Source organism: Lolium rigidum, chromosome 3 (assembly GCF_022539505.1).
Source record: "Lolium rigidum isolate FL_2022 chromosome 3, APGP_CSIRO_Lrig_0.1, whole genome shotgun sequence".
NCBI classification, from domain to species: domain Eukaryota; kingdom Viridiplantae; phylum Streptophyta; class Magnoliopsida; order Poales; family Poaceae; genus Lolium; species Lolium rigidum.
This window is the reverse complement of record NC_061510.1, coordinates 201,318,115-201,390,203: the sequence shown is the minus strand read 5'-3', so window position 1 is coordinate 201,390,203 and position 72,089 is coordinate 201,318,115. Positions and strand designations below refer to the sequence as shown.

At 41.9% G+C, this 72,089-nt stretch overlaps 1 protein-coding gene and 2 long non-coding RNA genes across 5 annotated transcripts; 1 reads left to right on the top strand and 2 right to left on the bottom strand.

Annotated features, from left to right (window-relative positions):
* Positions 1 to 25,314: 25,314 nt before the first annotated feature.
* Positions 25,315 to 27,009, bottom strand: LOC124698842. The gene is made up of 3 exons (XR_007001137.1): positions 26,755 to 27,009; positions 26,417 to 26,651; positions 25,315 to 25,806 (listed from the first exon to the last, which is right to left on the bottom strand). It is a non-coding gene; the product is annotated as an uncharacterized LOC124698842 (long non-coding RNA).
* Positions 27,010 to 34,835: 7,826 nt separating this feature from the next.
* LOC124698841 lies at positions 34,836 to 36,441 on the bottom strand. The gene is made up of 3 exons (XR_007001136.1): positions 36,194 to 36,441; positions 35,856 to 36,090; positions 34,836 to 35,245 (listed from the first exon to the last, which is right to left on the bottom strand). It is a non-coding gene; the product is annotated as an uncharacterized LOC124698841 (long non-coding RNA).
* A 9,874-nt stretch (positions 36,442 to 46,315) lies between these two features.
* Positions 46,316 to 61,993, top strand: LOC124702900 (ubiquitin C-terminal hydrolase 12-like). Of its 3 annotated transcripts, none has more exons than XM_047235078.1 (32): positions 46,316 to 46,377; positions 46,566 to 46,641; positions 46,767 to 46,917; positions 47,013 to 47,170; positions 47,483 to 47,748; positions 47,825 to 48,043; positions 48,113 to 48,221; positions 48,313 to 48,428; positions 49,017 to 49,115; positions 50,650 to 50,759; positions 51,731 to 51,805; positions 52,506 to 52,584; positions 52,673 to 52,819; positions 52,904 to 52,984; positions 53,079 to 53,198; positions 53,314 to 53,436; positions 54,005 to 54,082; positions 54,191 to 54,279; positions 54,377 to 54,485; positions 54,695 to 54,763; positions 54,852 to 54,962; positions 58,149 to 58,204; positions 58,310 to 58,487; positions 58,590 to 58,691; positions 58,777 to 58,848; positions 59,324 to 59,389; positions 59,575 to 59,640; positions 59,800 to 59,883; positions 59,995 to 60,108; positions 60,838 to 60,912; positions 61,009 to 61,095; positions 61,475 to 61,993. In XM_047235078.1, exons 1-32 carry the CDS (start codon positions 46,348 to 46,350, stop codon positions 61,514 to 61,516), a joined length of 3,357 nt encoding a protein of 1,118 aa, XP_047091034.1. In that variant the 5' UTR covers positions 46,316 to 46,347; the 3' UTR covers positions 61,517 to 61,993. The 3 variants fall into 3 exon arrangements, with proteins under 3 accessions (XP_047091034.1, XP_047091032.1, XP_047091033.1); XM_047235076.1 differs by having other exon boundaries at positions 46,317 to 46,377; positions 59,992 to 60,108; XM_047235077.1 differs by having other exon boundaries at positions 46,336 to 46,377; positions 46,569 to 46,641; positions 59,992 to 60,108.
* The last annotated feature ends 10,096 nt before the right edge of the window (positions 61,994 to 72,089 follow it).

The following is a 72,089-nucleotide window of genomic DNA, read 5'->3' as shown; positions in this document are numbered from 1 at the left end:
GTCTGGGGGGCCCACGACCCCCTTCGCCTCCTTTTCTTCGCGAAAACCTTCGTCCCGAAGACCTAAGCCAGAGGGGGTACCTGACGAAGAGTTACAGCCGCCTCTGCGGGGCGGAGAACACCGAGAGAGAAAGAGCTCTCCGGCGGGCGAGGAATCCGCCGGGAAATTCCCTCCGGGAGGGGAAATCGACGCCATCGTCACCGTCATCGAGCTGGACATCATCGCCATCACCATCATCATCATCTCCACCATCATCACCGCCATCTCCTCCGCAGACACCTCGTCACCGCCGTAGCAATTTGGGTTTGATCTTGATTGTTTGATAGGGGAAACTCTCCCGGTATCGATCTATACTTGTTGTTGATGCTATTGAGTGAAACCATTGAACCAAGTTTATGTTCAGATTGTTATTCATCATCATATCACCTCTGATCATGTTCCATATGATGTCTCGTGAGTAGTTCGTTTAGTTCTTGAGGACATGGGTGAAGTCTAAATGTTAGTAGTGAACTATGGTTGAGTAATATTCAATGGTGTGATATTTAAGTTGTGGTGTTATTCTTCTAGTGGTGTCATGTGAACGTCGACTACATGACACTTCACCATTTATGGGCCTAGGGGAATGCATCTTGTACTCGTTTGCTAATTGCGGGGTTGCCGGAGTGACGAAACCTAAACCCCCGTTGGTATATCGATGCAGGAGGGATCGCAGGATCTCGCAGTTTAAGGCTGTGGTTAGATTTATTCTTAATTACTTTCTTGTAGTTGCGGATGCTTGCAAGGGGTATAATCACAAGTATGTATTAGTCCTAGGAAGGGCGGTATATTAGCATAGGTTCACCCACACAACACTTATCATAACAATGAAGATTATTTAGCCGTATGTAGCGAAAGCACTAGACTAAAATCCCGTGTGTCCTCGAGAACGTTTGGTCATTATAAGTAAACAAACCGGCTTGTCCTTTGTGCTAAAAAGGATTGGGCCACTCGCTGCAATTGTTACTCTCGCACTTTACTTACTCGTACTTTATTCAACTCGTTACATCAAAACCCCCGAATACTTGTCTGTGAGCATTTACAGTGAATCCTTCATCGAAACTGCTTGTCAACACCTTCTGCTCCTCGTTGGGATCGACATTCTTACTTATCGAAGATACTACGATACACCCCCTATACTTGTGGGTCATCAATCCGCTGTCCCTCTTGATGCTCCATATATGTGGGGATGTGGCTTTGTGTCGTTGTGGCTGACATAAATAAGATTGATAGATTGGAAGACCAACTCTGTTCTTTTTGTTTAATTCTTAATTAAGATTTTATCCAGTTGATGCCTTTTCCCCCTATAGACAAATCATTCCAGGTCTTAGAGCTACTTACATGAACACTACATCTACTCGGGCTATCAAATTACAACCCGAAGTAAATACATCTTCCAGGCACCATTGCTTATACATACTGCCACAAATCCCTTACAACCATCGATACATGAACACCTCATCTACTTGGGCCATCAAATTACAACCTGAAGTAAATACATCTTCTAGGCACCATTGCTTATCCATACTGCGACAAATCCCTTACAACCATGGATATCGTTTTACGGACATGCCTCTCTTGCAACCATCGATATCATCTTACGGGTGCGGCGAGTTCTTATAAATAACAAAGCAAGGCCATCACCACTACCATCTACCGCCCAAAAATAAAAACACCACTCTACTACGACCTCCAAAAAACCAAACAAACCCGATTCTTATTCGAAACTACAAATGGTGCCAAGGCTACGTGTAGCTTGGTATTCATAGAAATTCGGAAACAACAATTTAAAGTTTCAAAAAAATTCTGGAGAAATGTTCTTGATATAGGCAATGATGTATTCTACAAATATTCAAAACCTCAAAGCAAAATACTTAGTATTCCAGGCTACAAAATGACAAAATCTAACGATCTTGGGAGATTTGAAAAGTTGCTATTTCAGATCAACAATTCTGTTAATTTTGCATTGTCGAGAATATAGATTATCTCACGCTGATTTTTTGCATACTGATAGATTGAATAATTGTCTACATTTATAATTTTTGTTCATGTTCTTTTGATGTTTTAAATTGCTGATTTCGAATTGCCAAAAAAAACGGCTACATGTTGCATGTCCTACATTTTGCCACTCTCATTCTTATTAAGCAACAAATTAAACAAGTTAATTCCCCTAAGCGCGGCGTGCCGCCGCGCCTTTCTTTGCTAGTGGCTATAAAGAAAGAACTTCTTGGGAGATAACCCATGTGTTTATTTTACTACAGTAATTTTGTTTTATATTTGAGTTTTGGAAGTTGTTACTACTGTAGCAACCTCTCCTTATCTTAGTTTTTTTGCATTGTTGTGCCAAGTAAAGTCTTTGATAGTAAGGTTCATACTAGATTTAGATTACTGCGCAGAAACAGATTTCTTGCTGTCACGAATCTGGGCCTAATTCTCTGTAGGAAACTGAGAAAATTATGCCAATTTACGTGAGTGATCCTCAGATATGTACGCAACTTTCATTCAATTTGAGCATTTTCATTTGAGCAAGTCTGGTGCCTCTTCGAAATTCGTATTTACGGACTGTTCTGTTTTGACAAATTCTGCCTTTTATTTCGCATTGCCTCTTTTGCTATGTTGGATGGATTTCTTTGTTCCATTAACTTTCAGAAGCTTTGGGCAATGTCCAGAAGTGTTAAGAATGATTGTGTCACCTCTGAACATGTGAATTTTGATTATGCACTAACCCTCTAATGAGTTTGTTTCGAGTTTGGTGTGGAGGAAGTTTTCAAGGGTCAAGAGAGGAGGATGATACAATATGATCAAGAAGAGTGAAAGCTCTAAGCTTGGGGATGCCCCGGTGGTTCATCCCTGCATATTTCAAGAAGACTCAAGCATCTAAGCTTGGGGATGCCCAAGGCATCCCCTTCTTCATCGACAAAATTATCAGGTTCCTTCTCTTGAAACTATATTTTTATTCGGACACATCTTATGTACTTTACTTGGAGCGTATGTTTGTTTTGTTTTTGTTTTTGTTTGAATAAATGCTTGTGTGGGAGAGAGACACGCTCCGCTGGTTCATATGAACACATGTGTTCTTAGCTTTTAATTTTCATGGCGAAGGTTGAAACTGCTTCGTTAATTATTGTATGGTTGGAAACGGAAAATGCTACATGCAGTAATTGGTATGATGTCTTGAATAACTTGATACTTGGCAATTATTGTGCTCATGATTAAGCTCTTGCATCATATACTTTGCACCTATTAGTGAAGAAATACATAGATCTTGCTAAAATTTGGTTTGCATGATTGGTCTCTCTAAGGTCTAGATATTTTCTAGTAAGGGTTTGAACAACAAGGAAGACAGTGTAGAGTCTTATAATGCTTGCAATATGTTCTTATGTAAGTTTTGTTGTACTAGTTCATACTTGTGTTTGCTTCAAACAACCTTGCTAGCCTAAGCCTTGTATTGAGAGGGATTACTTCTCGTGCATCCAAATCCTTGAGCCAAAAACTATGCCATTTGTGTCCACCATACCTACCTACTACATGGTATTTCTCCGCCATTCCAAAGTAAATTGCTTGAGTGCTACCTTTAAAATTTCCATCATTTATCTTTGCAATATATAGCTCATGGGACAAATAGCCTAAAAACTATTGTGATATTGAATATGTACTTATGTATCTTATTTCTTATTAAGTTGCTTGTTGAGCCATAACCATGTTCCTGGGGACGCCATCAACTACCCTTTGTTGAATATCATGTGAGTTGCTATGCATGTTCGTCTTGTCTGAAGTAAGGGCGATTTACCATGAGTTGAATGGTTTGAGCATGCATATTATTAGAGAAGAACATTGGGCCGCTAACTAAAGCCATGATCCATGGTGGAAGTTTCAGTTTTGGACAAATATCCTCAATCTCATAAGAGAATATTAATTGTTGTTGAATGCTTATGCATTAAAGAGGAGTCCATTATCTGTTGTCTATGTTGTCCCGGTATGGATGTCTAAGCTGAGAATAATCAAAAGCGAGAAATCCAATGCGAGCTTTCTCCTTAGACCTTTGTACAGGCGGCATAGAGGTACCCCTTTGTGACACTTGGTTAAAACATATGTATTGCGGTGATAATCCAGGTAATCCGAGCTAATTAGGACAAGGTGCGGGCACTATTGGTATACTATGCATGAGGCTTGCAACTTGTAGGATATAATTTACATAATGCATATGCTTTAATACTACCGTTGACAAAATTGTTTCTTGTTTTCAAAATAAAAGCTCTAGCACAAATATAGAAATCAATGCTTCCCTCTGCGAAGGGCCTTTCTTCTACTTTTATGTTGAGTCAGTTTACCCATTTCCTTCTGTCTTAGAAGCAAACACTTGTGTTAACTGTGCATTGATTCTTACATACTTGCTTATTGCACTTGTTATATTATTTTATGAGATATACATGTTATAAGTTGAAAGCAACCGCTGAAAATTAATCTTCATTTGTGTTGCTTCAATGCCTTTATTTAGAATCTATTGCTTTATGAGTTAACTCTTATGCAAGACTTATTGATGCTTGTCTTGAAAGTACTATTCATGAAAAGTCTTTGCTATATGATTCAATTGTTTAACCATTGTATTTACCATTGCTTTGAATCACTTCATTCATCTCATATGCTTTACAATAGTATGATTAAGATCATGTTGGTAGCATGTCACTTCAGAAATTATCTTTGTTATCGTTTACCTACTCGAGGACGAGTAGGAACTAAGCTTGGGGATGCTGATACGTCTCCAACGTATCTATAATTTCTGATGTTCCATGCTTGTTTTATGACAATACCTACATGTTTTGTTCACACTTTATATCATTTTTATGCGTTTTCCGGAACTAACCTATTGACGAGATGCCGAAGTGCCAGTTCCTGTTTTCTGTTGTTTTTGGTTTCAAAAATCCTAGTAAGGAAATATTCTCGGAATTGGACGAAATCAACGCCCAGCATCTTAAAATCCCACGAAGCTTCCAGAACACCCGAGAGCCGCCAGAGGAGGGCCCTGTTGGCCCCAGACGACAGGGTGGCGCGGCCCAGGCCTTGGCCGCGCCCCCTAGTGTGTCACCGCCTCGTCGACCCTCCGACTCCGCCTCTTCGCCCATTTAAAGGTCCCTGACCTAAATCTTCAATACGAAAAAGCCACGGTACGAGAAACCTTCCAGAGCCGCCGCCATCGCGAAGCCAAGATCTGGGGGACAGGAGTCTCTGTTCCGGCACGCCGTCGGGACGGGGAAGTGCCCCCGGAAGGCTTCTCCATCGACACCGCTGCCATCTCCACCGCCATCTTCATCACCGCTGCTGTCTCCCATGAGGAGGGAGTAGTTCTCCATCGAGGCTAAGGGCTGTATCGGTAGCTATGTGGTTAATCTCTCTCCCTATGTACTTCAATACAATAATCTCATGAGCTGCCTTACATGATTGAGATTCGTATGATGATGCTTGTAATCTAGATGTCATTATGCTAGTCAAGTGGATTTTACTTATGTGATCTCCGGAGACTCCTTGTCCCACGTGTGTAAAGGTGACAGTGTGTGCACTGTGTGGGTCTCTTAGGCTATATTTCACATAATACTTATTCACTATTATGAATAGCATAGTGAAGTGCTTATTTATATCTCTTTATGATTGCAATGTGCTTTGTATCACTACTATTCTATGTGCTACTCTAGTGATGTTATTAAAGTAGTCTATTCCTCCTGCACGGTGTAATGGTGACGAGTGTGTGCATCGTGTAGTACTTGGCGTAGGTTATGATTGTAATCTCTTGTAGATTATGAAGTTAATTATTGCTATGATAGTATTGATGTGATCTATGCCTCCTTCATAGTGTGATGGTGACAGTGTGCATGCTATGTTAGTACTTGGTGTAATTGCAATGATCTATCATGCACTCTAAGGTTATTTAAACATGAATATCGAATATTGTGGAGCTTGTTAACTCCGGCATTGAGGGTTCGTGTAATCCTACACAATTAGTGGTGTTCATCATCCAACAAGAGAGTGTAGAGTATAGCATTTATCTATTCTGTTATGTGATCAATGTTGAGAGTGTCCACTAGTGAAAGTATAATCCCTAGGCCTTGTTCTCAAATACTGAAATCATCGCTTGTTTACTGTTTTCCTGCATCTGTACTGCCTGCAATATTACCACCATCAACCACACGCCAGTTGTAGCATCAAGCTATTTTCTGGTGCCGTTACTACTGCTCATATTCATTCATACCACCTGTATTTCACTATCTCTTCGCCAAACTAGTGCACCTATTAGGTGTGTTGGGGACACAAGAGACTTCTTGCTTTGTGGTTGCAGGGTTGCTTGAGAGGGATATCTTTGACCTCTTCCTCCCTGAGTTCGATAAACCTTGGGTGATCCACTTAAGGGAAACTTGCTGATGTTCTACAAACCTCTCTCTTGGAGGCCCAACACTGTCTACAAGAATAGAAGCACCTGTAGACATCACTCCTCAACTGTCATGCTGTAGTCAATGGTAGCATTAAAATCCAGCCTTAGGGGTTCATTTTTAGCCATGTAATTACCCAACACGCCTTGGGCATTCTGCATAATGTGCCATTGACAATTTCGGTGACAACAATCGGGAAATACACTCAAGATGGCACTTCTCATTGATGCATCCTGATCAGTGATAATATTCAATGGTTGTACTCCATCCATAGCTTCAAGAAAAGCCTCAAATAGCCAAACATAATCAGCTACCTGCTCGTTGCGTAGGAAACCATATCCTAGCTGAATAGATTGACCATATCTATTTATTCCAATGAATGGTGCAAATGGCATGCTATAGCAGTTTGTCATGTATGTTGCGTCAAACGACAAGCAATCATTGTATTTCTTGTATGCTGCTCGAGCTGGCCCATCAACCCAGAATATCCTTCTAACACTGTCATCATGGTCAAGATCGATTTTCTTGAAGAATTCTGGATCATGTACCTTTACCTCCTCAAAGTGTGCCAGCAGCAACGACATGTCATTGTTCTTCCGTGTTGCAGTATCAATGGATGCCATGTAGTTACTGACATCTTTCCGTTCATAAGGTACATTTGCAAGCTTCCCATACAATTCTGCCATTATGGACATCACCCGACCAGCGGAAAGATTAACCTTGTGCAGTAGCTTCACAAATTCCCTTTCTTCCTTAGGAATTCCTTTATGTGACCTTAAGAACCTTTTCAGCGAAAACTTTTTAATACATGCATGATTGTGTTCCTCAATGAACATTGTAACGCGCCATTTGTCACCCCTTCTCTTAACTCGAAGACGTGCTTTACAGTCAGTCTTCTTAGTAATTGTACGGTTCCGCTGTCGAACTGGTGGAACTTCCTGCTTGTTAATGTCGACGTTTTTCCCACTCTTGTTGCATACAAAGAGGTATTTGTCTATCTGCTTGTCAACAGTAGATTTCCTTGAGGTACTAGACTTGATTGAGAATCCAACATGCTTAGCATATCTGTTGTAGCACATTCTTGCTTCTTCCCAACTTGCAAACAACATATCTGGGTACGGCTTCTCTACTGGAGTTAGACTTGGTGTAGAGTGAACTTCATCCTCTTCGCCATAATCATCAGTTGACATTGTATTCCCAGTGTCAACATCTACAGTCTCTACAGATGCCCCTGCATCCATTCCAGAATTGCCTGTAGGTTGCTCCCCAAGCCCTGTAGTTTCCTGTTGATGTTGGACTTCTTCTTGTCCGGCTTGCCCTGTATTATCTTCTGCATTGCCCTGATCATATCCCTCATGTTGTACTGGCTTGTTTAGGTCAATTCCAGGATACCAAAATTCCATCCTACCACCTGCAAAAAAAAATGAAGCATAATGTTACACCATCTATGTGTATTTAAATGCCATGCTTCATTTTTAGTCCATGCAAATGAACACATCAGGCAGATTCTAATGTTTGGTTCTTATGTTCAATTTTTTTTCAGATTCAAGGGCACAACAGTTCCAGTTTCAGTGGCACAAGCTCACGTTGTTTATAGCTTTTTGGTAACACAAATGTTCATCCTCTTCTACATTCCAGGTTCTTATGCAGATTTACATGACCAAGGTGGAAAGTCTACTGGGTGGCATGTATTTCCCTTTTGTAGTTATGATGCTAAAGTCTGTTCCTGGGGTTTGTTGCACTCCTGTGTTCTCCTGGATAAATCTCTATGTTTGTCTATCCTCTAGTACTATTAAACCTATTCACTTTTGGTTTACTGCTAAAAGATCAAGATTGTACATCCCCAGATTCAAAGTTCCAGCTTTTTTCTCATGTTCTTGGATTTCCTACATGCATGACAGATGATTTCCTCTAGTACTTCATGGCTTCAGTTATTACATGCCTGACAGATGATTTCATACAGTTGGTACCAAATCGTCAGGCAACACCATGATCTGGTGTTGTAAAACTGGTGTTTTTCTACATGGAAAAACTAGATCTGGGGTTGGAAGAGAAAGAATGATTGCCTGTAACTTTTGGTACCTTTTTCGGAGTTGATTTTCCACAATGTTGTGGAGGTAGATCTTGATTTTGCTTCTTTCCTGTTTAATTTTGCTGCCTGTAACTTATGGTGAACGAGCTGGGAAATCCATGGAGTTTCTGGTTCCAATGGAGGAAGGTGGAAGAAAAGGGATCGGAGGAAGAAGAGGTAGCAGGTAGGGTTTGTTTTCTGGGATCCAGTTTTGGTCCCAGCTGTAATTCTGGTGGTCAAAACGTGCACCGGCGTGGTCCCTAGCCACCCCAGATTCAGAAAAATCTTGGCCCGGCGTGGTCCCTGCAGTCCTTTCCTTTTTTGGTTGGCTGTCGCTTTCAACTGGTGGTCCCATTCCATTTTAGGAAAGAAAACGAATCAGACAGGGGGGCACCGGGTAAGACTAAATGGTAACCGGGCACTCTGTAGCCACGTCCAAGGGAGAAACCTTACTTTCTTTATTAGTAGGTCTAGCATAAATGCCCGTGCGTTGCACCGGGATAAATAGTATCTGTGTTGTGGATGTGATAAAGATAAATAATATTTTCAAAATACTCAAGTGAATTTTATATATTGAATAGATTTTTGTTTTAAAGTTTAGCGACCAGGTTTGAATGCATTTTTTATTAAATAAAACACTTTTATGGTCAAACAATTAGCACATGTTTTATTTAATCAAAATATTTTTTATTCAATCGTATTATATTGCATCTAATCTTAACGTTGAAAAAAAACTTCGACTTGTTTCAAGAAAAAACAGAAAAGACCTACTTATATTCTCCTAGGGTAAGCTTCTTAAATTAGTGATAAAAAATCCGACCTCAAACAATAGACATTGTGTCCAAATGTCAGCAATGCTAAATCTGGGCAGGTACGGATTTTGCAAGTTAACCTGCAGCTTATAGCCGATTCAAGGATGGTTTATGTCAATTTATTCCTCTTGCACACATCAGGTAGGTGTGTTTGTTAATTTTTTTGGCCCCATCCACAGCCCAAATAAAAACCTATTTTTCTCTAGTTATTTCGTATGTTAAAACTATTTTAAATAGGTTTATAACAAAGCAGAAAATAAAAACAGGAAAAAGGTTTTATAAAAAAAACAGGGGAGAGGAGCTCTCCAACCCGGCGGCCCAACAAACTACACAGCCCACCCGGGGCCGAACCCTAGCCCCCACTGATAGCCTCCTGGTTGTTTCGCAACCACACCCCCGCCGCTAGCCTCTTTTCGAGCCGCTCGTCCCCATCCTCTCTCTCTGCGTCGCTCCCGCACACGGAGACCACACGGAGACCACCTGCGCCTGCCTCCATGACACGCGTACAGCACACGTCCGTTGGGAACCCCAAGAGGAAGGTGTGATGCCTACAGCGGCAAGTTTTCCCTCAGTAAGAAACCAAGGTTTATCGAACCAGTAGGAGCCAAGAAGCACGTTGAAGGTTGATGGCGGCGAGATGTAGTGCGGCGCAACACCAGGGATTCCGGCGCCAAAGTGGAACCTGCACAACACAACCAAAGTACTTTGCCCCAACGATACAGTGAGGTTGTCAATCTCACCGGCTTGCTGTAACAAAGGATTAGATGTATAGTGTGGATGATGATTGTTTGCAGAAAACGAGTAGAACAAGTATTGCGATGAGATTGTATTCGATTAAAAGAATGGACCAGGGTCCACAGTTCACTAGTGGTGTCTCTCCCCTAAGATAAATAGCATGTTGGGTGAACAAATTACAGTTGGGCAATTGACAAATAGAGAGGGCATGACAATGCACGTACATGATATTATGAGTATTGTGAGATTTAATTGGGCATTACGACAAAGTACATAGACCGCTATCCAGCATGCATCCATGCCTAAAAAGTCCACCTTCAGGTTATCATCCGAACCCCTTCCAGTATTAAGTTGCAAACAACAGACAATTGCATTAAGTATGGTGCGTAATGTAATCAATAACTACATCCTCGGACATAGCATCAATGTTTTATCCCTAGTGGCAACATCACATCCACAACCTTAGAACTTTACGTCACTCGTCCCAGATTTAATGGAGGCATGAACCCACTATCGAGCATAAATACTCCCTCTTGGAGTTAAGAGTAAAAACTTGGCCAGAGCCTCTACTAATAACGGAGAGCATGCAAGATCATAAACAACACATAGGTAATAGATTGTTAATCAATATAGCATAGTATTCTCTATCCATCGGATCCCAACAAACACAACATATAGCATTACAGATAGATGATCTTGATCATGTTAGGCAGCTCACAAGATCCGACAATGAAGCACAATTAGGAGAAGACGACCATCTAGCTACTGCTATGGACCCATAGTCCAGGGGTGAACTACTCACTCATCACTCCGGAGGCGACCATGGCGGTGAAGAGTCCTCCGGGAGATGATTCCCCTCTCCCGGCAGGGTGCCGGAGGCGATCTCCTGAATCCCCGAGATGGGATTGGCGGCGGCGTCCGATGCGTGTGGTTGGCACGTCCGTTGGGAACCCCAAGAGGAAGGTGTGATGCGCACGGCGGCAAGTTTCCCTCGGTAAGAAACCAAGGTTTAATCGAACCGAGTAGGAGTCAAGAAGCACGTTGAAGGTTGATGGCGGCGGGATGTAGTGCGGCGCAACACCAGAGATTCCGGCGCCAACGTGGAACCTGCACAACACAACCAAAGTACTTTGCCCCAACGAAACAGTGAGGTTGTCAATCTCACCGGCTTGCTGTAACAAAGAGTTAACCGTATTGTGTGGAAGATGATTGTTTGCGAGAAAACGAGTAGAACAAGTATTGCGGTAGATTGTATTTCGAGTATAAAGAATTGGACCGGGGTCCACAGTTCACTAGAGGTGTCTCTCCCATAAAACAAGCAGCATGTTGGGTGAACAAATTACAGTTGGGCAATTGACAAATAAAGAGGGTATGACCATGCACATACATATCATGATGAGTATAGTGAGATTTAATTGGGCATTACGACAAAGTACATAGACCGCCATCCAAGCTGCATCTATGCCTAAAAAGTCCACCTTCGAGGTTATCATCCGAACCCCTCCGAGTATTAAGTTGCAAAGCAACAGACAATTGCATTAAGTATGGTGCGTAATGTAATCAACAACTACATCCTTAGACATAGCATCAATGTTTTATCCCTAGTGGCAACGAGCACAACACAACCTTAGAACTTTCATCACATCGTCCCGGTGTCAATGCAGGCATGAACCCACTATCGAGCATAAATACTCCCTCTTGGAGTTACAAGCATCTACTTGGCCGGAGCATCTACTAGTAACGGAGAGCATGCAAGATCATAAACAACACATAGATATAACTTTGATAATCAACATAACAAGTATTCTCTATTCATCGGATCCCAACAAACGCAACATATAGAATTACAGATAGACGATCTTGATCATGTTAGGCAGCTCACAAGATCCGACAATGGTAGCACAATGAGGAGAAGACAACCATCTAGCTACTGCTATGGACCCATAGTCCAGGGGTAGACTACTCACACATCACTCCGGAGGCGACCATGGCGGCGTAGAGTCCTCCGGGAGATGATTCCCCTCTCCGGTAGGGTGCCGGAGGCGATCTCCTGGATCCCCCGAGATGGGATCGGCGGCGGCGGCGTCTCTGGAAGGTTTTCCGTATCGTGGCTCTCGGTACTGGGGTTTTCGCGACGGAGGCTTTAAGTAGGCAGAAGGGCAGGTCAAGAGGCAGCACGAGGGCCCCACACCACAGGGCCGTGCGGCCAAGGGGGGGGCCGCGCCGCCCTAGGGTGTGGCCCCCTCGTGGCCCCTCTTCGTCTCTTCTTCGGACTTCTGGAAGCTTCGTGGCAAAATAGGACCCTGGGCGTTGATTTCGTCCAATTCCGAGAATATTTCGTTACTAGGATTTCGAAACCAAAAACAGCGAGAAAACAAGAATCGGCACTTCGGCATCTTGTTAATAGGTTAGTTCCGGAAAATGCACGAATATGACATAAAGTGTGCATAAAACATGTAGATAACATCAATAATGTGGCATGGAACATAAGAAATTATCGATACGTCGGAGACGTATCAGCATCCCCAAGCTTAGTTCTCGCTCATCCCGAGCGGGTAAAACGATAACACGGATAATTTACGGAGTGACATGCCATCATAACCTTGATCATACTATTTGTAAAGCATATGTAGTGAATGCAGCGATCAAAACAATGTATATGACATGAGTAAACAAGTGAATCATAAAGCAAAGACTTTTCATGAATAGCACTTCAAGACAAGCATCAATTAAGTCTTGCATAAGAGTTAACTCATAAAGCAATAATTCATAGTAAAAGCATTGAAGCAACACAAATGAAGATTAATTTTCAGCGGTTGCTTTCAACTTGTAACATGTATATCTCATGGATATTGTCAACATAGAGTAATATAATCAGTGCAATAAGCAAATATGTAGGAATCAATGCACAGTTCACACAAGTGTTTGCTTCTTGAGGTGGAGAGAAATAGGTGAACTGACTCAACATTGAAAGTAAAAGAATGGTCCTCCATAGAGGAAAAGCATCGATTGCTATATTTGTGCTAGAGCTTTGATTTTGAAAACATGAAACAATTTTGTCAACGGTAGTAATAAAGCATATGTATCATGTAAATTATATCTTACAAGTTGCAAGCCTCATGCATAGTGTACTAATAGTGCCCGCACCTTTTCCTAATTAGCTTGGACTACCGGATCATCACAATGCACATGTTTTAACCAAGTGTCACAAAGGGGTACCTCGATGCCGCCTGTACAAAGGTCTAAGGAGAAAGCTCGCATTGGATTTCTCGCTATTGATTATTCTCAACTTAGACATCCATACCGGGACAACATAGACAACGAGATAATGGACTCCTCTTTTATGCATAAGCATGTAACAATAATTAATAATTTTCTCATTTGAGATTGAGGATATATGTCCAAAACTGAAACTTCCACCATGGATCATGGCTTTAGTTAGCGGCCCAATGCTCTTCTCTAACAATATGCATGCTTAACCATAGGGTGGTAGATCTCTCTTACTTCAGACAAGACGGACATGCATAGCAACTCACATGAAATTCAACAAAGAGTAATTGATGGCGTCCCCAGTAAACATGGTTATCGCACAACAAGCAACTTAATAAGAGATAAAGTGCATAATTACATACTCCCTCTGTTCCATTCTATAGTGCCTATAGTTTTTTGGCACGGAAATTAGCGCAAGAGTATTTTTTACACAAGATCCCTAGCTAAACGATTTGAGATCAACGTAAAATTCGGGAAATCCATATCTTCCTAGCTTACCATAACAAATTTGAGAGCTGAACGATTTGGGAGCTGAATAGGGATGGGGTAATTGAAAAAAAGCTACGCTACAACCTTATATTCTGAAACAAATGCCAAAAATCTATAGGCACTATAGAAAGGAACGGAGGGAGTATTAAATACCACAATAGTTTTTAAGCTATTTGTCCCATGAGCTATATATTGCAAAGGTGAATGATGGAATTTTAAAGGTAGCACTCAAGCAATTTACTTTGGAATGGCGGAAAATACCATGTAGTAGGTAGGTATGGTGGACACAAATGGCATAGTGGTTGGCTCAAGTATTTTGGATGCATGAGAAGTATTCCCTCTCGATACAGGGTTTAGGCTAGCAAGGCTTATTTGAAACAAACACAAGGATGAATCGGTGCAGCAAAACTCACATAAAAGACATATTGAAAACATTATAAGACTCTACACCGTCTTCCTTGTTGTTCAAACTCAATACTAGAAATTATCTAGACCTTAGAGAAACCAAATATGCAAACCAAATTTTAGCATGCTCTATGTATTTCTTCATTAATGGGTGCAAAGCATATGATGCAAGAGCTTAATCATGAGAACAACAATTGCCAAGTATCACATTACCCAAGACATTAATAGCAATTACTACATGTATCATTTTCAAATTCCAACCATATAACAATTTAACGAAGGAGAAACTTCGCCATGAATACTATGAGTAGAAACCAAGGACATACTTGTCCATATGCTACGATGGAGCGTGTCTCTCTCCCATAAAGTGAATGCTAGGATCCATTTTATTCAAACAAAACAAAAAACAAAAACAAACCGACGCTCCAAGAAAAGCACATAAGATGTGATGGAATAAAAATATAGTTTCGGGGGAGGAACCCGATAATGTTGTCGATGAAGAAGGGGATGCCTTGGGCATCCCCAAGCTTAGACGCTTGAGTCTTCTTGATATATGCAGGGGTGAACCACCGGGGCATCCCCAAGCTTAGAGCTTTCACTCTCCTTGATCATGTTGCATCATACTCCTCTCTTGATCCTTGAAAACTTCCTCCACACCAAACTTAGAACAACTCATTAGAGGGTTAGTGACAATAAAAATTAACATATTCAGAGGTGACACAATCATTCTTAACACTTCTGGACATTGCATAAAGCTACTTGACATTAATGGATCAAAGTAATTCATCCAACATAGCAAAAGAGGCAATGCAAAATAAAAGGCAGAATCTGTCAAAACAGAACAGTTCGTATTGACGAATTTTATCGAGGCACCAGACTTGCTCAAATGAAAATGCTCAAATTGAATGAAAGTTGTGTACATATCTGAGGATCACTCGCGTAAATTGGCATAATTTTCTGAGTTACCTACAGGGGAAAACAGTCCAGATTCGTGACAGCAAAGAAATCTGTTTCTGCGCAGTAATCCAAATCTAGTATGAACTTTTCTATCAACGGCTTTACTTGGCACAATAAAACACTAAACTAAGATAAGGAGAGGTTGCTACAGTAGTAAACAACTTCCAAGACACAAAATAAAAACAAAGTACTATAGGTAAAAACATGGGTTGTCTCCCATAAGCGCTTTTCTTTAACGCCTTTCAGCTAGGCGCAGAAAGTGTGTATCAAGTATTATCAAGAGACGAAGTGTCATCATCATAATTTGTTCTCATAATAGAATCAAAAGATAACTTCATTATCTTTCTAGGGAAGTGTTCCATACCTTTCTTGAGATGAAATTGATATTTTATATTACCTTCCTTCATATCAATGATAGCACCAACAGTTCGAAGAAAATGTCTTCCCAATATAATGAGACAAGATGCATTGCATTCAATATCCAAGACAACAAAATCAACGGGGACAAGGTTATTGTTAACGGTAATGCGAACATTATCAACTTTCCCCAAAGGTTTCTTTGTAGAATGATCAGCAAGATTAACATCCAAATAACAATTTTGCAGCGGTGGCAAGTCAAGCATATTATAAATTTTCTTAGGCATAACAGAAATACTTGCACAAAGATCACATAAAGCATTACAATCAAAATCTTTAACCTTCATCTTAATGATGGGCTCCCAACCATCCTCTAGCCTTTTAGGAATAGAGGCTTCACGCTCTAGTTTCTCTTCTCTAGCTTTTATGAGAGCATTTGTAATATGTTGCGTGAAAGCCAAATTTATAGCACTAGCATTAGGACTTTTAGCAAGTTTTTGCAAGAACTTTATAACTTCAGAGATGTGGCAATCATCAAAATTCAAACCATTATAATCTAAAGCAATGGGATCATCATCCCCAATGTTGGAAAAAAATTCAGCAGTTTTATCACAGGCAATTTCAGCAGTTTTAGCTGTTTCAGGCAGTTTCTCGCGCTTTGCATTAGAAGTGGAAACATTGCTAACACCAATTCTTTATTATTATTAGTAGAAGGTGCAGCAACATGTGTAGCATTAGCATTACTAGTGGTGGTAATAGTCCAAACTTTAGCTACATTCTTCTCTTTAGCTAGTTTTTCATTTTCTTCTCTATCCCACCTAGCACGCAATTCAGCCATTAATCTTATATTCTCATTAATTCTAACTTGGATGGCATTTGCTGTAGTAACAATTTTATTATGATGATTCTCATTAGGCATAACTTTCGATTTCAAAAGATCAACATCAGCAGCAAGACTATCGACTTTAGAAGCAAGTATATCAATTTTCCCAAGCTTTTCTTCAACAGATTTGTTAAAAGCAGTTTGTGTACTAATAAATTCTTTAAGCATAGCTTCAAGTCCAGGGGGTGAACTCCTATTATTATTGTAAGAATTCCCATAAGAATTACCATAGCCGTTGCCATTATTATAAGGATATGGCCTATAGTTGTTACTAGAATTGTTCCGGTAAGCATTGTTGTTGAAATTATTATTTTTAATGAAGTTTACATCAACATGTTCTTCTTGTGCAACCAATGAAGCTAACGGAACATTATTAGGATCAATATTAGTCCTATCATTCACAAGCATAGACATAATAGCATCAATCTTATCACTCAAGGAAGAGGTTTCTTCGATAGAATTTACCTTCTTACCTTGTGGAGCTCTTTCCGTGTGCCATTCAGAGTAATTGATCATCATATTACCAAGAAGCTTTGTTGCTTCACCAAGAGTGATGGACATAAAGGTACCTCCAGCAGCTGAATCCAATAAATTCCGTGAAGAAAAATTTAGTCCTGCATAGAAGGTTTGGATGATCATCCAAGTAGTCAGTCCATGTGTTGGGCAATTTTTAACCAGAGATTTCATTCTTTCCCAAGCTTGAGCAACATGTTCAGTATCTAATTGTTTAAAATTCATTATGCTACTCCTCAAAGATATAATTTTAGCAGGGGGATAATATCTACCAATAAAAGCATCCTTGCATTTAGTCCATGAATCAATACTATTCTTAGGCGAGAGATAGCAACCAATCTTTAGCTCTTCCTCTTAATGAGAAAGGGAACAATTTTAATTTTATAATGTCACCATCTACATCTTTATATTTTTGCATTTCACATAGTTCAACAAAATTATTAAGATGGGCAGCAGCATCATCGGAACTAACACCGAGAAAATTGCTCTCGCATAACAAGATTCAGTAAAGCAGGTTTAATTTCAAAGAATTCTGTTGTAGTAGCAGGTGGAGCAATAGGTGTGCATAAGAAATCATTATTATTTGTGGTTGTGAAGTCACACAACTTAGTATTTTCAGGGTTGGCCATTTTAGCAACAGTAAATAAAGCAAACTAGATAAAGTAAATGCAAGTAACTAATTTTTTTGTGTTTTTGATATAGCAAACAAGATAGCAAATAAAGTAAAACTAGCAACTAATTTTTTTGTATTTTGATTTAGTGCAGCAAACAAAGTAGTAAATAAAACTAAACAAGACAAAAACAAAGTAAAGGGATTGAGAAGTGGAGACTCCCCTTGCAGCGTGTCTTGATCTCCCCGGCAACGGCGCCAGAAATTTGCTTGATGCGTGTGGTTGGCACGTCCGTTGGGAACCCCAAGAGGAAGGTGTGATGCGCACAGCGGCAAGTTTCCCTCAGTAAGAAACCAAGGTTTAATCGAACCAGTAGGAGTCAAGAAGCACGTTGAAGGTTGATGGCGGCGGGATGTAGTGCGGCGCAACACCAGAGATTCCGGCGCCAACGTGGAACCTGCACAACACAACCAAAGTACTTTGCCCCAACGAAACAGTGAGGTTGTCAATCTCACCGGCTTGCTGTAACAAAGAGTTAACCGTATTGTGTGGAAGATGATTGTTTGCGAGAAAACGAGTAGAACAAGTATTGCGGTAGATTGTATTTCAGTATAAAGAATTGGACCGGGGTCCACAGTTCACTAGAGGTGTCTCTCCCATAAAACAAGCAGCATGTTGGGTGAACAAATTACAGTTGGGCAATTGACAAATAAAGAGGGCATGACCATGCACATACATATCATGATGAGTATAGTGAGATTTAATTGGGCATTACGACAAAGTACATAGACCGCCATCCAACTGCATCTATGCCTAAAAAGTCCACCTTCGAGGTTATCATCCGAACCCCCTCCGGTATTAAGTTGCAAAGCAACGGACAATTGCATTAAGTATGGTGCGTAATGTAATCAACATACATCCTTAGACATAGCATCAATGTTTTATCCCTAGTGGCAACGAGCACAACACAACCTTAGAACTTTCTCGTCACTTGTCCCAGTGTCAATGCGGACATGAACCCACTATCGAGCATAAATACTCCCTCTTGGAGTTACAAGCATCTACTTGGCCGGAGCATCTACTAGTAACAGAGAGCATGCAAGATCATAAACAACACATAGATATAACTTTGATAATCAACATAACAAGTATTCTCTATTCATCGGATCCCAACAAACGCAACATATAGAATTACAGATAGACGATCTTGATCATGTTAGGCAGCTCACAAGATCCGACAATGATAGCACAATGAGGAGAAGACAACCATCTAGCTACTGCTATGGACCCATAGTCCAGGGGTAGACTACTCACACATCACTCCGGAGGCGACCATGGCGGCGTAGAGTCCTCCGGGAGATGATTCCCCTCTCCGGTAGGGTGCCGGAGGCGATCTCCCGGATCCCCCGAGATGGGATCGGCGGCGGCGGCGTCTCTGGAAGGTTTTCCGTATCGTGGCTCTCGGTACTGGGGTTTTCGCGACGGAGGCTTTAAGTAGGCAGAAGGGCAGGTCAAGAGGCAGCACGAGGGCCCCACACCACAGGGCCGTGCGGCCAAGGGGGGGGGCCGCGCAGCCCTAGGGTGTGGCCCCCTCGTGGCCCCTCTTCGTCTCTTCTTCGGACTTCTGGAAGCTTCGTGGCAAAATAGGACCCTGGGCGTTGATTTCGTCCAATTCCGAGAATATTTCGTTACTAGGATTTCGAAACCAAAAACAGCGAAAACGACAGAATCGGCACTTCGGCATCTTGTTAATAGGTTAGTTCCAGAAAATGCACGAATATGACATAAAGTGTGCATAAAACATGTAGATAACATCAATAATGTGGCACGGAACATAAGAAATTATCGATACGTCGGAGACGTATCAGCGTCTCTAGAAGGTTTTCCGTATCGTGGCTCTCGGTACTGGGGGTTTCGCGACGAAGGCTTTAAGTAGGCGGAGGAGATAGGTCAGGGGGCCACACGAGGGCCCCACACGCTAGGCCGGTGCGGCCAGGGCTTGGGCCGCGCCACCCTAGTGTTTGGTCACCTCGTGGCCCCACTTCGTATCATCTTCGGTCTTCTGGAAGCTTCGTGTGAAAATAGGCCCCTGGGCGTTGATTTCGTCCAATTCCGAGAATATTTCCTTACTAGGATTTCTGAAACCAAAAACAGCATAAAACAGCAACTGGCTCTTCAGCATCTCGTTAATAGGTTAGTGCCGGAAAATGCATAAATATGACATAAAGTATGTATAAAACATGTAGATATCATCAATAATATGGCATGGAACATAAGAAATTATAGGGGGTGTATCGTAGTATCTTCGATAAGTAAGAATGTCGATCCCAACGAGGAGCAGAAGGTGTTGACAAGCAGTTTCGATGAAGGATTCACTGTAAATGCTCACAGACAAGTATTCAGGGGGTTTTGATGTAGCAGTTGAATAAAGTACGAGTAAGTAAAGTGCGAGAGTAACAATTGCAGCGAGTGGCCCAATCCTTTTTAGCACAAAGGACAAGCCGGTTTGTTTACTTATAATGACCAAACGTTCTCGAGGACACACGGGATTTTAGTCTAGTGCTTTCGCTACATACGGCTAAATAATCTTCATTGTTATGATAAGTGTTGTGTGGGTGAACCTATGCTAATGTACCGCCCTTCCTAGGACTAATACATACTTGTGATTATACCCCTTGCAAGCATCCGCAACTACAAGAAAGTAATTAAGAATAAATCTAACCACAGCCTTAAACTCGAGATCCTGCGATCCCTCCTCGCATCGATATACCAGCGGGGTTTAGGTTTCGTCACTCCGGCAACCCCGCAATTGGCAAACGAGTACAAGATGCATTCCCCTAGGCCCATAAATGGTGAAGTGTCATGTAGTCGACGTTCACATGACACCACTAGAAGAATAACACCACAACTTAAATATCACACCATTGAATATTACTCAACCATAGTTCACTACTAACATTTAGACTTCACCCATGTCCTCAAGAACTAAACGAACTACTCACGAGACATCATATGGAACATGATAAGAGGTGATATGATGATGAATAACAATCTGAACATAAACTTGGTTCAATGGTTTCACTCAATAGCATCAACAACAAGTAGAGATCGATACCGGGAGAGTTTCCCCTATCAAACAATCAAGATCAAACCCAAATTGCTACGGCGGTGACGGTGTCCAGCGGTGATGACGGCGGTGATGATGGTGGAGATGATGATGATGGTGATGGCGATGATGTCCAGCTCGATGACGGTGACGATGGCGTCGATTCCCCCTCCCGGAGGGAATTTCCCCGGTGGATTCCTGCCCGCCGGAGAGCTCTTTTCTCTCTGGTGTTCTCCGCCCCGCAGAGGCGGCTGTAACTCTTCGCGAGGTACCCTCTGTGGCTTAGGTCTTCGGGACGAAGGGTTTCGCGAAGAAAAGGAGGCAAAAGGGGTCGTGGCCCCCCCAGACCACATGGCGGCGCGGCCAGGGCCTGGGCCACGCCGCCCTAGGGTGTGGGCCCACCCTGGGTCCTCCTGGCTCCTCCTTCTGGCTTCCTTCGTCATCTTGAAAAATAGGATTTTTGGTATAATTTACTCCCACAGTTGATCTTCCGAAATATTGCGTTCTGACGGTGCTTTTTCAGCAGAATCCTGCTCCGGTGCTTGATCCTCCAATAATGATGAAACATGCAAAATAGATGAAATAACATAAGTATTGTGTCCCAATATGAAATATATCAATGAATAACAGCAAATTATGATATAAAATAGTGATGCAAATTGGACGTATCAACTCCCCCAAGCTTAGACTTCGCTTGTCCCCAAGCGAAACCGAACTCGATAGACATGACCACATGTTTATGGAGTGAAGAGTCGATAAATAAAATACGGACAAGAAGCATCATATTCATTCACACAGGACATTATAGTAAACAACCTCTTATAACTCATATTGAAACAAGTATAAGGTAATCACAAGTAAAGGTGCATGAGAAATCATGATTGGTGATGGCAAACTTCGTTCTTGGTTAGAGAACAATTAACAGATTATATTTATTTCATTGAGCAGCGCTCTCATGTTAAAATTTATAAGGCACAACTTGCATACTCAATCATAATGGTCTTCTCATGATCATTGATAACTTGCAAAGCTATATTCATTCAGATAAAACTTGTACTAAACAAGGAAGAATAAAAGACATGATGTAGCAAATCACAATATAATGGTTTGATCACAACTACTCAAATGCTTGCTTGAGATGGAGGGAAATAGGTTTACTGACTCAACATAAAGTAAAAGACAGGCCCTTCGCAGAGGGAAACAGGGATTAAATCATGTGCTAGAGCTTTTTCAGTTTTGCAATCATATAAAGAGAATAAAAGTAACATTTTGAGAGGTGTTTGTTGTTGTCAACGACTGGTAGCGGGTACTCTAACCCCCTTGCTAGACAACCTCCTAAGAGCAGCTCCCATATTATTTTAATTTTGTGTGGCACTCCTTCCAACCTTTCTTTCACAAACCATGGCTAACCGAATCCTCGGGTGCCTGCCAATAATCTCATACCATGAAGGAGTGCCTTTCTATTTTAGCTTTATTATGATGATGACACTCCCCCCCAACCTTTGCTTACACAAGCCATGGCTAACCGAATCCTTCGGGTGCCGTCCATCAATCACATACCATGGAGGAGTGTCTATTTAGTTTGATTAATTTGGGACTGGGAATCCCATTGCCAGCTCTTTTTGCAAAATTATTGGATAAGCGGATGAAACCACTAGTCCATTGGTGGAAGTTGCCCAACAAGATTGAAAGATAAAACACCACATACTTCCTCATGAGCTATGAAACATTAACACAAATAAGAGATACTAAGTTTTGAATTGTTTAAAGGTAGCACATGAAGTATTTACTTGGAATGGCAGAAAATACCATGTAGTAGGTAGGTATGGTGGACACAAATGGCATAGGTTTGGGTTTAGGTTTGGATGCACGAGAAGCATTCCCTCTCAGTACAGGTCTTTGGCTAGCAAGGTTAATTAGCAAGCATAAGAGTCGAGGGAAACAAACAAATATACATATGATAGAAACAATCATGCATCTTCCTTGTAAGCACAAACGATCTTAACTTCAGAATAATAAGCTATGAGCTAACAAGAAAGACAATGAAACATCTACATGTATTTCTCTTTTCTACTTAAACCTCAAAGTGTTGTTGCTATTGACCAATGCTAAGTTTGCCAAAACCAAATAGATTTATTCAATGCTCCCAAAGTGATACCAATACTAACAACAAGGTGAATCATATAATAGAGATTGCAAACTAGAATAAGATGTGCAATATGTAAATGATAAGACTTCTCATTAATATTCCATAACGATAGCTCACACCAAGGGATACATAGACAACCAACTAAAGGAGAGATACTTCCAACTGCAACCCATCTTATACGATAACTTCCCTACTCATGATATGACACTACTTGACAATAAAAGTAAAAGGTAGTGATAATGTGATACCGCGGCACTCCCCCAAGCTTGGAACAAACCAAGGGGATGCCAATACCGATGATGAGCTACTCCTTCGGTGATGGTGGTGATGAATTCCCGTCATCAAACTTCCAAGGAAGAGGCTCTCCATCAAGAAACGACATCTTGGTCTCGGGGATTCTGAAACTAGCAGCACGGCTTATGTATTTAAACCTGTTTTCATACTCACAGTTCTGATTCTGAACGTCATAGAGTTGTGCTTGGAGCTTGTTGGTGGTGTCGTGAAGTGAGAGGATGTCGCTCCAAAGCTTTCCAGTTTCCTTCTCATGTTCAGCAATGAGTTCGGACACAATCCTGTGGAAGATATCCACCTCACGCTCAGCCATCTTCTTGTATTTGAAAACCTCTTGTTCTAGCTTCTCCATCCTGTCTTCCAAGCTTCCTTCTCCTTTAGGACCTTGAACATCCTTGATCTGCAATTCTCCCTCGACGAGCATCAACTCCTTTGGGTGCATCTTCAGCTCCTCCATGTACAAGTTGCCAACATCCTTGCGGGAGCTATCCTTCGGAGTTTCCGACGAGGACATGATGGCTCTAGATCTGAAATAATTCCTGGCGAAACGACTCGAAACAAAACACGTCGAGAAAACGATATACGGACCTCCGAGGGTCCGGGGATTATATAGCAAAAAATTTCACGACAAACGGAAAGTACCGGATCGAACCGAGTCGGAAAGGGGCGACGGGGCGGCCGGACCATAGGTCGGCGCGGGCCCGAGCTTGGCCGCGCCGGCCTATGGTGGCGCCCCTCGTGCGTCCTTTCCACTCCGTTTCGAACTCGTAATTTCTCATATTTTCCAAAAACAGCGAAAATATTGTTCGGAAAGTAAATTGCGTACTTTTCATTACCGATCATCGTTACCTATTCAAAGTCGAGTTACGGCGGATCGTCAATTTGCCCTTTGATGAAAGCTTCCGGTGTTTCCACTTGAATAATATCAACATCAACATTGTAAGAATCACCCGAGATATAATGCTTGAGTCTTTGTCCATTCACCACTTGCGTAGCATTGCCTTGGAGAGTGCTAATTTTGATTGCTCCTGAACGATACACCTCCTCGACAACATATGGTCCTTCCCATTTCGAGAGTAATTTCCACGCAAAGAATCCGAGACGAGACCGATACAATAGGACTTTATCCCCAATATTAAATTCTCTTTTGATAATCCTCCTATCATGCCATTTTTTAACTTTCTCTTTAAAGAGTTTAGCATTTTCATAAGCTTCACTTCTCCATTCATCTAGAGAACTCAATTGCATCAACCTCTTATCACCGGCAAGTTTAGGATCTTTATTTAATTCTCTAACAGTCCAATAAGCTTTGTGCTCTAGTTCTAAAGGTAAATGACAAGCTTTCCCATAAACCATTTTATAAGGTGACATTCTGAAGTGATTCAACCCGGTAAGAATTGAATCTCTGTGCATAATGTGCTAGTCCCTGGATCGACTCGCTAGCACACACAGTTCGATGAATAAACAGAATAGCAAATGCGTCACTTATTACAACGTATGATCCATAATATATTTATTACAACTTGCATAGCTCATGGCTAGCTCCAAATAACAGAGTTCAAAGCGGAAAACAAATAAATTCAAAGAGCTCCATCACGCCACAGGCGAACATGTTGAGTGGAAGCTCGCGACCTAATATCGATACCTTACTCGTCTTCAGAGTAACCTGCAACATAAAACGTTGCAGCCACGCAGGGTCAATACATTTGGAATTGTATTGGCAAATGTCACTTTTGGTGGATATATAAATGGCGCCTAACTACGTGCATATTTGGCAGGTGGAGTTTAGGCACATTTGCAGAAAAGCAATCTTTATTTCTCCTACTTTGGAAACAATTTTATTTTCTTCAAAACTCACTAACTATCATCACAAAGTCAACCCATGTTACCCATCAAGTTTTATTTAAGAAATTGGAATGATGAGATAATCCAAACAGTTCCAGACTCTAGTTGCTCATATTGTCCATAACCGGGGACACGGCTAAGTACTTAGTTTGACACTCTCGAGAGGATGTACACTTTGCCCACATGACCTAGCCAGCCCCTTTTACCATGATGCTCAATTTGCTCAAATGGTCGGGTGAAGGCTAAGACGAGACCTTTGGGAAATAGAACCATGAACCACGCTTCGGATCATACCCAACCTACAATCCACTACCTGCCGATACACGACCGGCCATTGTCCTATAACTTAATTAGTCAAGACAGAGCCCATATGACATGTGGTTGTACTGGAAGCTACTAAAACAGAAACCTGTCAAATCTCTTTGTTTCTGGGTGGCCAACCACAAGTGTGATACACGCGACCGCCATAGACATGGCTCCGGTGTAACCACTCAACATAAACCAAGCAAACCACTTCCACCCAGATGATTCATTATCTTAGGTTGTTTTATTACATCAAAACAATATTTCCAACGAAACAAATCACATCGTGATTCCCAATCCACGCATCTAAAATAGCAGGGCTAAGCATTCTACAATACGATGGCGACAAGAATTATGTCATGAAACATATGGCTATCCTAGATAGGTTTTTGCATAGCAATATATATTTAAAAACAAGTCCTACACATACATAGCTACTGAAAATAACTACCAAGTGCATAGAGAAATAATAGGACAGAACGGTGTGTGACACTTGCCTTGGGTGTTGTTCAGACAATCGTTGCAGTCGCAATCGTTGCACTTCGGGCAATCTAACGCAAGCAAACAATTCTTAATAAATCACAAGGCATTACAAACAGAGGAATTAGACAATGAAATTATGCATGCATGCTCTGGAAACAAATTTCGCTTCCTATGGTACATTAAAAACAATTTATTTATTCAATAGGATCTCCACTTAAGATAGTTAATGCAACAGTAATTTATGTATGAAATAATTTTCGAAAATCCAAAATAGGCATACTGCTACAGAGACAATTTCATTATCTTTCATTTGGCGTTGGAATTAATTTAAAAGCATTTACCAAGGTTGTAATATATCAAAAATACTATAAACACTAGTTTTAAATTTGAAAATCTATAAATTTCCGAAAAGTACAAAGTAACAGCACTGCTGTGTTCCTCTCAATTTTATGAATCCAACGGTATATTGTATGCAATTTTTCGAGTTACGGAACTATAGTTATGATTTTTACAAGATTAGCATATCCCCTGTCTTTTACGTACGAAAATTTCTATTTGACATTAAAACAGCGACACGTGGCGCGATCTGATTCGCTGATACCCTTTCACGCGGATCACACTTTTGGGTCGTCGGATTAGAAGAAGAATAGACTGTCCAGATTGAATCTGGGAGCTCACCGGAATCAATGGATGACGGTGGCGACGGCGGTTCAGACGATGAACTTGGCGACGGTTCCGACGGTTTTTGGCGGCGGCGAAGTGGACGTCGAGATGCAGCGGACAACAGCGGTCACAGTGGTGTCTTTTCCGTCGTGTTCCTCTCTCTCGGGTGGCAGCTACGGGCGAATGGAGCTCCGGGCGATGGTGAACTCCGGCGAAAACTCCGGCGAGGAATTACCGGCGTCCCAGTGCTCTGCAGATGGGGAAAAAGTGTGAGGACGACGTTATACCGAAAGGGGAAGAACTTAGAACAAAAAGGAGGGACAGAGGTGGTCGGATTCGTCGGCGACATCAACCTCCGAGCTCCAACAATGGTGGGTGTAGATCGGATCTCCGGCGAGAAATTTGCGCAGCCTGGCGGCGCAAAAATTGAGGCTTTTGGGGTCAATATATTGAGGAGTATATGGGGTATTTATAGGCAAAATTTCGTGGCAAAGGGGTTAAAATCTGAGCCGAAATCGGAGATTTTCGTGGACAGTTCCGCAGGCAGAGTTCGTCCCGTATACGAACAGACTGATTCGTAGACTGATTCGTGGAGATAGAAGATGATAGGCGTGGGGCCTAGCTGTCAGCAGGAAAGAAGAGAAAAGAGCTAGAAAGGAAAAGAGAAGCAACGTGGTCGTGCTGCCTGCCACGCTGTTGCTGGCCTTGGCCGCTTGGCCCGCACGCGCGCGCGTTCGGCTGGTCCGGCCGGCCGGCCTTTTTTTCTTCTTCTATTTCTAGTTTATTTCTTTTGTATAATTTGATTTGAATTCTGATTTTACTGAAATAAAATTGTAAAATTTGTAAAGAAACGGGAGCGATGTTTTGGAACATGGGAGCATATGCTCCCTATATTTTGAAATGCATCTTGCACATATTTTAAATTTCAAAAAAATTGAAATAAAAAATTCGCACGTACATCTTCATGTGCTACGCGCTCACAAAGTCGTTTCATAAAAAATGAACTTATCATGTGACGTGTGTAAAAAAGATAAAATTCAGTGCTAAAAACAATGCTTTTCACAGGATAAGTTTTCTCTTTTTTATATAGGCCACAAAAAATATTATTTTTTCGTGAAACTTGACCCATACACATATATTATGGAGATGTACATGTACAATTTTTTGTCAAAATTTTTCCACACTTCGAAATATGTTTTGTTGGTAGAGGGAGCATACGCACCCGGGAGCCGAATTGAATTTCCGGTAAAGAAACCCAGTACACTATCTGGACAATATGGAGCACCGTTCCGGTCCGACAAGTCGCATACACGTATATAGTTTATGCGTTTGAGCTAATAGACTATTAGCAGAATAGAATAGAATTTGGTTTTTGTGCAAGAAAAAACGATTAAACTTTATCAAAACTGAAACTTTGGCATGGTGCTATGATGCAATGCATGAATTTGAAAATGCATGGATTTTGGGATGTTACAAACCTAACCCCCTTAAGATGAATCTCGCCCTCGAGATTCGGAGTGGCTAGCAAATAGGTGTGGGTGGTCTTCTCGAAGATCTTCCTCTCGTTCCCAAGTGGCTTCCTCCTCGAATGATGACTCCACCGAACTTTGCAAAATCTGATTGTCTTTGTGCGAGTAAACCTCTCCGTCGTGTCCAGAATCTTGATAGGTTTCTCCTCATACGTGAGATCACTTTCTAGTTGAACCTCATCCAACGGAACTGTATCTCTTAGTGGCGTATCCGCCATCTCTGGGTGACACTTCTTTAATTGGGACACATGGAACACATTATGTACTGCTGCTAACGCCTCAGGCAATTCTAACTCATAAGCTACCTCTCCCTTGCGAGCAAGGATTTTATAGGGTCCAATGAATCGCGGTGCCAGCTTACCCTTAATACCAAACCTCTTAACTCCGCGTAGCGGTGAAACTCTAAGGTACGCTCTATCTCCTATCTCATATGTCACCTCTCTACGCTTAGAATCCGCATAACTCTTCTGTCTTGATTGTGCCACTTTCAGCCTGTCACGAATAAGTCGAACCTTCTCTTCAGCTTCCTTGATCGAGTCGGGTCCAAATAAACTGCGCTCTCCAACTCCATCCCATAACAGCGGTGTTCTACACTTCCTGCCATACAGTGCTTCGAATGGAGCCATCTCAATGCTAGATTGGTAGCTATTGTTGTAGGAGAACTCGGCATATGGTAGATTCTCATCCCAACTAGATCCATAATCTAGAGCACAGGCTCTCAACATGTCCTCTAATATTTGGTTTACTCTTTCGGTCTGCCCATCGATCTGTGGGTGAAACGCTGTACTAAACTCCAATCTAGTACCCAATGATTCATGCAATTGACGCCAAAAGTGGGAAGTGAATTGAGTACCTCTATCAGAAACAATTCCCTTCGGAACTCCATGCGAACACACAATCTTGCTCATATAAATCTTGGCTAATTTGGCACTTGTGTATGTGGTCTTCACGGGTATGAAGTGAGCTACTTTGGTCAAATGATCAACAACAACCCAAATTGAATCATACCCGGATCTGGTCTTGGGTAATCCCGTGATGAAATCCATTCCAATCTTGTCCCACTTCCAATCGGTATGGGCCAGTGGTTGTAGCAATCCTGCTGGTTTCTGATGTTCAACTTTTACTCTACTACACACATCACATAGGGCAATATACTCTGCAATTTCTCTCTTCATATTGGACCACCAAAATCTGTCTCGCAAATCCATGTACATCTTAGTATTACCTGGATGAATAGAATACGGAGAATCATGAGCTTCCTGGAGTATCAACTTCCTAATCTCAGGGTCATTGGGCACACATAAACGCTTCTCAAACCATAGAGTTCCTTGTTCGTCCAAGCGAAAACCCTTCGCCTTACCCTTGCTCATGTTCCCTTTTATTTCCTCCATCTCACTCGTCTTCTTTACGAGCTTTTCGATCCTGTCTAGCGAGTGGGCATCACTTCCATAGATGCCAAATAGCCCCGTGGCACTATTTCCGATCCGAGATCCTTGAATTGTTCACACAAATCCAAAGGTATCTCCCCTGAGGTTATACCATTCACATAAACCTTACGGCTAAGTGCATCGGCTACAACATTAGCTTTTCCTGGGTGGTATTGCAAATTCATATCATAATCCTTTATGAGTTCCAACCATCTCCTTTGTCTCATATTCAGCTCCTTCTGAGTGAATATATACTTCAGGCTTTTATGGTCGGTGTACACATCACAATGCTTCCCCATCAGATAATGTCTCCACACCTTGAGTGCGTGCACGACTGATGCTAGCTCTAAGTCATGGGTAGGATAATTCTTTTCATGATGCTTAAGTTGGCGTGAGGCATATGATACTACTCTCCCATCTTGCATCAATACGCTACCAAGTCCTTGACGAGAGGCATCACAATAAACTTGGAAATCCTTCTGGATATCGAGCAAACACGAAACGAGTGCACTTACAAGGCGTTGCTTCAATTCTCGAAAGTCGGCTTCACAAGCGTCGGTCCAAATGAACTTCTTCTCCTTCTTCAATAATTCAGTCATTGGTCTAGCAATTTTGGAAAAGTTCTCTATGAATCTCCGATAATATCCTGCAAGTCCTAAGAAAGTTCGGATATCCCCTACATTTTTAGGTGTCTCCCATTCAGTCACGGATGATACCTTACTTGGATCCACTGCGACTCCTTCTGCTGAAATAATATGTCCAAGAAATCCAACTTTATTCAACCAGAACTCACATTTGTTGAATTTGGCATACAGTTTGTGTTCCCTAAGCTTCTCCATGATCAAACGCAAATGCTTCTCATGCTCAGCATCATCTTTGGAATATATCAATATATCATCAATGAACACAACTACGAATTTATCCAAGTACTCCATGAATACCTTGTTCATCATAGTCATAAAATATGCTGGAGCATTTGTTAGTCCAAATGGCATAACTGTATACTCATATAAACCATACCTAGTTGTGAACGCAGTCTTAGGTATATCTTGCTCTCGAATCTTCAATTGGAAATAACCCGATCGAAGATCGATCTTAGAGAACACCTTTGCTCCTTTCAATTGGTCAAACAAGTCATTGATATTGGGCAGCGGGTACTTATTCTTAATTGTCACCTCATTGAGAGAGCGAAAATCCATAACTAGTCTCTTGGTAGAATCCTTCTTCTCCACAAATAAAACAGGCGCTCCCCAAGATGATGAACTAGGCCGGATAAAACCCTTTTGCAGTTGCTCCCTAAGCTGTTTCTTAAGTTCCTTTAATTCCTCTACATCCATCTTATACGGCCTCTTAGCTATAGGTCCAGTTCCAGGCATTAATTCGATGAGAAACTCCACTTCTCTATCGGGTGGCATTCCCGGCAATTCCTCTGGAAACACATCCGGGTACTCTCTCACTATAAGAACATCCTCTATGCTAACCCCCTTAAGAGAATTAATCTTGGTCCCTCTAAGTTCAAAGGTTGATTTGAAACGGATGCGTTTCTTCTCCGGGGTTGTAAGCATTATTGATCTCTTAGCACATTCTATAACAGCTTCATATTCAGTCATCCAATCCATACCTAGGATTACATCTAGGCCTTGTGACTCCAAAACAATTAGGCTAGTGGGAAAACTATGTGCTCCAATCTCTAGGATTAACCGGCGACACCCAAAGGTTGCTATCATCTCTCCCCCAGGTGAGCTAATTTTTATTGGTGTTCTAATGCTCTCGGTGGGTATCTTATTTCTATCCACAAATACCCTTGATATGAATGAATGCGATGCACCGGTATCAAACAGTACAAGTGCTGAAAAATTATTGAGCAGAAACGTACCAATAACGGCGTCTGGTTCCTCATAAACTTCCTCCACATTGACATGGTTAACATGTCCCTTCTGGAATGGGTTTGGCTTTGCATTTTCCTCCTTCTTCTCCGGGCACTCATTTGAATAGTGCCCCTTCTTGTGGCACTTGAAGCACTCCACCAGGCTCAGATCTTTCCTGGCGAAGCTATTATTGTTCCTGCCATTGTTGCCTCCATGGTTGTGGCTATTCCCTCTCCCAGAGTTGTGGTGGCTGTGACTCTTGTGGCCATTATGGTGGCGGCCATTTCCTCCATGGTCGTTATGTCCATTGCTACCATGCCTGTGGTACCTGCAATTGCCATTCCCATCATGGAATGTGCGTGTTCTCTCGTTGTGACCCCGAGTTGTAGTTGTTGTTCTTCCTCTTGCGGTTCTCGGCTTGCTTTTTCTTTCCCTCAAGGATTCTAGCCTTGTCCATCGGTGTCCGGAAATCAGGAACATGCACCACTCGATAGTTGAATAGCAAGCTCATCATTCAAGCCATCCAGGAATCTCTCCTTCCTCTTCGCATCAGTATCCACATCTTCTGGCGCATAGCGTGCTAGATTGCTGAATTCCTCTATGTATTCAGACACCGTGCGGAAACTCTGACGCAAGTTGCGGAACTCTCTCCTCTTCAGGCTCATAACCCCAGATGAAACATGAGCTGTGCGAAAACCCTCCTGGAACATCTCCCAGGTGATGCCTTCAATAGGATGAGTTATCTGGAAATTGTCCCACCAAGAGGCTGCGGGTCCTTCAAGCAAGTGAGCAGCAAATCTCACCTTCTCCTCATCAGTACATCCCACAGCTTACTAGATCTTTACTCACGAACGCAGCCAATCAAGTGCTATCATTGGCTCAGGTGCATTAGAGAACTTAGCAGGCCTCAACCTCAGAAATCTTGTGAGCATGTCCACTTGTGGAGGTGGATTGTTGTTATTATTATTGTTCTGGTTCTGATTGTTGTTCGCCATGAACTGAGTCATTACTTGCATCAACTGTAGTCCGTGCTGCCAACATCCGTTGCATATCATTATTGTTGTTGCCGGTGTCGTTGTTGTTGTTGTTGTTGCCAGTGCGTGCACGTCGAGGCGGCATCTGTTTGGGTCAGCATAGATGAGTTTTAGATAGATAGAAACTAAAGAAAACACTACCCATACTAATACACAAACATCACAGAACCAAACAATCATAGCAATTGACATAACCAAACAAACAAGCACCGTTGAAAAACATGACAGATTCTGTCCAGATTTCGTCTACTGTAGAAACGGAATTATCTGGGCATCCAAAACAGGTCGGAATCGAACGCCAATTTTTGTGCACGTACTACAGGAAATTCCGCATTTTTAAATTTTTTTTTCAGATTTTTCTGACGCTACAGGAATTTATAAAAAATCGCGCAGTAAACAGTATCAGCAGAAAACTGTAGCTCGCACAGACAACAACTTTTGGTAAAAACGAATTTAATACTGATTTATAAACCTCACGAAAATTCCTAACAATTCAAAGATTCAAGAATAACAAATCCTAAGCAATACTTTGGCCATACCAGAAGACGATATGGTCAATATCCTAGCTATCACGAATATCGATTTCCTAACGAAGAACTAATGATGGGCAAATCCTAGTTAAACTTTGAAGAGGTTGGCGTAGACCGAGGCCCTCATGAACTTGCGCCGCTTCTTCGAGCGAGTGTTCATGGCTGGTGGTGTGTTCTCCTCCGGAGGGTCTTCCTCATCATCAGAAATAAGGTAGTCCACCTCCTCAGGGTCCTCCTCTTCACCTTCATCTTCTGCGTTTGCACCTCCTTGACCTCCATCATCATCGTCGTCATCATCATCATCGTCATCATCTTCATCATCAGATGGCGGCGGTGGCGGAGGTGGGTTCAGTTGCGCTTGGAGTGCAGCAATTTGCGTGTCCTTCTCGGCGATCTGAGCATCCTTTGCGTTGATGGTGTTCTCCCGGATATTGGCGGCATGGTGTAGATCGTTAACCTCCCCGTTGAGTTGATTTATAACCATGGTTGCATAGCCATTCTCCTCAGTCTCCATCCTCAACAACTCTTGAACATCATGAAGGTGGCACTCCATGTCCTCAAGCCGAGCGTGGACCAACAACATCCGGGGCCTATCCCCATTGGTCCTCACCGGGTGTCCTTCATGGTTACGCCTTCCAAAGTAGCGGAAAGACGATCCAGTCGGGAAGTCCTCAAGATAGGTGTGGCAAAGACGAGACAAGGCCTCCTGCATTGCCATGTCCGTTCCTCTATTCCAGCTCGGGATACTCCTTCACAAAGATGATATCCTCCGTGTACGGTGCTATGGCACGCCCACGGATGACAGTCTCAATCTCCCAGCTTCCGTTTTCCAGCTGCCTCCCTCTACAGTACGGCATATGGAGACCCACGCTGCTCGCGGCTCGAGCTAGGTGTGTGTTGAAAAGCTTCTCATGGCCATTGCGGTCAGCGGTCACGATGTGGGTGTATGCTGCCATCTACAATTTCAAACAAGGAATGTGTGAGAAGATGTAATGATGAGAGCTTACAAGAACGAAAGTGCAAGAAGTAAAAGACAGGATTAAATAGGTTTTTAATTCCTATGGTCTTCCTAATCTACTCCATTTTCTAAGGTCACGAACCTACAGTCAACACAATGCTCTGATACCATCTGAAGCGATTCAACCCGGTAAGAATTGAATCTCTCGTGCATAATGTGCTAGTCCCCGGATCGACTCGCTAGCACACACAGTTCGATGAATAAACGGAATAGCAAATGCGTCACTTATTACAACGTATGATCCATAATATATTTATTACAACTTGCATAGCTCATGGCTAGCTCCAAATAACAGAGTTCAAAGCGGAAAACAAATAAATTCAAAGAGCTCCATCACGCCACGAGCGAACATGTTGAGTGGAAGCTCGCGACCTAATATCGATACCTTACTCGTCTTCGGAGTAACCTGCAACATAAAACGTTGCAGCCACGCAGGTCAATACATTTGGAATTGTATTGGCAAATGTCACTTTTGGTGGATATATAAATGGCGCCTAACTACGTGCATATTTGGCAGGTGGAGTTTAGGCACATTTGCAGAAAAGCAATCTTTATTTCTCCTACTTTGGAAGCAATTTTATTTTCTTCAAAACTCACTAACTATCATCACAAAGTCAACCAATGTTACCCATCAAGTTTTATTTAAGAAATTGGAATGATGAGATAATCCAAACAGTTCCAGACTCTAGTTGCTCATATTGTCCATAACCGGGGACACGGCTAAGTACTTAGTTTGACACTCTCGAGAGGATGTACACTTTGCCCACATGACCTAGCCAGCCCCTTTTACCATGATGCTCAATTTGCTCAAATGGTCGGGTGAAGGCTAAGACGAGACCTTTGGGAAATAGAACCATGAACCACGCTTCGGATCATACCCAACCTACAATCCACTACCTGTCGATACACGACCGGCCATGGTCCTATAACTTAATTAGTCAAGACAGAGCCCATATGACATGTGGTTGTACTCGGAAGCTACTAAAACGAAACCCGTCAAATCTCTTTGTTTCTGGGTGGCCAACCACAAGTGTGATACACGCGACCGCCATAGACATGGCTCCGGTGTAACCACTCAACATAAACCAAGCAAACCACTTCCACCCAGATGATTCATTATCTTAGGTTGTTTTATTACATCAAAACAATATTTCCAACGAAACAAATCACATCGTGATTCCCAATCCACGCATCTAAAATAGCAGGGCTAAGCATTCTACAATACGATGGCGACAAGAATTATGTCATGAAACATATGGCTATCCTAGATAGGTTTTTGCATAGCAATATATATTTAAAAACAAGTCCTACACATACATAGCTACTGAAAATAACTACCAAGTGCATAGAGAAATAATAGGACAGAACGGTGTGTGACACTTGCCTTGGGTGTTGTTCAGACAATCGTTGCAGTCGCAATCGTTGCACTTCGGGCAATCTAACGCAAGCAAACAATTCTTAATAAATCGCAAGGCATTACAGACAGAGGAATTAGACAATGAAATTATGCATGCATGCTCTGGAAACAAATTTCGCTTCCTATGGTACATTAAAAACAATTTATTTATTCAATAGGATCTCCACTTAAGATAGTTAATGCAACAGTAATTTATGTATGAAATAATTTTCGAAAATCCAAAATAGGCATACTGCTACAGAGACAATTTCATTATCTTTCATTTGGCGTTGGAATTAATTTAAAAGCATTTACCAAGGTTGTAATATATCAAAAATACTATAAACACTAGTTTTAAATTTGAAAATCTATAAATTTCCGAAAAGTACAGAGTAACAGCACTGCTGTGTTCCTCTCAATTTTATGAATTCAACGGTATATTGTATGCAATTTTTCGAGTTACGGAACTATAGTTATGATTTTTACAAGATTAGCATATCCCCTGTCTTTTACGTACGAAAATTTCTATTTGACATTAAAACAGCGACACGTGGCGCGATCTGATTCGCTGATACCCTTTCACGCGGATCACACTTTTGGGTCGTCGGATTAGAAGAAGAATAGACTGTCCAGATTGAATCTGGGAGCTCACCGGAATCAATGGATGACGGTGGCGACGGCGGCTCAGACGATGAACTTGGCAACGGTTCCGACGGTTTTTGGCGGCGGCGAAGTGGACGTCGAGATGCAGCGGACAACAGCGGTCACAGTGGTGTCTTTTCCGTCGTGTTCCTCTCTCTCGGGTGGCAGCTACGGGCGAATGGAGCTCCGGGCGATGGTGAACTCCGGCGAAAACTCCGGCGAGGAATTACCGGCGTCCCAGTGCTCTGCAGATGGGGAAAAAGCGTGAGGACGACGTTGTACCGAAAGGGGAAGAACTTAGAACAAAAAGGAGGGACAGAGGTGGTCGGATTCGTCGGCGACATCAACCTCCGAGCTCCAACAATGGTGGCTGTAGATCGGATCTCCGGCGAGAAATTTGCGCAGCCTGGCGGCGCAAAAATTGAGGCTTTTGGGGTCAATATATTGAGGAGTATATGGGGTATTTATAGGCAAAATTTCGTGGCAAAGGGGTTAAAATCTGAGCCGAAATCGGAGATTTTCGTGGACAGTTCCGCAGGCAGAGTTCGTCCCGTATACGAACAGACTGATTCGTGGAGATAGAAGATGATAGGCGTGGGGCCTAGCTGTCAGCAGGAAAGAAGAGAAAAGAGCTAGAAAGGAAAAGAGAAGCAACGTGGTCGTGCTGCCTGCCACGCTGTTGCTGGCCTTGGCCGCTTGGCCCGCACGCGCGCGCGTTCGGCTGGTCCGGCCGGCCGGCCTTTTTTTCTTCTTCTATTTCTAGTTTATTTCTTTTGTATAATTTGATTTGAATTCTGATTTTACTGAAATAAAATTGTAAAATTTATAAAGAAACCCAGTACACTATCTGGATAATATGGAGCACCGTTCCGGTCCGACAAGTCGCATACACGTATATAGTTTATGCGTTTGAGCTAATAGACTATTAGCAGAATAGAATAGAATTTGGTTTTTTGCAAGAAAAACGATTAAACTTTATCAAAACTGAAACTTTGGCATGGTGCTATGATGCAATGCATGAATTTGAAAATGCATGGATTTTGGGATGTTACACATTCCCATGGGATTTTTATTAGCAGTTCTATAAGCCCAAGTGCATCCTTCAATTTACTAGCCCAATTCTTTCTAGTTTTATTAACGGTCTTTACCAAAATAGATTTAATCTCTCTATTTGATAATTCTACTTGACCACTAGTTTGAGGATGATAAGCGGAAGCAATTCTATGATTAATACCATACTTAGCAAGAGTTTTTCTAAAACCTCCATGAATAAAATGAGAACCTCCATCAGTCATAATATATCTAGGTACTCCAAAATCTAGGAAAAATAATATCTAAAAGCATTCTTAAAGAGGTCTCACCATCAGCACTTTTTGTAGGTATGGCTTCCACCCATTTAGTAACATAATCAACAGCAACAAGTATATGAGTGTTACCTTCCGAAGACGGAAAAGGTCCCATGAAGTCAAATCCCCGACAATCAAACGGTTCAATAACAAGAGTATAATTCATGGGCATTTCATTGCGTCCGGAGATATTACCAACCCTTTGGCATTCATCACAAGATAAAATAAACTTTCTCGCATCCTTGAAGAGAGTTGGCCAATAAAAACCTGATTGTAGAACCTTTTGCGCGGTTCTTTCTCCGGCGTGATGTCCTCCATAAGTACTACCATGACATTTACTCAATATCTCCTGTTGTTCATATTCGGGGACACATCTTCGCATAATACCATCCACTCCTTCTTTATATAAGTGTGGGTCATCCCAGAAATAATGCCTCAAGTCATAAAAGAATTTCCTCCTTTGCTGAGCTGAAAAGGTTGGAGGCAAGTACTTGGAAACAATAAAGTTAGCATAATCGACATACCAAGGATCTGTCTCGCGAGCTCACCTTTATTACAGCCAATTGTTCATTTGGAAAACTATCATTAACGAGAACAGGATCATAAGAAATATTTTCCAATCTAGACAAATTATCAAGCAACGGGATTATCAGCACCTTTCCTATCTACAATATGTAAATCAAGTTCTTGCAAAAGAAGTACCCATCTAATAAGCCTCGGCTTAGCATCTTTCTTTGTCATAAGGTATCTAATTGCAAGCATGATCGGTATGAATAGTAACTTTTGAATCAACAATATAAGATCTAAATTTATCACAAGCAAAAACTACAGCTAATAATTCCTTTTCAGTTGTAGCATAATTTCTTTGAGCAGCATCAACAGTTTTACTAGCATAATGAATAACATTCAGTTTTTTATCTACTCGCTGTCCAAGAACAGCGCCTACAGCAAAATCACTAGCATCACACATAATTTCAAAGGGTAAGTTCCAATCAGGAGGTTCAACAATCATCATCAAACACAAATGGTACATCTTTTTGAAGAAGATTAGTGAGAGGCTTTGAAATCTTGGATAAATCTTTAATAAATCTCCTATAAAACCCAGCATGACCAAGAACACTACGAATACCTTTAACGTCCCTCGGATAGGGCATCTTCTCAATTGCTTCAACTTTAGCTCTATCAACTTCAATACCTCTCTCGAAATTTTATGTCCCAATACAATTCCTTCATTAACCATAAAGTGGCATTTCTCCCAATTAAGAACAAGGTTAGTTTCTTCACATCTCTCGCAAAACTTTATCAAGGTTTCGCAAGCAACTATCAAAAGAATTCCCATAGACGGAAAAATCATCCATGAATACCTCTACAATACTTTCACAAAAACCATGAAAAATAGCAGACATGCATCTTTGAAAAGTAGCAGGAGCATTACATAAACCAAAAGGCATACGCCTATAAGCATAAGTTCCATAGGGACGAGTAAAGGTGGTTTTCTCTTGATCTTTAGCTTTAACGACAATTTGTGAAAACCCGAATAACCATCAAGAAAACAAAAATGAGTATTTTTAGACAATCTTTCTAGCATTTGATCAATAAATGGTAAAGGGTAATGATCTTTCTTAGTAACTTTGTTAACTTTTCGAAAATCAATGCACATTCTATACCCTACAACTACTCTTTGAGGGATGAGCTCATCATTATCATTAGGCACAACGAGTCATACCTCCTTTCTTGGGAACGCAATGCACGGGACTAACCCATCTACTATCGGCAATAGAATATATAATACCGGCTTCAAGAAGTCGTAGTACCTCATTCCTTACCACTTCCTTCATCTTCGGAATTAGACGACGCCGAGGTTCAACAACGAGCTTTGCATCATCTTCCATATTAATAGCATGTTGGCAAATAGAAGGAGAAATCCCTTTCAAATCATCAAGAGTGTAGCCAATAGCGCCTCGGTGCTTCTTCAATATTTCCAATAACCATTCTTCCTCAATCTTTGAAAGCTTAGAACTAATAATAACAGGATATATTTTCTTATCATCAATATGAGCATATTTAAGATTATCAGGTAAAGGCTTTAAATCAAAAACAGGATCTTCCTTTGGTGGCGGTGTTGTACCCAAATCTTCCACCGGTAAGTCATGCTTGAGAATAGGTTGGCAAAGAAAAATTTCCTCAAGCTCATCTCTTTCTTTCCTAAAAATTTCACTCTCGCTATCCTCCAAATGTTACTGCAAAGGATTATTAGGAACAAGAACAATAGATGCACATTGCTCCATTTTAAAATCATTACTAGGCAAATCAGCTTTATAAGGAGTTTTAGTAAATTTAGAGAAGTTAAACTCATAAGATTCACCAGCAAATTTAGTCAAAATTTTCTCTTTCTTGCAATCTATAATAGCTCCACAAGTATTTAGAAAAGGTCTACCAAAGATAATAGGACAATAATCACTAGCAGCGAGAACCAAGTACCAAAAAGTCAGCAGGATATTTAATCTTACCGCATAAAACTTCCACATCTCGAACAATACCAATTGGAGAAATAGTTTCTCTATTAGCCAGCTGAATAACCACATCAATATCTTCAAGTTCACAAGAATCAATTTCGTGCATAATCTCCGTGTAAAGCTCATAAGGAATAGCACTAACACTTGCACCAATATCACATAATCCATAATAGCAATGATCACCAATTCTAACGAGATAGCATAGGAACACTAGCTTGTTTGGGTTTATTAGGATGTGAAACAATATTAGAAGCATCTTCACGAGAAAATAATATGACCATCCTCCACATTTTCGGTCACAAGATCTTTAACTATTGCAAGAGCGGAGTTCAACTTTTATTTGTTCTTCGGGTTCTACGGGTTTCTTTTCACTTTTATGAACCGCACTATTTATAACAGAGTACTCTTTCATTTTAGCAGGGAAAGGAGTTTTTTCAATATAAGCTTCAGGAATAACATGATCAGCAGTTTCAACTACAATGCATTTATTAATAGATGAATCAATTTTATCTTTATACGGTTCATGATACTTATCAAAATTCTTCTTTGGAAATTCATAATGAGAAGCAAAAGCTTTATAAAGATTTACAGCAACTTGAGAATCAAGACCATATGTAGCACTCATATTACGAAATTTATCAGTATCCATAAAAGCTTCAATGCATTTATAATCATAAATTATACCTGATTCTCTATCCTTGTCGTTCTCCCATCCTTCGAGTATTTTCTTGGATTCGATCAAGAAGGTCCCTTTTAAACTCTTCTTTGTTGCGTGTAAATGGTCCGGAACAAGAAGTATCCGAGCAAAGTCTTGTCTTGAAAAGAAAGTCTTGCATAGAAATTATCAATAATAACATTACCAGGAAGCTCATGAATGGGGCATTTGAGCATTAAAGACTTCAATCTCCCCCAAGCTTGGGCAATACTCTCTCCATCATGAGGCCAAAAATTATATATGCGATTCCGATCCTTATGAATTTCACTTGGAGGATAGAACTTAGAATAAAACCGGGGCACAATATCATTCCATTCAAGAGAATCCCCATTATCCAGTAATTTATACCAATGCGCCGCTTTACCGGACAGCGATAAAGAGAACAATTTCTTCCTCACTTCATCCATAGCAATACCTGCACATTTGAATAACCCGCATAATTCATGCAAAAACAGTAAATGATCACCGGGGTGGACAGTTCCATCCCCTTCATAGCGGTTATCCATAACACGTTCAATAATTTTCATAGGTATTTTATATGGTATCACTTCCTCACCTGGCGCCTCATCCACTACCGTTGCGGTAGTAGTAGATTTCCCAAATAGAAATTGAAGAGAAGATCTCTCCATAATGACTTATAGCGACGAGCGAGAAATAAAATCAGCACAACAGTAAAGGTTTTCCTTACCAATTCCATTTACCAATAGCGCTTCACTCCCCGGCAACGGCGCCAGAAAATAGTCTTGATGACCCACAAGTATAGGGGGTGTATCGTAGTATCTTCGATAAGTAAGAATGTCGATCCCAACGAGGAGCAGAAGGTGTTGACAAGCGGTTTCGATGAAGGATTCACTCGTAAATGCTCACGAGACAAGTATTCGGGGGGTTTTGATGTAGCGAGTTGAATAAAGTACGAGTAAGTAAAGTGCGAGAGTAACAATTGCAGCGAGTGGCCCAATCCTTTTTAGCACAAAGGACAAGCCGGTTTGTTTACTTATAATGACCAAACGTTCTCGAGGACACACGGGATTTTAGTCTAGTGCTTTCGCTACATACGGCTAAATAATCTTCATTGTTATGATAAGTGTTGTGTGGGTGAACCTATGCTAATGTACCGCCCTTCCTAGGACTAATACATACTTGTGATTATACCCCTTGCAAGCATCCGCAACTACAAGAAAGTAATTAAGAATAAATCTAACCACGGCCTTAAACTGCGAGATCCTGCGATCCCTCCTGCATCGATATACCAGCGGGGGTTTAGGTTTCGTCACTCCGGCAACCCCGCAATTGGCAAACGAGTACAAGATGCATTCCCCTAGGCCCATAAATGGTGAAGTGTCATGTAGTCGACGTTCACATGACACCACTAGAAGAATAACACCACAACTTAAATATCACACCATTGAATATTACTCAACCATAGTTCACTACTAACATTTAGACTTCACCCATGTCCTCAAGAACTAAACGAACTACTCACGAGACATCATATGGAACATGATCAGAGGTGATATGATGATGAATAAAAATCTGAACATAAACTTGGTTCAATGGTTTCACTCAATAGCATCAACAACAAGTAGAGATCGATACTGGGAGAGTTTCCCCTATCAAACAATCAAGATCAAACCCAAATTGCTACGGCGGTGACGGTGTCCAGCGGTGATGACGGCGGTGATGATGGTGGAGATGATGATGATGGTGATGGCGATGATGTCCAGCTCGATGACGGTGACGATGGCGTCGATTTCCCCCTCCCGGAGGGAATTTCCCCGGTGGATTCCTGCCCGCCGGAGAGCTCTTTTCTCTCTGGTGTTCTCCGCCCCGCAGAGGCGGCTGTAACTCTTCGGGACGAAGGGTTTCGCGAAGAAAAGGAGGAAAAAGGGGTCGTGGGCCCCCCAGACCACATGGCGGCGCGGCCAGGGCCTGGGCCGCGCCGCCCTAGGGTGTGGGCCCACCCTGGGTCCTCCTGGCTCCTCCTTCTGGCTTCCTTCGTCATCTTGAAAAATAGGATTTTTGGTATAACTTACTCCCACAGTTGATCTTCCGAAATATTGCGTTCTGACGGTGCTTTTTCAGCAGAATCCTGGCTCCGGTGCTTGATCCTCCAATAATGATGAAACATGCAAAATAGATGAAATAACATAAGTATTGTGTCCCAATATGAAATATATCAATGAATAACAGCAAATTATGATATAAAATAGTGATGCAAATTGGACGTATCAGACGACCATCTAGCTACTGCTATGGACCCATAGTCCAGGGGTGAACTACTCACTCATCACTCCGGAGGCGACCATGGCGGCGAAGAGTCCTCCGGGAGATGATTCCCCTCTCCGGCAGGGTGCGAGAGGCGATCTCCTGAATCCCCCGAGATGGGATTGGCGGCGGCGGCGTCTCTGGAAGGTTTTCCGTATCGTGGCTCTCGGTACTGGGGGTTTCGCGACGAAGGCTTTAAGTAGGCGGAGGAGATAGGTCAGGGGGCCACACGAGGGCCCCACACGCTAGGCCGGCGCGGCCAGGGCTTGGGCCGCGCCGCCCTAGTGTTTGGCCACCTCGTGGCCCCACTTCGTATCATCTTCGGTCTTCTGGAAGCTTCGTGTGAAAATAGGCCCTTGGGCGTTGATTTCGTCCAATTCCGAGAATATTTCCTTACTAGGATTTCTGAAACCAAAAACAGCAGAAAACAGCAATCGGCTCTTCGGCATCTCGTTAATAGGTTAGTGCCGGAAAATGCATAAATATGACATAAAGTATGTATAAAACATGTAGATATCATCAATAATGTGGCATGGAACATAAGAAATTATCGATACGTCGGAGACGTATCACTCCACAAGAACTGGCAGATGCTCCGCCTCCTCTCCCCGCTCGCCGGCCCGCCTCCAGGAGCTTCTCTAGACGCCAAGCACGCCCACCGCCCACCGCCAACCGCGCTGCCGCTGCCTTCCCGCGTCGCCAGGGACCCACGTTGACGTCGTCAACCCCGGTGCTCGAACATGCGCCACCCCGACCTCCTCCTTTCCTCGCGCAGACTCTCAGCTCCGCCGTCGACCCCATCGACCAAGTCGAGCGCGCCCGCTAGGGCCAGCGTCACCGCCTCCTCTCAGTACCCGAGCGCGCCGCCTTTGAGTTCTGCCGGTCGCCGCCACGACCGCCTCTCATCCTTGCTCAAATTCCTCGCCTGCAGGGTCTCCTCACCCGCGATGCGCCGCCGCCGCACGCCAACCAAGTCTCCGTCGTCTCCGCACCCACGCGCTCACCAGTCACCACCATAGCTCGTGCGTGATTTCTTCCGTTCCTGTTCCATACAACTCTCTCTCTCTCTCTCTCTCTCTCTCTCTCTCTCTCTCTCTCTCTCTCTCTCTCTCTCTCTCTCTTCCGTGCCAGTTCCTTCCAACTCTCTCTGCCACGCTTGTGCTCTCAGGCCATATGCAAACGTATAGAAATTGGTCAGATTCGGTGTAAGGGGCGATGTGGGATTATTCTACACAAACTGTGTATGTTTTCTGTTGATTTTAGAGCCCCGTTGATTTGTCGCTCGAGGCCCATAAGAGAAGGCCTAGCTTTGGAGCCTTACCACAGATGGACGGGGCTTGCTTGCGCCGCTGCCGTGCGCCCATCCGTGCGACGCGCCTCTTCCTTAAGCATCGTACGGCTCCGCTTCTTTTCCATCTCACGCGTTTCTTTTCCCGTAAAAAAATCGCAAATACCGTCCTAATACAAGTTTCGACCTATTCCCCTCCATCACGGCCGCCAACATCGTCCATGAGGTCGAGGCTGGAGAAGGTCATCCGATGGTGGCGGTCAGCCGTACCGGCTAGCAGGAATTCTCCCATGCTTGGACCTCACGCGACCTTCAGCGCCAGAGCGAAGCGGTCCCGCGCAGCCGTCCCACTGCATGCTCGCGGAGAATATCGCCGGCGTGTCCGCGATGCCGCCCCACTGCACGACCGTTTTGTTGATGTCGGCGCCGCACCCTCAATGGTGATATGAGCACACTCATGGACATGAAGATACTGGTGGGCTGTTGGCCGGTCGGGTTCCTGTCAACGGCGAGCGAGACGAGTGGGATGGGAACACGGGCGGGCGGTCAGCGCGGCGTCGCTGCTCTCCTTGGCGCCTAGACAACGTTCTTTTCTGTGCCGGACTGGTGGTGATGGCCCGTGAGGTCCATCCTAGAGAATCCTTGTGCTCGCATGTGCCGAAGACTCGCCTCCTGCTCGCCTGTGCGTATGGCACTATGGCTTCTCCATCCTCTGCGGAGGCTGCTTCTCCTTCGGGTCAGCGGGGCGGACCTCGCCCTTGCCCTCTCCGCCGCGCCGCGCCGGCCGCGGACGACGGCGCCAAGATGAAGGGCCTCTTCAAGTCCAAGCTAGCCACGGACGCCGCCCGACGTCGTGAGGCGGACGCCGAAGACTCGCCTCTGCGGATGACCTTCTCCATCCTGGACGTCGTGAATGAAGATACATGTATTACAAGTTTACCACTGTATTTGTGATTTTTTTAATCGGAAAAGAAATGCCTGAGATGAAAACGAAACAGAACCGTGCGATGGTTAAGAAACGGGCGCGTCGCACGGATGGGCGCACGGCCGCGCCGCGAGCAAGCCCTGTCCACCACAGATGGGACGAAAGCCAATCCACAGAGCAACCAGCGTAGAAAACGGCATGGTGCGTCATATGTAATTTAGAAGGACTCCTTTCGTATGCGGTGGCTACATCGGGCGTGAGCGAGGGAGAGGGATCGTTTCTGGAGAGGAGAAAAAATAATGCCGAACCGGTATGGTGGCAATTCTATGTATTATGTGATTTGGTGGGAGGACAAAACGGTCCAAAAAAAGCGTTGACGAAACTTTTTGGCAGAAACCTTTGCTCCTTTATTAGGTATAGATATAGATATACATATAGATTAGGTATATGTATAGATAGCCAACTGAGGCGATTTACACAAAAATAACTCTTTTATGAAATTATAGCACAGACTGACCCTCCGGTCAAACTATTTCACTCATCTAACCCTTTTTTGTGGCGCCTATGCGAGCGGCGCCACACATCTTGCCTGTGTGGCGTGCATGCGAGTGCGTGGCCTACAGCTTTATAAATAAACGTTGTCTAGAGTTGACAGAACATAGTGGTAGCTTAGCTGGTTGAAACCTTTGGTGCAAATCTGTATGTCTTGAGTTTAAACCTCCAAAAATGCTTAAATTTATTTTAACCAACTCTGTATTGTTTTTAAAACTTTTTATCATTTTTTAAATTATTGTATTAGTTACCACGCTGGTTTTATAGTTCACTGCAAAAAAAAAATAGTATTGTGGTTCGTCCCGATTTGCCGGTTGTGGCAATTTTGCTGCTCAAAACCGCCAAAACGGCTATCTTGCAGTTTTGCATGTTGTGCCGCTGTAATTAATGACTGATATGAGATTTGATATCTGTAGCACGGTAAATTAGGTTATTCCATATCTCTAATTTTCCGTGGCAGTTAGTTTTGCGTGCTTGGAGAACGGGCCGTCGGTCCGTTGGCTAGCTCTGCGGGAGCGCAGGCTGCCGGCCAGCGTTCGAGTCCTGGTACTCCCGCTGTGCACTTATGGAGTTTCTTCTATAAAAAAATGCCAACAGGTGCTAGTGCCTGGGTTGGTCTCATTTTTTTTTTTTTTTTTTTTTTTTTTTTTAAAGTTTTGCGTGCTTGGCCCGGAGAGACCAAATCACCCTTTCCCTTCCAAAAAAAACTCAAGTCCTCCATACCATACTGCAGCCCGTACCTCGCCCGGCGGCCACTCCTCCCCCCACAACCCAACCCCCCTCTGCTCCGCCCCGCCCTCGCCGCATCCCCTCCGCCGTCTCCCGCCCCGCCCGCGTCGCTGCGGCTGTGGCTGCGTCCGCCGACGCTCACGGTGACGCCGACGCCGACGCCGACATGACTATCATGACTCCCGCCCCTCTCGAGGTACCGTACGCCCCCATGCAGGCCCCCCCCTTATCGCCATTGCCCGATCTCCCCTACCCGCGGCTGTACTTTCTGGTGGTCCCCGCCTTGGGTGTTCAGCGATCGGGTGGTGCTACTCCCCCCCGCTTCTAGGGTTTTTGCCCCCGGCCGGATCTAACACCACTTCCGTTGCTTCTCCTAACTCGCAGCAGGAGAACGACGAGATGCTTGTGCCCCACCAGGAGCTACCCGCCGCCGAGCCGGCCACTGCCCAGCCCATGGAAGGTATATCGTCTGCTATCTCGGTTGCTGCTTTGCTTCAGCCTGATGATTCCTAATGTGATTCGGGAACGTGCCGTGCTGGGTTAGATGGTTCCTAATGCGGGGGCGTCTTGTGTCTGTGGTAGCAGTGGTGGCGCAGACGGAAGCGGCCAGCACGGCGGAGAGCCAGCCGCCAGAGGACCCGCAGACGTCGCGCTTCACTTGGACAATCGCCAATTTCACCAGGCTCAACGGGAAGAAACACTACTCGGATGTGTTTGTTGTCGGTGGTTTCAAATGGTGAGCCCTTGGCATTTTTCACCTACTACACTAGCTGCAGCTACAGAATGTTTCCAGAATGTTTTGTCTTCGTAACATTGGTCGCTGTGGTGCAGGCGTGTTCTTATTTTCCCCAAGGGGAATAACGTGGAGCACCTGTCCATGTACTTGGATGTTGCCGACTCGGCCAACCTCCCATATGGTTGGAGCCGCTCTGCTCAATTTAGCTTGGCTATTGTCAACCAGATTGATCAGAAGTTCACCACACGAAAAGGTCTATTCCTTCTTCATCATGTCCATGCTCTGCATTATCTGAATTTGCACTTACACGAAAAAGCAACGGGTGTTTGCGCTATTCTAGTCTCCACTAAACTGCCTAACTGTTAACAGTGTAGTCAAAAACTGCCAGTGCTTGCAAATTCCATGCCACTTCTTTTTCTTTTGTTCGTTCATCTTAATAGCTAATGAAGAAGGATATTTGCACTTGATGCTGAGTATGGCTGCTTGATCTTTCTGTTTTCCAATGTATCAATAAATTTTGTGGGATAAATGCATCGCTAATGCACTATTCTTCTCTGTCCGGCAGATACTCAACACCAATTTAGTGCACGTGAGAGCGATTGGGGTTTCACATCTTTTATGCCGCTGAGTGAGCTATATGATCCAAGTAGAGGTTACCTTGTGAATGATACTGTTGTTGTAGAGGCAGAGGTTGCTGTCCGCAAGATGGTTGACTATTGGACATATGACTCCAAAAAGGAAACAGGTTATGTTGGTCTGAAAAACCAAGGAGCGACCTGTTATATGAACTCTCTTCTACAAACATTGTACCACATACCGTACTTCAGGAAGGTCCGGATTAACACATTATAACATTCTAGGCATTATTGTTATCTGTACTAGCCGATTAACTGAGGCTTTCTCTCAGGCTGTGTACCATATGCCAACCACTGAAAACGACATGCCATCTGGAAGTATTCCCTTGGCGCTGCAAAGCCTTTTCTACAAACTTCAGTACAGTGACAATAGTGTAGCTACTAAAGAGTTGACTAAATCTTTTGGATGGGACACATATGATTCCTTCATGCAGCATGATGTACAAGAGCTCAATAGAGTTCTCTGCGAGAAACTCGAAGATAAGATGAAGGTAACGAGTCTAGTGTAGAGCTGCCTATATGGATCACATGAGCTGCTATTAATTTTGCTTTCTTCCTAGGGAACTGTTGTAGAAGGAACGATCGAGAAATTATTTGAGGGTCACCATATTAATTACATCGAATGTATAAACGTGGACTACAAATCCAACAGGAAGGAGTCCTTTTATGGTACTTAACCACTCATTATCTTGGTACCAGGTTCACATTAGCTGTGTTTCATTCTTTATTGCTGGCATAATGCGGTGTTATGACTTTGCAGACCTCCAACTTGATGTTAAAGGTTGTCGTGACGTGTATGCATCGTTCGATAAATATGTTGAAGTTGAGCGCCTCGAGGGCGATAACAAGTATCATGCAGAGAATCATGGTTTACAGGTATACACACCACATACTCTGGTCACCATTAAGTTGTGAAACACAAACTTCAGTTGGTTCCTTTACAAAGATCTTGATTGGAATTGTGTCATGCGTTTGTTCGGATATAAGAAATCACCATACCATGCACTATCTCTTTTCAGAAATAGATTACTTGTAGAAATCATACATTTAATCTTCTCTAACTTTATACTAGTATATAAAAAGTTATTTCGATTGGTCAGACAGGAATAGTAACAATAATTTTCATAGAGTATATGAAGCAATATTATATTTTATAGATTTTTGCCAACATATTTCATATTAAAAGAAGCAGTCAAAATTTCATGTTAAGAAACACCGTGCATGTCGACAAATGTCACCTTTTATGAACAGGGGTGCACCCTCCACTAGTTATTTTCTGCAAGCTTTTTGCCTCTGCTTTTCCCTTTTCTGAAGGATTAAATTGTTAAGCGCACACCTACCACAGTTAAGCGCTAGGCATTTTGCCTCTGCTCAGCACTTAGGAGCACTTAATTTAACACTGATTTTTTTGTTAATTTGTTTTGGTGTTATCTTGGTGATTTGAATTCAATCTTGATATCTCAGGATGCAAAAAAAGGTGTTCTCTTCCTCGATTTCCCACCTGTTTTGCAACTTCAGCTGAAGCGTTTTGAGTATGATTATATGAGAGACACCATGGTTAAGGTTTGTACTGTCGTACCCTTACACTTACTTTGATTTATTGTTATACTGATATTTATTTATTTATTGAGGCGTTTGCCTATCCTTTATAATTATTTATGTAACATATGATGTACGTACTACCTACTGTGCGAATGGAACATACAGTGCGATTGTGCATTTTTATGGAAATACATGAACCACGAGAATGACCATCTCCATAAACATGTTCTTATCTTGCCATTGAATTACTCTCTATGTATGTTCACCCAATCGCTCTGAGTACTTGGGATCTACGTCCAGACAGGGTTTCCAATGTGCAGAGTTCAACCTTGAGCTTGGTTGGGTAACTCACATTTATATACATGCATATTAGCATGTCACAAGGTTAAATATGATACAGTGCTTTATTATATATATGTATATCTGAGCCTAACCAGAAATGAGCTCAACCAAGCTGCTCGACCCGTGTGAGTCGATCCCGGAAAGCTCATTGAGGTTGAGTTAATTTAATTCTGCATCCAAATAGTTTGTATGTATGTAAGACAATGAATATGTGGTCCATCAGCTAAAATGGTTGAATCTGTGGTACCCAAGCTCTAGGATATCACCAAACCCAAATTATATGGTAAAACACCGTTTGAGTGGAAAAAAATGACTTGAATTCATGTCAACATTGGGATGGATTGGGGAATATTCTGTTACGGTTGACGTGTCATATTGAAGTGCAGCGGGGTTTTGATGTGGATCGTGCATAGTAGAGGAACTGTTTTGTTGCTCAGCTAGTTGAGTTGGTGCAACCATTCTGAATATTGTAAACAGTGGAGGTGTTCGGGCAGGTCAGCGTTTTGATGTGTATAGGATACATGCCCATGATATACTGAACACTCCTGTAGTTTTGTCCAAACATATTTCGTCTGTATGCGGTGAACTTATTCTGAGTTAGCGGCGTGCTCTTGCTGTGCTAGGTAAGCATTTAAATTGCCATTGCAAGAGCTATTTGTAAAGAAAGAAGTCATATATTAATTAATTGGGCATGAGATGAACCACAATTGGTGCTGGGACAAATAAGTACTTTCTATTCCGGCAGTGGACACCTCATTTGTGCAATCAAAAGTATGGTAGCTTCAAATTCTATTAATTTTTTGTGAATTTCATCTGCCATTCAACCTGCAGTTCGTCGAATTTCCATCTAGACAAATGTGTGACTAACATATGTAATACTCCCTCTGGTTCAAAATAATTGCCCAAAAATGGATGTATCTACACATTCAAACATGTCTAGATACATCTATTTTTGGGCAATCATTGTGAACCGGAGGGAGTCTGTATAGTAGTAAGTTGTCACATACATCTGAGAAAATAGTATCACACTTCCTTTCATTTTCCTTGTTAGAGACCTGATTGAGAAGCTAGCACAAATTAAGTTAAAGAACGGATCAATTAAATGTAACTTTGGTGCTCTCGAGTATTGATTCACTTTTTTTTTTTGGAGATGGAGTCTTGATTCACTTGGTTCTGAGCTTGTCATTTCTGCTATCTATGCCTGCTTGTGCAGATTAATGACCGCTACGAGTTTCCTCTGCAACTTGATCTGGATAGAGATGATGGCAAGTATCTTGCCCCAGATGCAGATAGGAGTATAAGAAACCTTTATACTCTCCACAGGTGATCACTCTTCTTGTTACGCGTAACATTTGTAGGAACTTTGAATTGTTTGTAGTCAAGTAATTTGTCTATTACATGTTCCACAATTGTTCACTATGGTGCTCTGGGAATTCAAGTTACAAGTTACACGTTACTGTAGCACTAATATCTGTTTCTTCTATCTAGATGCTATGCATGGTTACTACAACCTCCATTCCAAATTATAAAAAACTTCTGGCATTTATCTAAGTCACTATGTATATTGACACGTTTTAGTGTGTCTGTTCACTCATTTTAGTCCGTATGTACATATTGAAATATCCAAAACATCTTATAGTTCAGAACGTTCCTATGCTATAGTGGACAAGAACTTACAATGCAAACATTTGGTGACATATGATGCAAAAACGTTCCTGAATGATGATTCATAAACCACTGGTCGATTCCTAAGAATCTGCCCACTGAGTGGATAAACCACTGGTCGATTCCTAAGAATCTGCCCACTGAGTGGACTGCTGAGAATTTTTCAGTCCTAAGAAAGCTTACATTTTATTTGAATTTCATGTTTGTTAGTAATGTGTTTGTGCAAGTTTTAGACATATATTTTTTTTTTAAATTGTTATTGGGCAGTTTTGTGTGTGTGTGTGTGTGAAAACTAGGTGGGGTAGTGCTTGTACAAAGCCAATAATTTAAATTCTGGGGAAACTGAATCTTGTAGACTGCCTTCCTAACTACTCCCTCCGTTCTTTTTTAATTGACTCAAATTTAGTACAAAGTTGTACTAAATCCGAGTCAATTAAAAGAGACCGGAGGGAGTATAAAGGGCCTTAATTATCTTAACAAACTATGGTTTAAATAATACCTAGGATCGAAACAACCCCTTAATTTGTTTATGTAATCCAGTTACTTGCAGGCCAATCTCTTGCGTGTGCCAAGAGTTCCTTGGTATACGGATTTTCCTTCTTACTAACCCTGTTTATTTGCTTTCTCAGTGTTCTTGTTCATAGTGGAGGAGTACATGGTGGCCACTACTATGCGTTCATACGACCAACACTAGCAGATCAATGGTTGTTTCTCTAATGACTTTTTTTATCTCTTGTACCATAGTTTACTCAAGTAGTTACTTCTTCTCTTATGCCTGACCACTTGGCGGTACCTGAACATAGACGTGCTTCAAATTACCAACTTCTTTACTAGGATGTGTGGTTGTTAGATGCTTCGCTACCGTCCCCAAGCTAGTATCCAAAGTATCATATGAATTGTTGCATACATATGAGAGTACTTATAATCTTGGTATAGTTTGTAAATTCATGCAAGTTTGTTAACTGGACCAAATTGCCCCCTTTCCATCTCCCTTATGCGAATTTCATAAGATAGTTGGTTCTGGGTTTTCCTTTTAGCAGTGATGACCCGGCTACCATGAACTTCAATAATTTTCTTTAGAACACATAGTTATCACTTGTTCCAATAGGTTTTTGGTGTATGCAAACACACCCAAATAATTGCTCCTTAAGGGTCAGGGTTAAGTTAGCAGTAAAGTCACTAGTTAAGTTATAGCATGCATCTTTTTTGCCCAAAAGTTCTTTTAACCCTAATCTATAGTCTGTGTCCCCCTACCAATGCCATAATCCTCTGCACCTGTATGGCCTTCTTTACTTGACAGTTGCCTTGATGTCAATCAAGCTTTACATACGTATTTTTGATCTAAATATTGGCGAACAGTTTCCAATTATTGACAAATTTTGGACATATTATTATGTGTATCAGGTATAAATTTGATGATGAGCGTGTAACAAAAGAAGATACAAAGAAGGCCTTTGAAGAGCAATATGGCGGTGAGGAAGAGGTATGTTCTGTTTCACTTTGAAATTGACCGATAAATGTTTGTTCTTCTCATCACCATATCACACACCTTTCTCTTTTCAATTAAACAGTTACCTCAAATAAACCCTGGATTCAACAACACTCCATTCAAATTTACGAAGTTTTCGAATGCCTACATGCTTGTATACATTCGTGAGAGCGACAAAGAGAAAATAATGTGTAATGTTGACGAGAAGGACATTGCTGAGCATTTAAGGGTACGCATAGTTTTATTTTTCCCCTTCATTTTGCATGCCACTACTTCGTCTTGGCACATTTGGATGATGAATTGTTATCTGCAGATAAGGTTGAAGAAAGAACAAGAAGAGAAAGAACATAAGAAGAAAGAAAAAGCTGAAGCCCATCTCTATACCATCATAAAGGTCAGGGTCTGCTAATTTTTGACGTTCATCATAGCCTGTATTCTCTTGTTGGCTTCGTGGCTCACGACGCGCATGTTTGGAAAACTATATCCAGATTGCTCGAGATGAGGATTTGAAGGAGCAAACTGGTAAGGATATATATTTTGATCTGGTGGACCATGAAAAAGTCCGCAGCTTCCGAATACAGAAGCAATTACCATTTAGTACTTTCAAGGTAATATGTCACTGGAATTCTATGCAAGTTGTTATTGGTACTAAAGTTCCAGGGTACTACTTTTTAACATGCGTATGTTAATTTATAATCTAACTGCTTAAAACTGTTTTAACAGGAGGAAGTTGCAAAGGAATATGGCATCCCAGTACAGTTTCAGCGATTCTGGTTGTGGGCTAAGAGGCAAAACCATACGTACCGGCCAAATCGCCCATTAACTCCTCATGAAGAAACACAATCCGTAAGTACATCATCAGAAAGTAAAACTGTAACCTGTTGCCCTCTTGTCTCATTCTGATTGGCTTTATGTCCAGTGGACTGTTACTTTTGATCACTGACTAAGATCTACTGTCAATGCTGTATGCTGTGACATACTATGAACTATGAAAGTTTTACAAGAGGAACAACATAAATAATGTCAATTTTTTTTGTCATTTCCAAAGACTGACATAACTTCCAAATGTGGCTCTTTTGTTAGCATTTACGACATACCAAATTTGTGTAGAAATACAGCAGTTGGTAGCATGCAGATACTTGGAGAAACCAAGACTTGTATAGTTTGGACTTGAGTGCACCGTTGCCTAGATTTTCTATGAGTGTATTTTGTTATAGGTGTATTTGTAAATTTGGTTTGTAGTAAGCTCATTATTCACAAGAATCATCTCATTACCCCAATCCAGTGTGCTTAATTGTTTGGACAACTCTAGGAAAAATTGTGAACAATGTATAACCCAGTAGTGTTGTTTACCTTTTATGTATATATGTGGCTATATGCCATGGGTCCAACTACTATGTCTTTTACCGCACAGGTGGGGCAACTGCGGGAGATATCAAACAAGGCACAGAATGCCGAACTGAAGCTGTTTTTGGAAGTGGAATTTGGACTGGTAATGATATGCTGGAATTGTGCTTCCTTCCTTTTATGCATGTTTTTATTTTGTAGTCTGTGTGACTTGGATGCAGGTTGTTTAACTATCATCTAATTATTCATGTAGGATCTGCAGCCTCTCCCTCCTCCTGAGAAGAGCAAGGAAGACATTCTTCTGTTCTTCAAACTCTACAACCCTGAAAAAGAAGTGCTTTGGTACATGCTCTGTTTTAATTGATCTCTTCATCATCCTTTCATATGTATTGCTATGAATTTCCTCATGCTGACATGTTTCATTCTTCATTTGGTGCAGTTTTGTGGGGAGGCTCTTTGTAAAGGCTTTGGGGAAACCTTCAGATATTCTGAGAAAATTAAATGAAATGGCTGGGTTTACACCGGAAGAAGAGATTGAGCTGTATGAGGCAAGAGTTAAATTGATGATTTGATATATTTATACATCCAGTCCACATTCCAAAGCTCCTTAAGTTATCTCTGGACATCCAGTCCACATTCCAAAGCTCCTTAAGTTATCTCTGGTCCACTCAGAATAATCGTTTTAGAGGGTTATCGAGTTAAATGGTGATAATCTCACAAGGTCGATTATACTAAGTGGTTCAATTTTTGCATGCAGGAAATTAAGTTTGAACCAAATGTTATGTGTGAACATATTGACAAGAAACTTACATTCCGTTCTAGTCAGGTTTGTAAATATGTTTTTTCAATTTGAGAATTACATAATTCAAATTAAACCGCTAATTATTAGTTCCCCAAATTTGAAAATATTGTAGCTTGAAGATGGGGACATAGTATGTTTCCAAAAATCACCTAAAGCAGACAGTGATACTCAAGTGCGCTATCCTGACGTCCCTTCATTTTTGGAGTATGTTCATAATAGGCAGGTATAGTACATCGTATCCCCTCGAGTTTAACGCTTTTTGTAGTGGTATATCGTTGTTCTTGTTTTTTTTTTCTGTTTATACAATATTATTGAACATTGTGATGTCGGACAATGCTATTATTATGCTATGTTGGTCATTCCCAGGAAATATGTTATGTTACCTCTGGCTTTCATTTTTTCTTCACTTGGACAAAGATATGGTTTACAGCTTTTTTTTTCTTCATCTTTGTATGCAACTATGCAATCTAGTTATACCATTGTCAAGGTCCTTTGGGGACAGGGATCATTATAAGACACACAGTTGTTGAACAACGTGTAATTATTATAGTATTTTTTTTAGCACTTTAGACCATTGCTGTCACTTTATTCTCTACAATGATGGAGTTGCCTATGCCCTTTAGTTACGAAGGGGAAGGGGTGTGTAGAAAGAGGCGATGGTGGTGGCAGAGGTATCTGCGGCATGAAGGTTTTGGTGGGGCAGTGATTTTTTCTAAAAAAATAAATAGAAGTGAAGAGAATAAAGGGATCATGTGGCCCTGTCTACCCGAAGCTAGTGGGAGGTGATTTTTAGGGTTCTCCTAGGTGATTGGGCTGTTCGCAGCTATGTACTAGGAGATGTCGAGCTGGAGCCTATGTGTGTAGATGTAGCCGATGGAAATGGTAAATCCACTTGTGTCTCTCTCAAACCAAGCAAAGCGAGGCCTCCAGGTAACAGCTGTAGGGACACACAGTTGATGACCTAGTGGTGCCTATGACGAGAAACATGACTGCTCTAGACTTGGCCAGCCTGACCAGTTCTGTCACTGGATGGGGCTTAAGAAATCTTGGCCTGTCGGGTAAGCCTAGCCCGAAAGGTCCATTTTAGGATTCTCGAGCCCGACGCCGCAATATTTTTGAAAATATTTAAAAACGCGTAAATTTTGTGAAATTAAAGAAAAATGAATAATATTTTAAAAAAATCGCCCTAGACTTGAACCTTTTGTGGGGGCAACACCTTACCTGGCATCCTGAGCTTTGACCTCGCTTTGTTAAGAAATTGTTAATATGCCATCTCAACATGTTATTCCACCCAGCCCTAGCTGGTTCTACTCAAGGAATATAGTTCTCTCAAATATTCTTGGTCAGTAAGTTATTTTTAAATTAGAAAGTTACCCCTTAGGGCCCTTAAGAAAATTAGAGATAATATATAATCTGAAGATTTTCCTCGTTTTAGTTCTTTTTTTTTGAGAAAAGATCACTGCGTCACATTCATTATGGCCCCATTCGGAACACAGGTTAGGAAAAACATAGGAATAAGAAATATACAGGGATTGAGATGTCATACCTTTCAAATCCCACAGGAACTCAAAACACAGGAAAGATGCAAAGTAACTATTTGGATTGCAGGATAGGAAATGCATAGGAAACTTTTGAATTTCAAACCACTAATAGTTACTTCTTTTCTTGGTGATACGTTTTACTCATAATGAAACTCCTAATTAACAATATAGAACTCAGGCTGAGCAAGTGTACTACACGGTTTTGAGGCTCAGTTAAAAAGAACACGAACAAAATTGATGAACAACTGTACTATGGGATATTCTGGTTGCTCGGTAGGCAGGGACAGGCCTTTAGGCGGAGATTTTTCTGGCGATGTGTAGAGCAAAATAAAGCAGAACTATCAGGGGCTCAAAGTTCCAGTCTGCCCAGGAAATTTTCCATTGAGTCGGTCCGGATGTTATTTTTCCTGCAAAACGTGAAGCGCAGGAAGTCTATCCTATAGGAATCCCTTTCCTGTTCCTGCGTTCCAAAGGGCTGAAAGGAAAACTTTCCCAAAATTTCCATCCTTCGAAATTCCTGTGTTCCAAACCAGTCTTAAGTCAAAGACATGTACACACGCAGAAGGGACAGGTGGCACCACATAACAGCAAATAGGACGCTGAAAAAAATAAAAATACAACCAGGTCCTTAGGATCTCCTGTGCTGAACTCCAAAACATCGCTTGCTGCGAAAGGCACGGGATGCCTTCGCACAATGGACAGGAAGTGCATCCTGGAGCCACCCTGTAGAGACCTCAGAAATGGGAAGTGGGTCATCTTCATGTACCATTTCATTAACCAAGAAGAATCCTCCCAATTCCTTTGAAACTCTGTTCCTGATCAGCCATGCTGCACAACCTTATGCCAGGCGATATTTGACATAAATTGCCTTGATATTGTTTGTGGGAAAGGAGATCAGGCTGCAATGCTATTACCTCTTATCTGGTGGCCAAGGGCATTGGCTGTGGTAGAGATATCTGCATTGTCCTTCGCGTTGAATTGGGCTAAATGTGGTCGATCTCAGTCAACTAACTATGTTGTCGGTCCTGGCCACCATGTCACTTTGCCGCATGCTCACTGACTGGTCTCTTGTCATGTTCAAACGGTGGGAGAGGGTCTACTCTTATCCTGGGTGTTGACAAAGGATCAGTTCAGGAGATCGGAAACTTTCAGATTTTAACTTTAAGCTCATTTTTAATATCCAGATCAAGCTAGCCAAAGTGAGTTATGATTGTTACAGTATATGTGGAATTGTGGATTTCCTACCTTCTCCATTAGCTCAGACTTTTGGTTGTACTTGTTGGTGCATGAAACATCAGCGCAGAGGTCTTGGGTTCAAGTCTTAGCTTTCTCAATTTAATAAAGAGGTTTGCTCTTGCCTTATTTTTGTCCACGTGTAGGCCTCATCGAGTCACACGTGAGAGGGGGTGTTACATTATATGTGGACATGCCACCTTCTCTCCATCGGTTCGGACCTTTGGTTATACTGGTTGGCACAGGAAATTTAATAATGATATATTAATCTTACCGCGGTACCAGGTTAGGTTGGGTTAGGAACTTAGAGTTGAGTCATCTAATATTTGTAATGTAGCTCTATGGTTGTGGTCTGTAGTACGGAACCAGATATTTACATAGTAATTCTTCCCAATATATGTCCGTGCATACTATGCTGGAGGAACATAGAATAGGAGTAGTTAATTCGTGCGGACATATGGCTGGCTTTTGCTCCCCCCCACCCTGTATTTCTTGAGTTACTATTCTCCCCGTGCTTGTTTTTTTTGAGGGAAAATGTCATGCATGATGTCATGGACCTGGGCAATATGACTAGTTTATCTGATAGCTTTCTTTTACTTTCTGTTTTCCTGAAGTGACCACTGTGTTTACTGCAGGTTGTCCACTTCCGCTCTTTGGAGAAACCCAAGGATGATGATTTTTGTTTGGAATTGTGAGGGACTTTATGAACCCTGTTTGTCCATTCATTCAAATTGTCAGTTAACTCATTATCTCTCATAGTCTCATATATATGTTTATTGTTTTTCCATGTGTTTAGGTCAAAGCTTCACACATATGATGATGTTGTTGAGAGAGTTGCCCGTCAACTTGGGTTGGATGATCCAGCGAAAATCCGCCTCACATCCCATAACTGCTATTCACAGCAGCCTAAACCACAACCCATCAGATATCGAGGAGTAGAACATCTATTAGACATGCTTGTCCACTATAATCAGGTTAATCTTTCACTTGCATTTTTTTGCCAATATGAGCGTGATTTTGGCATACCAAATCTGCAAAAGGCATTTCTACTAAAGTTACTTTCCGTTATGATACAGACGTCCGACATCTTGTATTACGAAGTACTGGATATTCCATTGCCTGAATTGCAGTTCCTGAAAACCCTCAAAGTTGCATTCCACCATGCTACAAAGGAGGAGGTTCTTTTCACTGCAAACCATATGCTTATATTTTTATTACCCTTAGCCGCCAAATGAACATTCTAATGAGATATTCTTTGTCTAGGTTGTCATTCACAGCATCAGGCTTCCTAAGAATAGCACCATTGCTGATGTGATTAATGACTTGAAAACTAAGGTTATACTCAGTCATTTCTTGAGTTCTACTATTGCAACCTAGATACGCCAATGCACTTTTCTTGGATATATACACAAGTAGTCTTTCATAGTGCATATCTAACCTCTTGAGAGATAGGTGACATCGAGAGATCACAGACATCCGTCATCGCAGGCGGGTTATAGGAAAAACTTAATTTAAGCAGCTGCATTGTCATTCCCTATTCAATTTGGTAGCTAGATGTGTAAAGACCTCTACACATGTACCTTTCGTAGATGTGTCTGTTAAGGCAAGTCTGTTCATACTTGCTTTCATCCCTCCAGCACATGGTCACGCTATTGGATTTCCAGCTTCTAGCTTACACCTTGCGACAGTAGCTTTTTATTTTCACCACCATTGCCATCTAGGTTATGCAGCTATGAAGTGACGTGTTGTCTTTCTGTCTGTGGTTTGTTCATTAAGAATCATTTTTAAATCTTTCTACCGCTAATCGCAGGTTGATCTATCCAGTCCCAGTGCTGAACTACGCGTACTAGAGGTCTTCTACCACAAGATTTATAAGGTACTTATGCATTTGAATGCAATATTGTTAGAGGCTTCTATTACATGAATTTTGGGAGAAAGAATTTTACTATTATTGAGGTTCCTTTAGTGATTAAGTGGTAAAATCTTTGAACTACTAATGAATAACCTTATAGGCTTCATGAGTTAAATATCATTTTTTACTCACTATTTATATTTTCCTAGATCTTTCCACTCCATGAGAAGATAGAGAATATAAATGATCAGTACTGGACGCTACGTGCTGAGGAGGTATGTAATGATATTATCTGTTGTAGTTCCGTTTGAGCTTTCCCAAGAGACTTTTCCTTCCCTTGATTTCTTTCTTGTATGCATATTTTCTTGTACCTGCTGTCATGAAATGTATGTGCTTGTTTTAGACCTCATATCTGTTTCCACCAATTATCACAGGTTCCAGAAGAGGAGAAAAATCTCGGTCCACATGATCGCTTAATTCATGTTTATCACTTTGCCAAAGATCCTGTTCAGAATCAAGTATTGCACTCTCACATGATCTCGATTCTTGTCTAAACTTAGTTTTATTTGACAATATCTGTCTATGATATGCTTATCCAATTTGTTGACACTTGTTGTGACCAACAGCAGATTCAGAACTTTGGAGATCCTTTTTTTCTTGCTATCCGTGAAGGTGAGACTTTAGCGGAAGTCAAGGGGCGCATACAGAGAAAACTGCAAGTCTCTGATGAGGAATTCTCCAAGGTGATCTTAATATTTTCTTTAATAGATGGGATCATAGAACTACTTTTTTCCCCATACTGATTTAGTTTTAATCTTGTAATTATGCTGATTTTTTAAATCAGATGCAAATGTTAGTACAAGCACCAATTTTGTAGTCAATTTGGTGTGCTTTAGTCTCAAATTTTGTTAGTAATTTCTCAAAAGAAATAAAAAGACATTGTTATCATAAACTGTTTAGTGGTGATGCAATATATATCTTATAGAAGAGCTCTTTTGAGCTCACATATGTTGGCTAATGATAAAAATACAAAACACAGTGATTCATTTGCAGATCTTGATTTTTTTCCAGACAAGGTTTTTGAAAGTTAGTTTTTTCCAGGTTTTTTTAATGTTTCATGCCTGTTTTGTTTTTATCCTTGTTCCTTTTGTGTCTTTGTTTCCCCGTACCCCGCGCAAAGCGGGAGCTTCGTACATGGGCTGCGTATGAAGACCCCAAGGTGGGTCTGACCCTTCCCTGGAGACAGCCTCTTGCAAATTGCAAGGAAAGGCTGCGTACAAAGACCCCAAGGTGGGTCCGACCCTTCCCCGGACCCCGTGTAAAGCGGGAGCTTCTTGCACCGGGCTGCCCTTTTTTTTTTCATGCCTGTTTTGTTGGTATCCTTGTTTCCTTCTTTCTTTTTTACCTTGGGTTGCACTGCATTGTGGTTGAGTTAACAAAAACTAATATACTTATTATGCTTGTGTGATCAGTGGAAATTTGCATTCATATCTATGAACCGGCCAGACTATCTACAAGATTCTGATGTTGTATCTGCTCGTTTCCAGGTAAATGTTTGTTTTTGCCTGCATGCTTTTTTACATTATTGCCGATTCATCTTATTACGATGGTTTCTGACTTATTTTCTCTTGTGGTGTCTACAGAGGAGGGATGTCTATGGAGCTTGGGAACAGTATCTTGGGTTGGAGCACACTGACACTGCACCAAAGAGGGCTTATACAGCAAATCAGGTATGCAGTTATTTTGCTGGGAAGTGAAATTTTGGCTACTTTGGATGCCCATGTTTTTACCTTAGTCACGCTTTCGTGTAGCTATGCTGTAGCCATAATTTGTTGTCTTTGTACCAGAGCTTTCCTTGCTATTAGAGGATTTTGTACAAGCCTGGCATTTTTGTTGAAGATGGTCTTAAAATCGTAGCTATCACTCCTACTTTGGCATATATATGCTAAATACCTACTGTGTGTTTTTGGTACCAGAGCTTCCTTGTTATAGCTGGATTTTGTGCAAGCTTTAAAATATTTTAAACAATCTTCGGTTCCGCCTGACTTTCCGATTGCATAGTTTACAAGGACATGTATCTTAATGTCTCCTGGTTTTATCTACCTGCAGAATCGTCACACACATGAGAAGCCTGTGAGAATTTACAATTGAGATGTCTTGCAACTTTGCTGGTCCCCTGATGAAGGCATCGATCTGAAAGTGGGGAAGGACAGGTGGTGCAAGGGGAATAGACTGCAACAGGGGGAAACAGCACTGTCTGGGCCATATGAGTGCCATGGCATATCCATCGGTTGCCACAGCTTGCTCTCGATGCATTCCCATGACGGGGTTTTCAATGTTTATCATCCTGCCTTTCAGGCAAGGTTGCATGCATATTTAGTTTAAGTAAATTGGCTGTAAAGGCCACCCTCCTAGGGTAGATGCTGCTTCATTTTGAAAGCAAAGTTGAGTACATAAGATTTTTGGTAGGGGGCTTGTATACAACAAGGGTATAGTTGTGTGACTTGATATTGTTGTAAGCTGGTAAAATGGAGAGACCGTAATGGTTTTGATGTTGGTTTCAGTCCTTATATTAGAAAACATGATCAATAATTATTACTGCAGCTGGTGAAATCTGGATTTCCATGATACAAGTGTGGGCATCGATTTGGTACTGAAAATCCCTTTGCTGTGTTGTCTTTGGGAGACAAGTACCTTCCGATTCTTCAGAAGGTTGACACATTTTAGTCAAGAGCCTCGAGATTTGTGCCGCTGCTGCCGTTTTTCATTGAAAATATTCTACCATACATGAAATTCATTCATTGAAGCTGCTGCAGTCCATGGGTATGGAGATGAATCAACAGTGACGCAGTGACGGTATTCTTGTCCTCGTTCTTGTGCGCCAGCCGCTGCTGGCCTTGACCTAACTTTGGATTGCCACTGTTCTTTTTAAATAGTTTGGATTGACAGTGTAGTTTGCTTAGTAGCTACTATATGTTTTTTTTAGATAATGGAAGCATATCAGTAGCCCCGGTATCTTTATCTAGGATACATGTGTCATAATCATTCTGCACAAGTCACAGGTATAAAACTCGAAAGAGCCTAAAAGGTATCAGCTATGAACCCAGTTAGTGTGATACGATTATTCAGCTAGCCTAATGGCCAATAGTGAACGATCTCTCGCTCGCTCTATATAAATTGGAGCAAGCTTCGCGCATGTTCTAATGCATATATACATACATATCTAGCAAGCACGCGTTTGTTGTTTTTTGTCAGATGCTCGTCGCTTACCCCTAGAGTTTTATTCTGTGCTAGCTTCTCCCACCCACCGTACGTTGTTGCACGGACTAGTAGCAATGCAGCAGCCGTCGCCGTCCAGCTGCGCCGGAGCCGACGATTTCGACTTGGTGTTCCCTCTGGACCTCTGCTTCTTCCCGGAACTGGATGGTGACGACGACGGGTTCGCGGCCGAGCATGCGGCGTGTATGGAGGATCAGCTGCCGCAGGTGGTGGCGGCGGAGACGCAGGTCGGAGAGGAGAAGCTGGTGATGGGATACGACGGGCGGAGGTTCGAGTTCGACTCCGTGCAGCCGCACAAGGTGAGGGCTGAGGAGGAGCTAGCGGTTCGATCACACTTGGTCGGGAGCTTCATTCCTACCATATGGACATTGCTGAATAACCAAAATATAAAAACTACGTACGCAGGTGGAAACCATCCTGTCGCTGCTACACGGACAGGAACCTGCAGCTCCGGCAGAAAGCGCCAGACCACTGTATCTCACCTACCTGGTACGCTCCATTATCCAGCACATAGTTCATGGAACAGCACGGAACGATGATCATCAATTCATCATCGAACCTTTTTCATCGTCAGGTGCCGCCGATCGTGGTGCCCCCGGACTTCGACAGGCCGGCGGCGTTGACGCGGTACCGGGCGAAGAAGAGGAGGAAGAGCCTCAGGGCCGTGGTGAAGGCGGACTACAGCTGCCGCAGGGATGTCGCTCTCAGGTAGTAGTTCGCTGAGCGAGTCCAGTCCAGTCCAGGTTGGGTAATGCCGCTAACCGTCCGGTGTTGTTGATCGATTCAGGATGGAACGCACGAGAGGGAGGTTCGTGCCGTCCGCGAAGAGCCCCGGCAGCGAGCCACTGACGCTGTGAGCGATCGCTGATTGAAATTCCGCGAACTTGCGATGTGAATCAATGGAAATGTAATGGAGGTTGCTGATGAATATGCAGGTGTGGCAGCTGCGGGAGGCGCAGCGACGCGACGCCCAAGATGCGGCGTGGCCCGGGCGGGTCCAGGACGCTCTGCAACGCCTGCGGCTTGATGTGGGACAAAACCGTAGGTTTACTACAGCTCCTCTCGTCTTTCGTTTCGTATCGAAGCTTAGCTAGCCAGTGATCCAAACTCAACCGTACGTGTCGTGCAGGGGAAACTACGGGGGCTGGAGAACGAGCCTTGCGGCGTCCGCAGCCGAGGCGTGTAACGCAGCGGCTCGTCCAGTGGTTTTGTTTTGAAGGGTGTTTTGGGTAAAAACACCAATCACCAAAAACATTATAAAACCCTTTTCATCCAAAATACTTGTTAAAACATTCGTTTAGAATAGTGGTTTTATAAACTAGTGTATTCAGTGTACTCAGCACAAGTGGATAAAAAGACGTTCTTTTTTAACAGTTTAAACTAGACTTGTATCATAAATAAAAGTCTAATCTTTTTAGCACATTAGAATAGATAGAAATTCAATCATGATGGCAAATGTGATTCTGTGATCTTCGTGGATGAGAGGGAAATGGAATTTGATTTTTTTTTTTCCGACAATGTTGGTAATTGTGTCAAACCTTAAAGGACTAGGAAACTGATTCAAGCTTTCCTTGAGATGTACCAGCATCTTGAAAACATGGAAACTAATACCCAACTTTGTGATGATCTGATTGAGCACCAACGACAATTATATGCAATATAGTCTCACATTTTGTTCATATTTATCCATGTGTAATTTGAACCATTTTTTATTGGACCATTCATTATCTATTTATTATTTGATTTAAACAATTATAATAATTTTGGATTATTGTTGTCTTGTCGTCATGTTGCATCATTGTTATTTAGAGATTTTATTGTAATTTGAACCATTTCTGAAACTAAGTTTTACACAAATTCACGATTACAGGCCAACACACCCATATCTTGCCATGAAATCATAGTTTTCATCCACCTCCTAGACAACACCAAAATGACCTCAAACCAAGACCAAACTCAGAAGTTTTAAAGAGGTAAACACACAGGTCGGGAATGGGAGGGGGAGCACAGCATCAACAACTGAAATACAGAGACAGACAGAAACTAAGGCCTCACCAGGACCCTGAAGCCTTCGCCATCCCCCACTAGTATCAACGCATTGGCACCCAAGGTTCCCGCTAGATCTTCCGCCGTGATCAACATATGCCCCATCCCCCTCATGCAGTTCATGTTAAATATGTAGTAAACCAAAAAATATGCTTTGGTAGCCCGAGGTCGACCAAAACAGATCCCATCCGGGCCCGCGCTACTGAAAAACATGTTTTACGACATGGAATTTTTCAGGATGTGCTAGAGTCTCGCTCGAGATGACACATGAGAGTAGGTGAACACGTCCGATGACTAGGCCACTGATAAGGGCTAAGCCCAAGGGTGTGCCCGATCTTCACGGATTTGGGTGGATTTCGTGGGGAGGGGGGGAAGAACGCGAAGAACACGAAGAACACAGAGGGGATTCGCGGGATACAAACTCTCACACACACACACACACACAAATCGGTTTGTCCTCGTTGGCCCGAACCACCAACTCGATAGAGGTTGCAGGAAAAGACCTTCCGGTAGAAGTCCCGCAAAGAGATCGACGAATCGAACCCGAGAGATCTAGAAGGGTGAAAAGACCGGAAGGTTGATGGAAGTGCAAGCAAAAGACCAAACGGTAGAAGTGCAAGCAAAAGATCAACAACCAGTAGAAGTCACCAAAGAGATCAACAAGGATTCGGTAAGGAGATCGAGTGATACAAGATCTAGGATCTATGGTTTCCCTCAAGGGGTAAGAGCAAAGCTCAAGTTCTTCTTGGTTCTAATTCTTACCCTAAATTGTGGCTGGCACAGGCATATATATAGCCTAGATCCGTGGAGGGGTAACTTAGTCATTTGCGAAAAGTACACAACCACATGATTCAAACGGACGGCTCAGATGTTGTTGACTTGGGGAGGCCGGCAGTGCCGGTGGTCCAGGGGCGGCAGTGCCGTGCGTCGGGGCGTCGAAGGCGTCAGGCCGGCAGTGCCGGGGTGCTCTGGCCGGCAGTGCCGGGCAGTTTCGGCCGGCAGTGCCGGTGGTAGTCCATGAGGAAGCTCGTCGGGGAAGACATCTTGGAACTCCTTCAAAAGAGACAACAAAGACGAAGGAAGTGTTGTTAAGTTGTTAGTCTCCGAGGGTGGCCCCTTGCAAATGAGCACATAGTGCAATTTGGTGGATGGGTTGTGGTGCACTTCTCTCATCTCACTCTTGGTAGCTATGAGGACACTCTTCATCTCACTCACATATGGCTTGTGGCGCTCACTTTCTTTTTGGTGGGTCACTCTCTCACCACTCATCTCACTAGTGATAGTAGCTTCCTTAGCCCTCGCTAAAGCCTTTGCATTATCCGCAATTACTTGGCTAGGAGTCATTGGGCGTAGGATGAAGGTCTTGTCGCCGACCTTGAAGCTATAGGCATTTGTATACGTCCAATTTGCATCACTATTTTATATCATAATTTGCTGTTATTCATTGATATATTTCATATTGGGACACAATACTTATGTTATTTCATCTATTTTGCATGTTTTATGATTATTTGGAGACCGAGCACCGGAGCCAGGATTCTGCTGGAAAAATCACCGTCAGGATGCAATATTTCGGAAGATCAACTGTGGAAGGAAGTTTTACCAAAAATCTTATTTTTCCAGATGACGAAGGAAGCCAGAAGGGGGAGCCAGCTGGACCCATGGTGGGCCCACACCATAGGGCGGCGCGGCCCATGGCCTGGCCGCGCCACCATGTGGTGTGGGGCCCCCACAGCCTTTTTCGCCTTCTTTTCTTCGCGAAACCCTTCGTCCCGAAGACCTAAGCCACAGAGGAATCCTCACGAAGGGTTACAGCCGCCTCGCGGGGCGGAGAACACCAGAGAGAAAAGAGCTCTCCGGCGGGCAGGAATCCGCCGGGGAAATTCTCTCCCGGAGGGGGAAATCGACGCCATCGTCACCGTCATCGAGCTGGACATCATCTCTATCACCATCATCATCATCTCCACCATCATCACCGCCATCTCCACCGCTGGACATCGTCACCGCTGTAGCAATTTGGGTTTGATCTTGATTGTTTGATAGGGAAACTCTCCCGTGCTCGATTTCTACTTGTTATTGATGCTATTGAGTGAAACCATTGAACCAAGGTTTATGTTCAGATTGTTATTCATCATCATATCACCTCTGATCATGTTCCATATGATGTCTCGTGAGTAGTTCGTTTAGTTCTTGAGGACATGGGTGAAGTCTAAATGCTAGTAGTGAATTATGGTTGAGTAATATTCAATGTTATGATATTTAAGTTGTGGTGTCATTCTTCTAGTGGTGTCGTGTGAACGTCGACTACACGACACTTCACCATTTATGGGCCTAGGGGAATGCATCTTGTACTCGTTTGCCAATTGTCTGGGTTGCCGGAGTGACGAAACCTAAACCCTCGTTGGTATATCGATGCGGGAGGGATCGCGAGGATCTCGAGTTTAAGGTCTGTGGTTAGATTTATCTTAATTACTTTCTTGTAGTTGCGGATGCTTGCAAGGGGTATAATCACAAGTATGTATTAGTCCTAGGAAGGGCGGTACATTAGCATAGGTTCACCCACACAACACTTATCAAAACAATGAAGATTAATCAACTGTATGTAGCGAAAGCACTAGACTAAAATCCCGTGTGGCCTCGAGAACGTTTGGTCATTATAAGTAAACAAACCAGCTTGTCCTTTGTGCTAAAAAGGATTGGGCCACTCGTTGCAATTATTTCTCTCGCATTTTACTTACTTGTACTTTATTCATCTGTTACATCAAAACCCCCGAATACTTGTCTCGTGAGCATTTACGAGTGAATCCTTCATCAAAACTGCTTGTCAACACCTTCTGCTCCTCGTTGGGATCGACATTCTTACTTATCGAAGATACTACGATACACCCCCTATACTTGTGGGTCATCAAGACTATTTTCACGGCGCCGTTGCCGGGGAGTGAAGCGCTATTGGTAAGTGGAATTGGTAAGGAAAACCTTTACTCGTTTGTGCTGATTTTATTTCTCGCCTGCTGCTATAAGTCATTATGGAGAGATCTTCTCTTCAATTTCTATTTGGGAAATCTACTACTACTGCAACGGTAGTGGATGAGGCGCCAGGTGAGGAAGTAATACCATATAAAATACCTACGAAAATTATTGAACATGTTATGGATAACCGCTATGAAGGGGATGGAACTGTCCATCCTGGTGATCATTTACTGTTTTTGCATGAATTATGCGGGTTATTCAAATGTGCAGGTATTGCTATGAATGAAGTTAGGAAGAAGCTATTCTCTATATCTCTGTCTGGTAAAGCGGCGCATTGGTATAAATTGCTGAAGAATGGTGATTCTCTTGATTGGGAGGACATTGTGCCTTTATTTTATTCCAAATTTTATCCTCCAAGTGAAATTCACAAAGATAGGAACCACATATATAATTTCTGGCCTCATGATGGAGAGAGTATTGCCCAAGCTTGGGGAGATTGAAGTCTTTAATGCTCAAATGCCCCATTCATGAGCTTCCTGGTAATGTTATTATTGATAATTTCTATGCAAGACTTTCTTTTCAAGACAAGACCTTGCTGGATACTTCTTGTTCTGGATCATTTACACGCAATAAAGAAGAGTTTAAAAGGGACCTTCTTGATCGGATCCAAGAAAATACTGAAGGTTGGGAGAACGACAAGGATAGAGAATCAGGTATAATTTATGATTATAAATGCATTGAAGCTTTTATGGATACTGATAAATTTCGTAATATGAGTGCTACATATGGTCTTGATTCTCAAGTTGCTGCAAACCTTTATAAAGCTTTTGCCTCTCATTATGAATTGCCTAAGAAGAATTTTGATAAGTATCATGAACCGTATAAAGATAAAATTGATCCATCTATTAATAAATGTGTTGTAGTTGAAACTGGTGATCGTGTTATTCCTGAAGCTTATATTGAAAAAACTCCTTTTCCTGCTAAAATGAAAGAGTACTCTGTTATAAAAAGTGCGGTTCATAAAAGTGAAAAGAAACCTATCGAACTCCGAAGAACAAATAAAAGTTGAACCTCGTTGTTGCAATAGTTAAAGATCTTGTGACTCGAAAATGTAGAGGATGGTCATATTATTTTCTCGTGAAGATGCTTCTAATATTGTTTCACATCCTAATAAACCCAAACAAGCTAGTGTTCCTATGCTATCTCGTTAGAATTGGTGATCATTGCTATTATGGTTTATGTGATATTGGTGCAAGTGTTAGTGCTATACCTTATGAGCTTTACACGGAGATTATGCACGAAATTGATTCTTGTGAACTTGAAGATATTGATGTGGTTATTCAGCTGGCTAATAGAGAAACTATTTCTCCAATTGGTATTGTTCGAGATGTGGAAGTTCTATGTGGTAAGATTAAATATCCTGCTGACTTTTTGGTACTTGGTTCTGCTGCTAGTGATTATTGTCCTATCATTTTTGGTAGACCTTTTCTAAATACTTGTGGAGCTATTATAGATTGCAAGAAAGAGAAATTTTTGACTAAATTTGCTGGTGAATCTTATGAGTTTAACTTCTCTAAATTTACTAAAACTCCTTATAAAGCTGATTTGCCTAGTAATGATTTTAAAATGGAGCGAGTGTGCATCTATTGTTCTTGTTCCTAATAATCCTTTGCAGCAACATTTGGAGGATAGCGAGAGTGAAGTTTTTAGGAAAGAAAGAGATGAGCTTGAGGAGATTTTTCTTCGCCAACCTATTCTCAAGCATGATTTACCGGTGGAAGACTTGGGTACAACACCGCCACCAAAGGAAGATCCTGTTTTTGATTTAAAGCCTTTGCTCGATAATCTTAAATATGCTCATATTGATGATAATAAAATATATCCTGTTATTATTAGTTCTAAGCTTACAGAGTTTGAAGAAGAAAGATTATTGCAAATATTGAAGAAACACCGAGGTGCTATTGGCTATACTCTTGATGACTTGAAGGGGATTTCTCCCTCTATTTGCCAACACGCCATTAATATGGAAGATGATGCGAAGCTTGTTGTTGAACCTCGGCGTCGTCTAATTCCTAAGATGAAGGATGTGGTAAGAAATGAGGTATTACGACTTCTTGAAGCTGGTATTATATATCCTATTGCCGATAGTAGATGGGTTAGTCCTGTGCATTGCGTTCCTAAGAAAGGAGGAATGACTGTTGTGCCTAATGATAATGATGAGCTCATACCTCAAAGAGTAGTTGTAGGGTATAGAATGTGCATTGATTATCGAAAAGTCAATAAGATTACTAAAAAAGATCATTACCCTTTACCATTTATTGATCAAATGTTAGAAAGGTTATCTAAAAATACTCATTTTTGCTTTCTTGATGGTTATTCTGGGTTTTCACAAATTGCTGTTAAAGCTAAAGATCAAGAGAAAACCACTTTTACTTCTCCCTATGGAACTTATGCTTATAGGCGTATGCCTTTTGGTTTATGTAATGCTCCTGCTACTTTTCAAAGATGCATGTCTGCTATTTTTCATGGCTTTTGTGAGAGTATTATGGAAGTATTCATGGATGATTTTTCCGTCTACGGGAATTCTTTTGATAGCTGCTTGCGAAACCTTGATAAAGTTTTGCAGAGATGTGAAGAAACTAACCTTGTTCTTAATTGGGAGAAATGCCACTTTATGGTTAATGAAGGAATTGTATTGGGACATAAAATTTCTGAGAGAGGTATTGAAGTTGATAGAGCTAAAGTTGAAGCCATTGAGAAGATGCCCTATCCAAGGGATGTTAAAGGTATTCGTAGTGTTCTTGGTCATGCTTGGGTTTTATAGAAGATTTATTAAAGATTTCTCCAAGATTTCAAAGCCTCTTACTAATCTTCTTCAAAAAGATGTACCTTTTGTTTTTGATGATGATTGTAAGGAAGCTTTTGAAGCTCTAAAGAAAGCCTTAACAAGCTGCTCCTATAGTTGAACCTCCTGATTGGAATTTACCATTTGAAATTATGTGTGATGCTAGTGATTTTCTTTGTAGGCGCTGTTCTTGGACAGCGAGTAGATAAAAAACTAAATGTTATTCATTATGCTAGCAAAACTCTTGATGCTGCTCAAAGAAATTATGCTACTACTGAAAAAGAATTGTTAGCTGTAGTCTTTGCTTGTGATAAATTTAGATCTTATATTGTTGATTCAAAAGTTACAGTTCATACTGATCATGCTGCAATTAGATACCTTATGACAAATAAAGATGCTAATCCGAGGCTTATTAGATGGGTACTTCTTTTGCAAGAATTTGATTTACATATTGTAGATAGGAAAGGTGCTGATAATCCTGTTGCTGATAATTTGTCTAGATTGGAAAATATTGCTTACGATCCTGTTCCTGTTAATGATAGTTTTCCAAATGAACAATTGGCTGTAATAAAGGTGAGCTCGCGAGATAGTCCTTGGTATGCTTGATTATGCTAACTTTATTGTTTCCAAGTACTTGCCGCCAACCTTTTCAGCTCAGCGAGAGGAGGAAATTCTTTTATGACTTGAGGCATTATTTCGGGATAACCCACACTTATATAAAGAAGGAGTGGATGGTATTCTGCGAAGGTGTGTTCCCGAATATGAACAACAAGAGATATTGAGTAAATGTCATGGCGAGTGCTTATGGAGGACATCACGCCGGAGATAGAACCGCGCAAAAGGTTCTACAATCAGGTTTTTATTGGCCAACTCTCTTCAAAGATGCAAGGAAGTTTATTTTATCTTGTGATGAATGTCAAAGGGTTGGTAATATCTCCGGACGCAATGAAATGCCTATGAATTATACTCTTGTTATTGAACCGTTTGATTGTTGGGGATTTGACTTCATGGGACCTTTTCCCTCTTCAAAAGGTAACACTCATATACTTGTTGCTGTTGATTATGTTACTAAATGGGTGGAAGCCATACCTACAAAAAGTGCTGATGGTGAGACCTCGTTAAAAATGCTTTTAGATATTATTTTTCCTAGATTTGGAGTACCTAGATATATCATGACTGATGGAGGTTCTCATTTTATTCATGCAGGTTTTAGAAAAACTCTTGCTAGGTATGGTATTAATCATAGAATTGCTTCCGCTCATCACCCTCAAAGTAGTGGTCAAATAGAACTATTAAATAGAGAAATTAAATCTATCTTGAAGAAGACCGTTAATAAATCCAGAAAGAATTGGGCTAGTAAATTGAAAGACGCACTATGGGCTTATAGAACTGCTTATAAAAACCCCATGGGAATGTCACCTTATAAAATGGTTTACGGAAAAGCTTGTCATTTACCTTTAGAACTAGAACACAAAGCTTATTGGGTCTGTTAGAGAATTAAATAAAGATCCTAAACTTGCCGGTAATAAGAGGTTGCTACAATTAAGTTCTCTAGATGAATGGAGAAGTGAAGCTTATGAAAAT

Bases quoted from the DNA above. Each gene is read 5' to 3' on its own strand.
- LOC124702900 (XM_047235076.1), top strand. From the start codon at position 46,348: ATGACTATCATGACTCCCGCCCCTCTCGAG. The intron at 53,199-53,313 runs GTAATATGTCAC...CTGTTTTAACAG, and splicing joins TACCATTTAGTACTTTCAAG to GAGGAAGTTGCAAAGGAATA. The intron at 59,641-59,799 runs GTATGTAATGAT...CAATTATCACAG, and splicing joins GGACGCTACGTGCTGAGGAG to GTTCCAGAAGAGGAGAAAAA.